At 36.1% G+C, this 72,089-nt stretch overlaps 1 protein-coding gene across 1 annotated transcript; it reads right to left on the bottom strand.

Annotated features, from left to right (window-relative positions):
* Window positions 1-2,482: 2,482 nt before the first annotated feature.
* LOC149930851 (zinc finger MYM-type protein 1-like) lies at window positions 2,483-30,216 on the bottom strand. The gene is made up of 2 exons (XM_090157950.1): window positions 30,051-30,216; window positions 2,483-4,800 (listed from the first exon to the last, which is right to left on the bottom strand). Exons 1-2 carry the CDS (start codon window positions 30,214-30,216, stop codon window positions 2,483-2,485), a joined length of 2,484 nt encoding a protein of 827 aa, XP_090014076.1.
* Window positions 30,217-72,089: the final 41,873 nt, after the last annotated feature.

The following is a 72,089-nucleotide window of genomic DNA, read 5'->3' on the forward strand; positions in this document are numbered from 1 at the left end:
GCAGTAGTCAGGACAAATATTATTTTTCAATTCTAGTCTGGACGAAGTGACTAAAATGCAGTGATGCAGTAGTCAGGACAAATATTATTTTTCAAATCGAGTCTGGAAGAAGTGACTAAAATGCAGTGATGCAGTAGTCTAGACATATTTTTTTCAATTCTAGTCTGGAAGAAGTGACTTAAATGCAGTTATAAAAGTTAACAATAAAGCTTGCTTAAGTTATTAGGTTGCCGTTAACTGCTACAAGTTTTTTGGCAAAGTCTGTTCTTAAGAAGACTTTGTTTCTTATCTATGAAAATATTAATAAAGTGCAATTATAGAAGTTCACATATTCTCTTACATTTAATTTTATTCTTTTTTCAAAACTTTCACCCATCTCTGACCTCGAATATTCCGTTTTGATAAACTGAAGTCTAGAATATAGAAAAGCAATTAGTTTTATATCATAAGTAACATTTTTTTTCTTTTTTTTTATATTTCATTTTTACCCAATAGTCATGGGGTACGTTCAGCAGAGCTCATCGGACTCACCGATTACTAATCGGTGACATCGGTTTCGTCACGATAGTCATCGGTTACTCACCGAAGTCATCGGATGGAAGAGTCGGTTTTTCCGATGACTGACGTCATTTCTGACGTAAAACTACTATAAAAGCTACGGCATTTTAAAAAACACCGATGACAGAATAAAAGCGTTCAGCAACTTACTACGTCATTATGACGAAAAAGCTCATCGGTGGAAAATATCAAATCCATCGGGTTTTTTTCCGTTGACTGCTGCTGAACGTAGCCATATTTTAAGGATATATCAGTTTGGCCAACGACCATATCAATCATTACGTGTCCTAAAAACCGTTCTCGCTTGTTTTTGTCCCCGTCAAACTAGCCTGGTAGTAAGGTTTCCAACCAAAGAAGATTATCATCAAAGGAAATCGTTGTGTCATACCTATTTTTAACTTATTACTTCTGCCAATACATAGAAACCACAAAACAAGAAAGTAAACATTGTTAAAATTTATCTACAAAAACTTGATAATTACTTAGCTTATTTATATGTTAATTTATTAATAAATTAAATAGCGCTAACGTTAATTACAACGTTAACTTCAACAGTCATTCCGAAATAGATATTTAACATTGGAAAAATTTGTTTTAACTATGGAGTTAACAGTAAATCTGTAACTTCAATTGCAGATAATATGAAATTTTTGATTACGAAATTAACTGTAACATTGACGTAAGGTGCAAATACACGCACTTCATATTTGTAGCTGTCATATTTCTTTAAATAACGAAAAGTAGCAATATACGCTGAAGTCACTTATGTAAAAAAATAATCATTTGTGTTTTCAGAGATGCCTTAACTCTGTAACTTTTGAAAGTAAAATATTATATCACAAAAATAACGTTAATTTGCAGGTTATGGTTCAGTACCCGGCTGAACTGATACTTTCAGTGGCGGCTTAGGAAAGCAACGAGGCCAAACGATTCTCTAGGCGCTGAATTTGACTTCTTATAGCGTAACTTCCATTTAATAGAAGTTAAAAAATGGGTTTTAGTTAAAGCCTCAGGCCGCTCCAAACGAAACCCTTTAAATGCTTTCTAGCAATATACCCAAAATTCTCTTGCTTTATCGCCTCCATTAAACACTGAAAATCGATGTGAGACATGGTGTAATAGTTGTCAAAGGGGTTATCAAATTAAAGTGCCCAATTATTTTTCACTTACCTGATGTTTGGCAGATTATGTAAAATGAGCTGAAGTAGGAGGAATGCTCCTTCGTAATATGGATAATAACTCTTTCTGTAGAATTTATCAACATAGGGTTCCCAATACTTGAAAAAATAGTTTTGATTAAACAGTTTGATGCTTTTTTTCAACAGTTAACTTAGTTTTATATTCTTATTAAGTGAAAAGATTTATCAAAAAAAATTTGATACCAAATGTATTGTCCGTTTACAGAATTGAAGACTTTTTGCGAATGATCAAGAATAATCTCTAACAATAATACAAATACCGTAATTACGTATTTTTTAACACCTCAATATTACCACATGAAATATCGTAAATTCAAAGTGTCATATTAAATCGAGATAAGGCATGTTTCTGATCTATTAAAACATGTCTCTTTACGTTTATACCTCTCCGAGTGAATTTTGTTTCCTAGGAGAGGTATAACAATCACAGTGACAGGGTGTGTGTTTGTGTCTGTACCAGTGGCGTAGTGAGGTTATTTGGCGCCCAGGGCCAAACTCAAAAATTTGTGCCGCCCCCCCCCCCACCTATTCCGGCCCCAATTTCCGCCATAAAATTCCTTGTTTTTAAACGAAACCTGATCATTATCAATAACACAATAAATATTAATCTATTACAATTTAATTGATATATTAAAAAGATTAGTCTATTCATACAAAACAATATTGTTTGAAAAAAACATTCAAATAGTTATGTCATATGGAGAATGCAAGAAGTGTTTAATATTTCAAGTTGTGTATTGTAAAAGATTTATTTTCCTGGCCTTCACTGCTGAAAACTGGTCGATAACATCATCAAAGTTAATTTTTTCTAATGCTTCTCTCTCTACACTTAGCAGCGCTAGATTGCACAAACGGTCTTGCCCCATCGACGCGCGCAAATATGACATGATCAGTTTCAACTTACTGAAAGACCGTTCGCAGCTTGCAATTGATACGGAAATTGTTAGGAGGATTTGCAAGGCAATGCGTAAATTTGGAAAAACATCGTCAACATATGACACAATAAAAGAAAGAAGATCCAAAGGAGACGATGGAGAGGGATCTCTATTAGCATCAAGCAGAATCTTACAATCGCAAATTTCGGTGTACAGTTCTCTCCCGTCAATATCAGTGTCATTAAAATTTCCAAAATCTAAACAGTTTTGACGAAGGACATCCAAATCTTCACTCCTCAGAAGAGTGTGTGTGTCGAGCCGAAATCCAAATTTGGAGTTCAGATCGTTCAACCTGGTGAATCTGGTTGTTGTTTCTTGTTGGAAACGATCTAGAACAGATTTCATGACACGTACAACCTCTTCTTCCGCTGAAAGACCCGAGTCTTGTGCCAATTCCCCAGGCATTCTTCGCCTTCGCCGGATTCGTCTTTCAACTTCGATCCCCCATTCTGAACACCTGATCTTGGCAGTCTCAACAGCATATCTGCACAAGTCTTCGCGAATTTTTAAAAAAAAATTTTTTAGGGATTCAATATCGAGTGCTGCATCCTTGAAGTTCATGGTGGGATCCTGTAGCCGTTTCTGAACACGATCAATTCTTCCAAGAAAGTAAAGCCAAAAGTAGAGTAAAGCTATAAAGTAAAAGCTTAGTATGTTTTGTAGTAAATTTTCCGCATCATTTCGCGTATCGTTGGTCTGGCTCTTATCATCAGATAGCTTTTCAAGCAGCTTCACTAGTTCATTGAAACCTTGATAAATGGCTTTAACAGCTTCTGATCGTGAACTCCATCGAGTTTCACATTCACGTTTAACTGTGATAGAAACTGCATTCTTTAGTTGTTCCCATCGAAGAGTTGAACGAGAGAAAAAATTATAAATAGTCTCGATCGCTCCAAAAAAAGTAATGACCAGAGGATCATGTTTGACTGAGTGAGCTCCAGCTAAATTTAAACTATGATTGTCACAATTAACGAACAATGCTCGATGATTTCTGGCATAAATCCTTTGTTGAAGGCCTGATATATGTCCAGTCATCACAGAGGCGTTATCATAGCATTGAGATCTACAATCGGTAGGAGGTAAGTTGTCAAATTCAAGTTGTTCCACAATGACTGTTTCAAGAGAGGCCGCATCTTTGGCATGTATTTCAATATAACCTAGAAATGACTTTTTGATGACTACTTTCTTCGTCACGAAATCAACATCAACAAACCGTATGACTTCAGATAACTGCTCACGATGCCCTAGATCAGGTGTTGAATCAAGTAGAATTCCATAATAATTATTTCTCTTGATATCACTTAGTAACTTTTTTCTGAGAGTAGAAGCAAGAATACATATAAATTCATTTTGGATTTCCGGTGATAGATATGAAACCGATTTTGGATTTTCTCTCGCATGTTGTAGGTGGTTTGCCAAAAGAGGGTCGTACTGGGCAATGACTTTGAGAAGAGCTAGAAAGTTCCCAACATTTAATGTGTTAGTATCATTGAGATTTTCTTCGTGACCGCGCAACGCTAAGTTTTGAGATGCTAAGAACTTCATGCAGGTAAGCACTCGTTTCAAGACATCTCTCCATCTCTGTTTTTCAGATTTTATTTGAGCCTCAATTTCTGCATCAATTCCTTTCCCATGAAGGATCCTTCTTTCAGATTCCTTCCATATTGTAAAAGATTTTCGGTGACTACTGCTATTTTCGTGATCCTTTACTCTTTCTGTGTGTCTCCAGTTATTAAATCCGTTAGTTGATTCAAAAGAAGATTGACAGTTAGAACTCGACGAAGTGAACAGCAGGCAGCAGAAGCAATAAGCGGATTCATTTAAAAATGAATACAGTAACCATGAACCATTAACCTCATCCCCGCTGGCAAGTCGGCGCTTGAACCATTGCTGAGTTATTGAACGTTCGCCAGATACAGCAAACTGGACGTCTTTGTTCTGAAATATGAGTGGTCCACGAGTTATCATTTCTGTGCGCAGCTGCTGGGATACTATTGATAACTTTGAAACATTATCAAATTCGAAGTATCCAACGTCGTGACACGTAAGTACGGCTGGAATAGTTTGAGTCACCGTAGTCACTTCAGCATCATTAGCATTATCTGTATCTGAATTATATTTTGAGACTTCATCACTTATATCTTTAATGCCATCTTCATATCCGTCATCATTGTGTTGGGTCGACTACGAGTTTTTGTCAGCTTCGGGATGTGTTCCCATAGCAACATCTGACTGGATGTTGTCATTTTGTAGTTTACCTCCTGGCATGCTGGCAAAGGCCAAATTTGTAATGTATTATTTTCAAGCTTGAAATATGTTAAAATAGGATCGCTACTTGGGTCCCGGTAATTTTTATAGACTACCCCACTCGTTTTCTCGCCAGGGCAGTTAAATTAAGAAAATTATTATTAACCGAAAATTATTTTGTATTGACTATAGAAAACTGGCTAAGTCCTGTACATGAACTTCTATTATATAATTGCTCAAACTGTACAATAGTGCTTTTTTCTTTAAAACCTTTTATATATTATTTATTCTATTCTAATGCATATTATAATGACTTGGAAATAGCGGGGGTCCTGGAGCCAATGGCCCTTAAAATGAATCAATCGAACGGGGGTTGCGGGTCAACATGGCCCCCAAATTAAAAGAAAAATATATATTTTTTTAAAAATGCAAGGAATTTCTGGAAAATAATTTTTTACGCCATTTCTGAAATGCTGTTTTCCTACCCTAGATGAGAGCGAAATCTAGCTTGCTTTCCTACCCTATTTTTAAAAATTTCCATCATTTAACCCCCCCCCCCCTCTGGGCCAATAAAATTAAAGTAAATGAGGGTCCCTTGAAAAATTTAACTATTTCCAAGTCTGTATCATATCCATATAAACTTTCCTATCACTTTGAAAGTGATGATAGCAGAACTATTCAATGTGCCAAACTTAATAGTAATTCGAAATGTAATAAATACTAAACTTTACACGTTAGTTTTGGTAAAATATAATACACGTTAGTCATGTTACAAAATCACAAATATTATATATACACTTACTTTTCAATCGATTGCTCCAATTTGGGTTTGTTTGGTTGTTACGAAATATTAAAATATAAAGTACCAGCAAACTGACGCCTAATAGTTCCTGAAATGTTTTACTGAATCCGTGAAAAAATTCTTTATAAAAGTAAGAGACTAGTTTTGTGAAAGTTCGTTAAATAACTAGAAATCTCCATAATGGCCTTTCGCCTAGACTACATTCTAAATTGATTATTTTTACTATTTTCCCAACAAAAAAGTTGCTTAAAATACACCGAAGTCCGGAGAATCCTTCCTTACTTCTTACGTCGTTGGTTCTGTTCTACCGATATTTTAATATTATGTACTGGTTAAATTCCCAACGATATCGAAACGAAATAAGTCCGTTCTTTGTAATATACCTAGTTTAGTAAAGCAAGGTACGCGAAAGGAAGTAATATAGTTTTTACTGGTGGACTTAACTAAATATGTTTAAGGGATATATTTTATTGATTTTGTTTACTTTTATATTTTTTAGGCGCACAATAATATTTTTTAAGGGGCACCCATTATTTTTGAAGATACCATGCTTCAATACTTTAGGCGCCTCTTTGGCGCCCCCCTGACCGTCGGCGCCCAGGGCTTATGCCCCCCCTGCCCCCCTGCCCCCCTCGCTACGCCTCTGGTCTGTACTGCGAAAGCGTTAGCAGTTTCAAGGCAAATCGTAATCACTGCGTTCGGAGTTTCTTTAAACAAGGAAAAAGTTTTCTCCAAAAACCATTCTTTTTTCATGCGTGTAGTATGTTTTTGTTTGGTCGTATTGTGATTGTGTTTTAAGAATAGTGACGAATGTTTGAGTATTGGTGAGGGTGTGTGACTGTGTGTTTATGTGGTGATGTTGATTAGAAATGGTGTGCGTGAAGGCGGTTGTTGTTTTGTTTCGAATGTACTCTCCGTCTTCTACTAGTTATTGGCTCTTAAGACGGACCTAGCGCTAATGGTAAAGTTACACCACTTTGCATCCAAATGTTCACGACATAGGTCTTATTATCAGTTTTACAACCGGGGCCCTTACAGCTTGAAAGGCTAGTGTTCTACCACAGAATCACAGACACATATTAAGCGTAATGATAATTTTAAATTCGACTTAAGCGGACGCGTATATTAATAGTTAACAGTTTTGGATCGAATTTAATTATAACGGGATTTCGTGTTCGATTGAATTTATTTCGTAAAGCATTTCAAATGTTGCCACTTGTCTATTTAATAAAAACAAATACGGCGACCGAGAAACGAACTCGGGTCCTCCTACTTGTCAAGCGAGTGCTTTACGACTGAATCACCGACCCAAGGAATAAAATAAAGCTATATTTCTTTACATTTTAATGAACTTTTTACGTCAATTTATTTAATAATAAATTAACGTTAATTATTTTATAAAAGTAAATGTATTTTGTAAGAATATTATTGTTTAAAGTTAAAATAAAAATAACGTGATTTAATTAAAAATACAGTTGTGTCCAGGAATCGTACCCGGGTCATATTTTTAGCAGCGTTAATATTACGCTAGAAGGATATTTAGGTTTCAAATTAAAGTTATTTATTATACTTGTTTAATTAAAACCATTAAAATTATTTCAATGTAACGCCACCCCTCCCATATCCCGTGCTGGACTTTGCACTGTTAATCATTTTCTTTTTTTTTGCGGTTCACGACGAGCGGAGAGCAAACGTCTTTAGTCATTCGATTTGTAAAAAGCCTTTGGGTCATTCCATGACATATCAACCAGAGGTGTCCAAACAACCCTCTGAGATTTCGCTTAACATTGCATATTAGGCTGATTTGGGCCAAAAAGACGATTTCCAAAAATTTTTAATGAACTTTAAACGGTTTTGGAGATATTTTAATACCAAATTTGGCCCAAAATGGAAAAAGTGACCTCGACCTCTAAAGTCAAAATTCACATCATTAGATAGAAAACTCCGATTGTAACCGAAACAAAATTATTATAAAGACATTTTTGCGTTCTTTTTAAATAAAAATCTAGAACATTCTACATTGAACGATTATTTATGAAAATTCAAATTGAATCATTTGACCTTTGACCTTTACTTGTTGGTCAATTTTTACTGCTGTATAATAATTGTTTTCCTAAACACGATACAAAATCACCAGAAGATATTTCAGCAAAGACATTCGGTAATTGGAGACTCATTGGCCCGAAGATTTTCGTATCTTTCATTGTCGAAAGAGCGGCGGCATTTACTTGGTCAATTGGTGCTGTAGAAAACATTTTTTTCTTGAAAATTAAAAATAAAATATATTGAGGTAACATCATTATCTAGTAAAACAAGGATAGGGAATTCGAAAAAATTAATTAAAATATTTTTAAAAATTGAGTAACCAGTAAAGGTCAAAGGTCAAATGATTCAATCTGAATTTTCATAAATAAAGGTTCAATGTAGAATGTTCTAGAGTTTTATTTAAAAAGATCGCAATAATTTCTTTATTAAAACTTTGTTTTGGTTAAAGTCGGACAATTATATCAAACAATTAGAATTTTTGACTTTAGAGGCCTATGGCAACTTTTTTCCATTATTGGACAAATTTTGTCTCCATTGATATCCAAAACCGTTTATTATTCACTAACAATAATTTGTGAATCGGCTGTGGCCCAAAATTACCATATAAACCAAATTTTGTGAAATCTAAGATGGTAAGGCGGATAAATTATAAAAAAAATGGTTTATTTGTCATAGAATGACCCGTTTGAGAACGACAGCGTAATGGCCCTAGCCGAAACATGTAACGCACCAATTCAGTTAATATTAAGAGTTCCAATAGTGTATGTAAAATGGTTTTATCTTTAATGAGTTATTAATATAACAGAAAAAGTTTAAATTTGCTATTTCGTGCAGAACGACAGCCAGGTGACGCTAGCATTTCCATTCAGAATAAATTAACATAGCCCAAAGGCTGAGTCTGCCCTCCTTTTATTTCTCCATCAACCAACTCTTTCGAGAAAAGATACATTTTGGCTTGCCAACTTGTTAAGTTTTTCGCCAATTTAAACTTATATTATTATTCTTCTATGGTTTGTCTATGACATTATTTATTTTCATTTTGAAGAAATGAAAGTCTATGGCTCCGCTGTAAAAGATCCACCTGTTAAGAATTAGACCGGGTTCAATTCCTGGCCACGACTGTATTTGCAAGTAAAATAATTAATTAATTTAATTGATAACTTTTATTGGAACTAAAACAGTGTTTTCTTATTAACGCCTTGAATACTTGAGTTAATAATTTCTTATAAATTTAAGTTAAAAAGAGGATGGCGGTTCTTGTATTGCAAATAGCGAAATTAGTGAGGTTAGTTTGAGGGTATTTAATTTAAGATTTAAATATTTCCACTCGTTTGAAAAATGCCGGATTTCTGTATATCTAAAAAGACTGCATATTTGATACTAACAAGTGTTGGTGACAATCAGGGTATTAGAAAAAATAGATATGATAAGTACTTTAACTCTTAGTCGCGTAATGAAGATCATTGGGGCCCTCGTGCGAAAGTCTTTAAGGAAACCTTCATTGTTAAACTTTAACGCCACGGTTAACTCCCTATGACGCAGCTGGTAGAGTTATTGCTTAAACACCAAAACAAAGTTGTTCTTTCAAAAACGCGGTATTATTTTTTGGCCAAAGAAAAGAGTATTTTGTTCCTAGAATTGTGGAAATAAATAAATTTTCTTGTTACTTAAATGTCACCTTTGGCAACTTGTACTCTGAAACACAGCTCCTTCTTTCAAAATAATAGACACTTGTATTCATAAGAAACACCATCAGGAACGGATGAATCGCTTAACCTCAAGCAGAACATAAAACGTGTCTTTAAGTCGAAAAAGAACTACTCCGTTATATCCAAACTGGACAGTTCCCCTACAAGTCATCAACGCCAATGATTTCATATTGTGATAACAGTACATGAACCAAGGTACCAATAACATAACAATAAAAAACAACATCTTAATGAATTATTTATCCCTGAGAAATTGATTTTATAATTTCAGATGAAGAAAGTTTTTCAAAGTTTCTTTTTCGAATAAAATTAACCATGCCCTGAATTTAAAAGCGAATGTCGAGAAGCCCGTTCAACCCCATAAGAAGTATAGAGTCTTTTGCAAGGGTATAGTTAGTGAGTGTCTAATTACAGTATAAAAGCAAATTGTTAGTACTTACATAACCCATAGTCCACCTTAAAATGACCAGGTCCGACGCATTCATTGCTGCTTATTTCAAATCTTCTTTAAAATTAATAATAAAAAAACATTTTTAATAACAAGTTGGAATAATGTATTTTCCCGTGATAAAAGACGTCTTGGTGTTTTTTGAGGAATGTGAATAGACCAAAATACGCAGGACGTATTACAAAGAAAACTCGAAATAAGTTCGCTAGATCAACGGAATTTCATTAATTGTTTTTTTTTGCGTTTTTATCCAAACCATTCACAAGCCTCTGATCACCACCCCTCAACTAAATTATTATTATGTAATTTATCATTAAAACGAACCTTTTCCGGATAACTTTTTGTTAACCAAACCTATGCACAAAAATAAATTTTTAAAACTAAAAGGCCGCTCTCTAAAACTCAAAAAGATAAGCGTTAATACAAACACCAACATGTGGCGAGCTCTTCTAATCGCTTAGGCTGACCGTGTGAGGACGACCACCAATCTCCCAATGGGTGGTGGTCAAGCATTCGCCATACGAGTAGACCCAATTTTTGGTGATTTTACTGTTCCCCCCCGAACCCCATCCTTAATTTCACCAGTGCGATCCCTTACCTTGTGAAATTTATTTTGTCTGTTTTAGGCTCTTTATTCTAGGCGTCACTAGGTTTTTGATAATATTTGTTTCATTTTTAGGAAATTATTGTAAACATTTTACATTTAAAAACTTTTTCCAAATAAGATTCTACGTACTTATACTTGTTATCGCATTCTCAAAGAAATAATATAAGGGTTACTGTATAAGTTATTATCGAAAGTAGTAGCCAATTATCCACAAACCAATGGTTAATGGCTACAGAAATAATCAAAGCCGTTTGAATATATTAGGCGAAATTTACACTCTAACCAGCTACATTTGCTCGCTCACTTATTAAAAAAGTGACGAACAAGAAGATTCAGTCCACGATTTGTTATAAGGAAGAGATCCATTCGGTAGGTTAAAAGTTTCTTATTCTTGACTTGCGAAGAATCACTTCCCTCGCGTCGTGATGTTGGCAAATAACGTCGTCTTTAATTCAACACTCCGAACGACAGAGATATGACATAGCTGAAGTCTGTCTTCGCAAGGAAAAATAAAGACAAATTCAACACACTGACTTTCGGAATCGAATTATCAAAACGACGAAGTTTGTTGATTTCATGTCCGGTACACTAACAGTTTGAAATAGTACATCATGTTCAAGAAGAACGTTTTTGTTATGAATGGTTATGTGCATGAAAAATTTAATATTTAAGAAATGAAAGAATTGCAAAGATAAAAGGTTTCATTTATTTACGAGCAGATACATTTTTTGACCATGTATTAATTGCCAAATTGTTTCAGATAAAATGGTGGTATTAAAATCTGTAGCTTTAACTACACTGCTTCATTTTCTACTCTTGCGGTTTAACATTTTGTGATGTAAATCTTACTGGGTCAATGACAGCTGGTTTGCTGCCCAAAACCTCACTTTCTCGAGGCCAAATACCAGGCTTTCTTGAGAGGGTTCCAACAAATGATATGGTGTTATGACTAAATTGAACTGTTTGTAACTTAGGAAGTTCACTTAACGGTTTTCTTTGAATAGTTTTTAGATTCGAAAGAATATGTTTATTATTTTTAACGGTTTAAAGAAAGAAGGTTTTGATTAAATTTTTTAAATTTTTAAGCAACGCAAATAAGTTTCTTTTATCTTATATATTGCCTGGCCGCCCTAATTAATGGCTTCAAAAGTCACTTGATGACTTAGGCCTAAGGTGTTGCCTTGGGTATTGGCCTAGCTGATTGCATTGATTCTGTAACTCTAAAAGCGTTGTTCGGAAATTTTAATTTTAATCAATCTAGAATTTGGAAAAATCCATATTACTTATTTGCAAATCATAAGTCTAGTTTGGGAATTTACAGCATACAAGAAGTAAATAAACCTATTTAATGGAATGCAATGTCAGTAATAAATGATTTATTTTATTTGACGAATGGCTTATCTTGCAATCTGCAAGTGCTCGATACTACCTATTGTATTTGAAACGTTGTCTTGCTTACATTTTTAGCGTGACTTTATGCAGTATTAAATTGAAGAGTGGCTAGTGGCGTTGGAACAAGGGACAAAGGTACATTTCCCCTAAAAATACCTCAAAGATTTAAGGAATTTAAATTTTTAAAGGTTTGCAAAAACTAACATCGTAAGAAAATATTGAAAACTTCCGTTAAATTGCACAAAATCTTTAGGTCGAAGTCAAACTTCTTTTAAAATTTACTTAAGGCTAGAAATTTCAAAAATATAAATATACTTAATCCCGGCTTTTTCTGCATTTCAAAAAACATCTTTTACGAAGCGCTTTCCTCGCGATCCCTTGATTTCGTTTTCCTCGCCCCGTCCAAGTTCCCAAACGCTCGGAGTTTTATATAATTATTAAGCTTCCGTTTACATGAAACCCATATTGGATATTTTCTCTACCTGATCTTGAATTTAATTTTTAAGAAATAAACGTATTTTTTCGTCTGAATCGGTCAATTTATTGATGTCTTTAAGGGGACACCTACTTTATTTTTGATTTAACAAATACAAAGTTTAGTATTAATCAAGTGGTGTACTTTCGGATAGCGTTATTAAAAATATTTTCGTATTTGACGTTTTGCCAAAATCTAAGACATTTATAGTTTTAATTTAAATAAAATCAATGTATATACCGAATGTCTCAATATGCTCGATCAGGCGCACCAATGAGAAACTTGAGAGAAAATGGATGCCTCTAAACGCTAATTGCATGGCTTCAAAATCTTTTATTTTAACGCGTCTGGTCCCGTGCATTCTTCATCGAATAACGTGGCATAAGCTAAAGCTTCCCTGGCTTCCAAAGTTTGTAAGTGCGCTTATATGATCTTTCGTCTACAAAGCCTTAAAGTGTTATAATTCTTATTGAGGTTTACGGCATCTCTATTGTTCATATGTTCCCAATGATCCCTGGCTTCAACAAGAGCGCGTACAAAGCCGAGCATGACTGTGAGAAGGATGATAAAATATGCAATGCGTTTTGAAATTTTTATGTTTAGGCTTAGTTTCTCCTTTAGATTTGACAGTCGCCAGCCAGATTTCCCCCACGGTACTGATGAGTTCCAAATAGAACGAAACCGGTCTACCGTTGGAATTTCTGGCTATTTTATTTATTTTTAATTTAGTTTATTACTCGAAGATCTATTTGATCCGAGTTTCGCGTTTTTTGCTCGAAGACCTATTGGTACGATTTATTAGTAAGTTTTTTTAATTTCTTCAAATTTGTTTAGGATTTAGCTTTATTATCCCTTTTAATTATGGACTAATCTACTTTTTCGCATATTTTATCATCCTTCTCACAGTCCTCAGGTGGTTTCTTCTAACTACACATACGAGGAGACGACGACCCGAGGTGGTTCTCACCGATTTTGTTCAAAGTTGGGGGATTGTTAGACCTAGATGTAACATGTAACCCGCTAAAGGGAAAAGTTACGCTGGGCTTCCGTTTTGCCTTGGCAACCAAAAATGTTTTTGACAACATAAAATGAGAAAAAGTCTATGTGAAATAACATGCGAGTGCAAAACTTCAATAAATCCAAAAAAATATATATTTTTAAAAAAATAAACAAAATAGTAAATTTTACATTTTTGGATTACTTTGGACAAATAGGGGGAATAAAAACCATTTTGGGTGAACTCGAGCTAATTTGAATAAAAAGTCGAAATTTTAGGTAGGCCTATAATACAAAATATTTGTAAATTTTATGCCGTGATAACTGCCATATATTTTCGCCGATAAATCTTAAAATTTCTACATTACATTATCCGAACGATGTTAACAGATTTTAAGATTGCGATAGAAAAACGGCGCCATTTTATAAAATGGTGGATACAAATATAAATCATGGTGCAATAAGTTAGGCAATTTGTATCCGATTAACCTAAGATTTTTTACGTTACATTATCTGCCCGAATGAATTCGTACTATAGATTTTTATAGAAATCCGACACCATTTTGGAAAATGGCGGATATCAATAGAATTCATCGTGCGATAAGTTCCGTAAATATTCGTCGATTAATCAGACATTTTCTACGTTTCAATAAATAAGCCCCTTACACTGTGATAGAAATCTGACGCCATTTTACAAAATGGCAGATATCATAATGCGATAACTGCCGAAATTATTTGTCCTATAAATTATATTAATTTTAATAAAATTCGAGGCCATTTTGCAAAATGGCTGAGGTCAAAATGTCTCACGGTCATATAAGTTCCGTATATTCGACTATAAATCTGAATTTTTCTGTTTCATTAATTGATCGAATAAATAAGTCATTTCTATTTTGAAAGAATTCGGGCGCCATTTTGCAAAATGGCGCATGTCTGAGAAGTTCAGGAATTATTCGTCTACTATTCTGAAATTATCTCTTTCTGACCGAGTAAATTAGTACTATTTCTTTTGAGAGAAATACGCCGTTTTTTAAATAACGCACATCAATGTATCCCTCGATGTATCCCTTGGTGCGATAAATTCTGTATTATTATAGTTATAAAAAATTATAGGAAGCTTCATATAAAATGGATAAATTATAATGCATTTCGGCAAAATCCAATAATATTGGCTAAGTTCCTATATCATTGGATTATTAGAAAATAATTATGGTTAAATTCATCATTTAGGCATAATTTGGGTAAATTGAAATATTATTAATTTAGTTCAATTGGCATTGTAGAATTATTGGTAATTTGGAAAATGGCTGTAACTCGGGAAACTATTGGTAACTCGGGAAACTATTGGTAACTCGGGAAGTTATTGGTAATCCGGGAAGTTATTGGTAACTCGGGAAGTTATTGGTAACTCAGGAAATTATTGGTAACTCGGGAAATTATTGGTAATTCGGGAAATTATATGCCAATGTGTCAAAAAATGGCCAAAATCAGGTATGCCCGAAGGTAAGGTAGAACTAATTAAAAATATTTTAACGTTTGGACTTCACTACAGCAAAAGAGTAGGGTTAAAGTATCACCTATAGGAGGCGGAATATTGGTCTATATATTAACTAATTTGTTTAAAGAGTAGTAAGGTTATGTGTAGACCCCTGAAATAGCCAATCACTTTATCTTCTCCTTCCCACAATTCCCTAGGAAAATCGTTGCAAAAATTTAATAGCTGATTTCTTTACTCGTATATTTACAAAATATAATATACATTTTTCCGATATTTATTTTAACCAAATAATATAGTACAATATAAACTTACCAAAATTATTATAATTCGCCCAACGGTTAATGAATTTACACTATATAAATTGGATTTAGTGAAAATTAATAGACTGTAAACAAAATTATGTGAATTTTAAATAAATTTTCCGATAATTTTTCTAATAACAATCAAGCGATACTTGTTATGCGCTATTTTGCAAACGGCAGATTTCAAATCAATGGACAAATAATTTCGGCAGTTATCGCATTATGAGATATTGATATCTGCCATTTTGTAAAATGGCGTCAGATTTCTATCACAGTGTAAGGGGCTTATTTATTCGGTCAGATAATGTTATGTAGAAAATTTCGCGTAAATCGACAAATAATTTCGGCAGATATCGCATCATATTTCAAAATGGCGTCGGAATATTATTGGAAAACCCATAGGTCTAATTAACTCGGGCAGATAATGAAAGGTAGAAAATGTATGATTAATCGACGAATATTTACGGAACTTATCGCACGATGCGTTTTATTGATATCCGCCATTTTCCAAAATGGTGTCGGATTTCTATAAAAATCTATAGTACGAATTGATTCGGGCAGATAATGTAACGTAGAAAATCTTTGGTTAATCGGATACAAATTGCCTAACTAATTGCACCATGATTTATATTTGTATCCACCATTTTAAAAAATTGCGTCGTTTTTCTATCGCAATCTTAAAATCTGTTAACATCGTTCGGATAATGTAATGTAGAAATTTTAAGATTTATCGGCGAAAATATATGGCAGTTATCACGGCATAAGTTTTACAAATATTTTGTATTATACCTAAATTTCGACCTATTTATTCAAATTAGCTCGAGTTCACCCAAAATTGTTTTTATTCCCCCTATTTGTCCAAAGTAATCCAAAAATGTAAAATTTACTATTTTGTTTATTTTTTAAAAATATATATATTTTGGATTTATTGAAGTTTTGCACTCGCATGTTATTTCACGTAGACTTTTTCTCATTTTATGTTGTCAAAAACATTTTTGGTTGCCATGGCAAAACGGAAGCCCAGCGTAACTTTTCCCTTTAGCGGGTTGCATGTTACATCTAGGTCTAACAATCCCCCAACTTTGAACAAAATCGGTGAGAACCACCTCGGGTCGTCTCCTCGTAAGTGTGTCAGGTGTATGCACAAAGTATGTCAGGTGTATGCACGAAGTATGTCAGGTGTATGCACGAAGTATGTCAGGTGTATGCACGATGTATGTCAGGTGTATGCACGATGTATTTCAGGTGTAGGCACGATGTATGTCAGGTGTATGCACGATGTATGTCAGGTGTATGCACGATGTATGTCAGGAGTGTGCACTAAGTATGTCAGGAGTATGCACTAAGTATGTCAGGTGTAGGCACGATGTATGTCAGGATTATGCACTAAGTATGTCAGGTGTAGGCACGAAGTATGTCAGGTGTATGCACGATGCATCTCAGGTGTATGCACGATGTATGTAAGGAGTATGCACTAAGTATGTCAGGTGTAAGCACGATGTATGTCAGGAGTATGCACGAAGTATGTCAGGTGCTTACCAAAAGTGCGAAAGGTTCTCTTGAATATCTGGCATTGGAGAGAAGAGTCTAGGGCTCAAAAACAGAAAAAATATTAGGTATTTTTCCATTTTAAAAAATAAAAGATTTTGTTTATGTTACAAATATTTAAAATTTGTTGGTATGCTTTTTCTCTCGGCCGGTATGCGATTTGAATTTTTACGCTTCTTTTGTGAAAACGACACGAATTAAAGCTAACATTTGTTAGAAACCAAATAAACCATAATACAAGGAAATTAAACTTAATTTTCATGATTAGAATAATCAATAATGAGACTACTTCCACGCGACGGCTTGTTGGTATGCTTTTTCTCTCGGCCGGTATGCTTTTTCCAGAATATAGTGAGGGCGCATGGTTACCAAATATACCCGAATTGTTCGAAATTGGTATACAGCTCTGAAAATTGATATACACGTGCCTTGATCTATACTCTCAACTATCTAAATTTTATTTTTCAAAAAACCGACTGGAAAAACTTTTATAAACAAAAAACGCTCTTGTTGCCGAGGACGCCCTTATCTTAGTTTAATCGTGTTTTTAAAACTAAATGTTCTACATTGTACTGTATCTCCGCAACTTTAGGAATAAAAAATTGTAAATCACGTGTAGCTCGCGTGGTAAAGGTGGTAAAGTTATGAATTTTTTTATGGTAATACGTGTCACAGTGCTACGTAAAACCTGATATGGAACCACATCGAGGTATTTTTTTTACTTGATGTTTTTTACCATTTTTCAATTTTATCCATAGGTAAAATGGTAAATCGCGTGTATCTCGGGTGGTAAAGGTGGAAAAGTTATGAAATTTTTTATGGTGATACGTGTCACAGTACTACTTAAAAAAAGATTTGGAACCTCATCGATATATTTTTTTTACTTTACGTTTCAACGATTTTTCGTTTTTCTCCATAGGGAAAAATGGCATTTCAGGTTTTAAGTAGTACTATGACACGTATCACCATAAACAATTTCATAACTTTTCCACCTTTACACGCGATTTACCATTTTTCCCTATGGAGAAAAATGAAAAAAGGTATAAAACGTCAAGTAAAAAAAATGCCTCGATGTGGTTCCATATCAGGTTTTACGTAGCACTGTGACATGTATTACCATAAAGCATTTCATAACTTTACCACCTTTACCACGCGAGCTACACGCGATTTACCCTTTTTTATTCCTAAAGTTGCGGAGATACGGTACAATTTTACCATCAATTTTAAGAACACAGATAAACTAAGATGAGTGCGTCCTCGGCAACAAGAGCGTTTTTTGTTTATAAAAGTTTTTCCAGTCGGATTTTTTTTAAAATAAAATTTAGGTAGTCGAGAGTATAGTTCAAGGCACGTGTATATTAATTTTCAGAGATGAACACCAATTTCGAACAATTTATCACCATGCGCTCTCACTAATAGCTCCAAACGGTGTAGAAACGTTTACAATTATCGGAAAAATTTAGTGGAAATGTTTTAAAAGGAAAATAATTTAACGAAGGTTATTCTTAAATGTTTAAATTCAAATTAAAACGAAGTAATGTTAACGATAAAATTGGGTGGGACCCGTCTAAAATGAACCCAATGCGACGTCTTGATGGTATGATTTTTCTCTCGGCCGGTATGCTTTTTCCAGAATTGCTCCAAACGGCGTAGAAACGTTTACAATTATCGGTAAAATTGAGTGGAAATTTTTTTAAATGAAAATAATTTAACGAAGGTTATTCTAAAATGCTTAAAATCAAATTAAAACGAAGTAATGTTAACGATAAAATTGGATGGGACCCGTTTAAAATGAACCCAATGCGACGTCTTTATGGTATGCGATTAGCTTCTATCTTGGCCAGCTGGTATGCTAGGTATGCTAGTAATGCTGGTATGCTTTTTAGTAGCTCCCCATAAAGTCCATAATGCGTTCTACACAAACGTTAAAGATTATAACATAGTAATCTCTAGTATCGCTGATAATATATCATAAGAGTAAGTATTTTATTAAAAAACTTTTTGATTTTTTTAATGATTTTAATTCGATTTTTTTAATGTGTCTTTTACAGAGGTAGGAAGACAATATGTTTGATCAGTCTATTTTGACTCGTTACCTTTATGGAGTATTCATCTTCACTCTCACTGAATGGTGGACTTATAGCTCAAATGTGTTCCGTGAATAGTTTTAGTGAATTTGTATTTCAAAAAATAAAATTGGCAGTGTATTCTCCGAAAGTTAGGGAAGGTTTGCTGTTTTTAAAGTTAATTTTGGACCTGTACATGTTTCAATTTAACTTTTTAAGTTTATTATTCATTACTCTCACTGAACGGTTCGCCTAAAGCTTTATTTCATACTGTTAAATTTTATATATTGAATTTGGAATTCGAAAAGTAAGATTTGCGTTGAATTCTCTGAATGTTAGGGAAGGTGCGCTGTTTTTAAAGTTCATTTTGGACCTGTACATGTTTCAATTTAACTTTTTAAGTTTATTATTCATTAGTCTCACTGAACGGTTCGCCTAAAGCTTTATTTCAGACTGTGATATTTTATATAGTTAAATTGTAATTCCAAAAGTAAGATTTGGATAGATATTAAAATTAAGCTTCGAGAAACAGCAATTTCTAGAGTAGATTTTTCACCCGATAGTCTCAATTTTTTTAAGGAATAGTATTAAATGGCTTAGTTTTATTTTGCTTCTGATTTGAAAATTAATTTTATTGTTTTTTTTACATTTGTATAAGGAAGGTTATTTAATTTTTTAATAGTTTAGTTCAAAATTTATTTTGTTATATAAAAATTAAATAACTATATAAGTTTTGTAATTTATATGTTAACTGCTAATACTTGAGTTTCCAACTTTCGAAAACCTATCGTAAAAATTTAATAACCTTATAATAAATTTAAATTCTTAATTTTTATGCAGAGTTCGTGTTATTACAATCAAATTGTACACTTGTTGCTGGATTTTTTCCATTATCTTGTATTTTAATGTTTTGAATAAAATTTTAATATCAAGTTTGCCTTTTTAAATTATTTGTTCAGAATTCGATATCCAATGAACGTCATAGTTTCATCCCTATTGAGCCATGATTGAACCAAATTAAAGGCCTAGAGACATCTCTAGGTTTCATAGAAAGATATCCAAGGGACGACCGCCGTAATCGCCGTTGGACGTCCGAAAACTCGTCCCCGGGATGTACTACGGCTATAGACAAACCGGACATTTGGACGTCCTTTAACGTCCAACCGACGTCAACCCCGGATTTTGGGATGTCCTACGGACGAAGGCAAGATCCGAGTGTGACGTCTATCGGATGTCCAAAGGACGTTTTTGTGTTTGCTGGGGGGTCAAGCCCTTTTTTAGTCTATCTGTCCTGGGCTAAAGCTCAGATTGAACTAACAACGTAAGTCTTAAAAGTAAAGAAACTAATTTAACGATAGAAGGCTGCGTAGCTAAGGGTGTGTTAGTGTAAATCTCTCATTGAACCACCAAATGTTCCGCTATAATCCTACCTACCTCAAAAAATCATTTGGTATAAACAATGAAAATAATAAAAAGAGATAATATCAATAATTAAAATAACTGAGTTCTTAAAAGCAATGTTCTTCAATTCTTAAAATAAGGGAAAATTTAATATTCATTTTTAAATAGAAATGCTTATGAGTTCTTGAGATTTGAACTTTACACTTGGTGTATTTATACCATTGATAACTATCTAGAGGAATTGTGTCCGGAGAGAGTATGACCATGCATGATTAAGATCATAACTTGTTCTAAATATTTTTATCCACAGCTTAATATTTGTTAGAAAATATTATTTATAAAGTTCTTGGAATTGGTTGTCAACCAGTATTAGGGATTTACAAGATGAAATCAGGATGTACAAATGTACGGGATTTGTACAAATTTCTTTAAAAACTTAGAAGCATTTCAATGATTGGCTTATTAGTTCTGCGAAACAATGTTAGATTGTTAAGAACGGTTTAGGTTAAGTGTGCTGCTTAATGGGTGTAAATTATAGACAAGCTTTATGCACCGTAAATTTTCAATATTAGACTTCTGAGTTCCATAACGAATTCCAGTCGGTGCTCGCAGATAATGCTAATGAATGCCGTACGAAAACTAGCTCAACACTGAAAGACCGAGTCATACTGGTTGAAAAAATGTTACTTGAGATTGAGAAAGAAGTGAAAAAGTCAGATCAAGTTCAGGATTTAAGAACACCTTAAAAGTGTCGTCGGTTTTAAGATCAGCACGAAAAGGTTAACTGAAACCCTGATGCGACATTTTTGATTTTCCAACATTAATATTCCACATCAGCTCTATTTAAAAAGATCCTATCGTAATCTCCATGTTTCTAAACTCTTCGATTGTCATAATAATACTAGAGAATCGCAAAAGTTGACAATTTTTCAAACCCTGGCTTAGTTATTATTTTTCAACAACGACGGTTGATAACGTATTTTAGGGTAATTTCAAAGGCAATATTTCTTCAGCGCTTGGTCGTAGAGAGGTAATTAAGACACTTACTTTACTCACAAGGAGAGTACACGAGGTGTTTATTGCCGATTTAGTTCAAAGTCGGCCGTAATGTAGACCTATATAAGATATGATACTTCCCAAAAGGAGACGTTGCACTACCCATTCGATTTGCCATGGCAACCGAAAATGTTTTGGACCACTTACCACCAAAATAAGATTTTTTCCTTATTTTACCCAAAATTTGTTACAACTTTACCCTAAAAATGTTTCAATTTACCCAACTTGATGACATTTACCTAAATGCGGTCCAAATTACACATTTAGTGATTTTCAAAATTTTTCACATGCTTTTTTAAATGGAGATTTTATTGTTCTAAGTGATCAAAAACATTTTCGGTTGCCATAGCAAATTGAATGGGTAGTGCAACGTCTCCTTTTGGGAAATTTCATATTTCATATAGGTCTACATTACGCCCGACTTTGAACAAAATCGGCAAAAAACACCTTGGGTACTCTCCTTGTCAGTTGTAGGCGAAGAAGGATAAAATACCTAGTGTATTTGGCGGAAAGATACAAATACGAATTTTCGGTAAATCGGCGACGGCAATTATGAATTTCAACAGTTTGCGGTTGAAAATCTCATATGTTCCACATTTTCAAAATTTCTATAAACTAAATTTGTGTAAATACCTTATGTAGATTATTATTTTTGAGCTTTATTTTAGCGTATTTTTAGTATTATTACAACGAAATTTTTTGCTAATTTATTAACTTTCCCTTGGAAATATAACACACGATAATGTTTTTTCAAAAACTTAGTAACGCGGGCAAGTTAACTAAGAATTTCCCACTGCCATTTTGCCCGAATTTCATATTATTATTATTTTGCCTAACTTACCTTGAAAATGAGTATAAAATGAAAATGCAAGATGCAGTGGCATACAAATCATACTTAAAAGTGTTGAAAATTTCCGGTTATGATAAAACTCAAATAGTATACAATATTGTGCCAATAAAAAATAAATGGCGACGTTGTCTACAATGTCGCTCTGGCGGCAAAATTCGTTACATACATCAAGGAAGCTCCAACCAATATTAACACGTTTTTAGATCAAATAAAGCAACTTTAAAAAAAGCTTTAACATAAGATATATTTTGTAACTTATACTTTGGTGCTGATGTTAGTTTACTTTAGGCAACAACAAATTTTTTGAAATTTTTTATCTAAATATTTTCTGTCGGGTTAACGCCTTATTGCACGAGAGACGTTAAATTTCGTCGAAGGCCTGCCTGGCGTCCAGCTCTCTGGCGCTCGTTCATCCTTTTGTTAAGACTCAATTGAGTGGCAGGCCTCGCAGGATTTCAAAACCCAATGCAATGTTTAAATTGTAGGCCCATATTTGTGTTCGCGGTATCGCTTTTTATTTTTCGTTGTATCACGAACTGTATGGGGTTTAAACCCATTTCCAAGAAGAACGGAACAGGAACGTGTCACGCGAGTGTTGTCCGCGGGGAAAGAGGGTCTTCTCGAACTGGAGAAAAACGTCCATTCCTAAACTAGTCGACCTGTTCTACAGAAAGTGTGCGACCACCAAGTTTTGGGGCTCCAGTTCATTCTTTGTTTGAAAGGCGCCATTATATATTTTGCCGGGATCAGTGTATAGATCCATTTAGACATTTCAATTACGAATTTAGTTCGTGAACTACAACGTAACCTGTGGCGAGACATCATTGAAGCCACGATGACGGATAATGAGAGATAAGTACGGAGCTTAAAATCAAATACGAATTAAGGGGAAGGATAGAGCAACGGGTTTTCCCGCTAAGGTTGCCACAGGGTCGTCGGGACCTGTGTATAGTCTTTCCGTCAAGGTACCCAAAATTAGCTCAAATCAGTCAATTGAGACTTTCAATTAGAATCATAATCGGCTGTATTAGTTCAATTTGTTGAACGGTTGTTATTGCAAGTATTTTTAATTTGTCTGGCAGTTTGGAATAATATTAATGTAGTATGTTTTTAATAAAGAATAATCTGTAATTATGCGTTTTTGGCCGTAACAATCTTTAGATCACCCTTAAGGTAACCTCACTGCGGGAAAGCAGTGCATTAGCTTATTATTTCTTCTAGTAATACCAGGGTACCTTTTTAATTTCTATTCCAATGTTCGCGATTATTTTGATTAGTGTCGTGTCTCATGTTTTTAATTTCAATAGGTTAATCAATTTTTAAGCATAAAATACTTCGTCTTAACGAGTACTTTATATCCTTTATCAGCGTTTTCATAATTAGTTTAATTATTTTGGTCAACAAATGAGGAGAGCCGAGGGCAATATGGGTCTTAACCAGGGGTAACCATCAATATCGTTTCAGATTGACAATTTTATATTTGGATTTTACAAAGTTGAAATTATCTTTACGAAAAGTGAAATATTTGTAAACCATTTATCTGAGAGAGTATTAAAGAGTCTCAAGTTTTGTATTCTGTCGATGTAAATGTAATTTTTATATCCTAACGTTTTCCGGATACGGGTCTTGGTCGTTTCTAATGAATATTGGTCGGTGATGTGATTCAAGCTGTCCCGATATTTAAAATTAAACATTTTAATAAAGTTATAAACGAGACAAGCAAGTTTTAAATTATATTTTACTTGTTGCTTACACGGTTAATTTTTATTTTGTTAAAATATAACAGAAATACAGAAACCCAGAACAAAAATTACAAGGCCGCAAGCTCTCTGTAAATCTTTGAACAGTTTTTAAATGAAATACATAATCACATCTTTATTATATTATATTTAACTAAATGACCAAGTAAAATATAGGTGCCTTTCGATAAGTTATACGGATTCACGCGGTTTAATGTTCTACGTATATATTCAGAACCATGATTGACTTCGTCATTTTCTTTATTGTGATAAAAGTTTCAAGTCCAGCTCGACACGGTCAAATAAATTTATTCGGAGGACTGTGATGGGCTATTAATGCAATCATATTTTTGGAAATTGAAAATGTAGCATTTATTTCAAAAACCAGCAAAACGTACCGATATGGTTGTCCTATTCCAGGTTCCAAACTCGAAATGAAATGGTTATTTCGTTGAATTTGAGCATTTTGAAGTCAAAACTGCATAATCAAAAGAGAAATTTTTTTGAGGAAAGGGACGCTCATATAAAATGCAGGTAAATTGAAGTAGTTCCTCGAACACTGCGGCTAATTTTAAAAAACCTTGTACGATTAAAAACCCTTATTAGGAAGTTTGAGGGTTCCCGCAGGATGATTTGTTTTCCGCCAAGCAAAGAATTGACTCGGCACGAATACATTTATGAGCTTAGATAGTAATTAGGCCCTATTCAGTAGAAGTGTACGAATAATCTACAATCTGTTGCCATGGAAATAACTTTGTTGTGATCATAAATTATTAAATGGACACACATATTGAGTGCCCTAGCTTTTTATTTATTCTAGTAAATACCATGGTACCATTTTAATTTCTATGTAAATGTCGCATTTATATTTTAAGTGTGACGTCTAATGTTTTTAATTTAAATAAATTAATCAATTTCTAAACATTAATACATATATCCTTAATAAGCGTTTTCAGTATTAGTTTAAATTTTTTGTCAACGGATGGAGAGCTGGTTTCTGTAAGGGTCCTCATCAGGGGTAACAATCAATATCATTACAAATTGACAATTTTATATTTGGATTTTCCAAAGTTGGAAATTTTTGTAAACCAAAAAACTTAGTTATCTGAGAGAGTCTAGATTATTAAATGTTGAGTTTAATAGAAATACTTTAGTTTCTTACCGTATTACGCATTAACGAAATGCTTAATAAACAAAATCATAATTGATACTAATATAAACTAAACTTACTATGACTAAATGTCACGGACATTTTGTTACACACAATCCTCTGATGTCATTTATTTCAAATTATAAATTTTTTCAATCACTCTGTTCGGATGTTGTGATTTTGGCACTTAATTTCATTGTTCTTAAAATCGATAATAATCAAAAGGGTTTTTTAGCGAAAACGGCCAAATTATTTTTACAGCTTTTTTGATAAAGGTGCTACGACAATTTCACTCGCATTTTTGAAACCAGAGTGGTTCATACATATTAATAATAATAAAAAATTATAATCAGCTAGGCTTATACCCAAAGCACCACCTTAGGCTGAAGTCACCAAGCGACTTTTGAAGCCATTAATTAATAAACTTCCTAACATAACGGCCAAAAATGACTAACTTAAAAATGCTTATAAACTTAAAGGTAGCCAGGTTTACATCTCCCAAGATTTCACCCCGAAACAGGATAAGGCCAGATACTTTCTTAGGCAGTTCATTAAATTGCATGGTAAAGATATAGCAAAATTTGTCAATCACCTTCGAATCTAAAAACTATTTTTTTAACGAATCTACTCAAACCGCAGAAGTAAAAGAATATTTTTTTCCCACTCTCTCAGTATCACTAGTCCTTTTAGTTGCTTATTTTATTTCAATGGAAGTTATATATACAAATATCTCCCTTTGCTAATCCCTCTCTATTAATTATAATATAATTGGATTGACTGAAACCTGGTACCGTAATAGTATTTACCATCATCTTTCAAATTACACGTATTTTTGTATCGGAGGAGGTGTCGGGTTCTACTGTGATAAAATTATTCCGATTACTCCAGTCCAAAACCTCTGTTTATTTAACGAACATATTGAAAGTTTCGTAATCAAGAATACGAAGACTGAAGATTTTTATATAATTATCTACAGACCCCATAAAAGTAATTTTTGTTTATTTTTATCTTATTGTGAACAAATTATGCAAAATATACCCCCTCCTAGAAAACCTATTTTAATGGGTGATTTTAACGTGAATTTCTTAGTCTTAAAAACATCAAAGCATTTGAGCTCAGCCTGAACAGAGTTAATTGGTCCCCTGTACTCGACTGTAAAGACATTAATGAAGCGTATGAAATTTTTGAATCTTGTATCACTCTAGAATATAATAAAGCCTTTCCGTTTAAAACGTTTTCTACCAAGCCGGACTCCTGGTTGACTCCGGACCTAATGACCATAATCAGAAAAAAACAAATTGCAAAAACTATGTAAGCGACATCCCATCCCATTTAACAATGGTAACTACGTAAAATACCGAAACTTCTGTAATAACCTAATTAGAAACACCCGTAATTCGTATTATTACCAAAAAGTGGTACGTGCAAAATCCTCCAAAGAAAAATGGAAAATTGTTAATAATTTGCTAGGAAGAACTACTAATACTAATCGGAATATTCCATTGGAACCTAACATCCTAAATACATTTTTCACCTCCCAACCCCGTAGATTCAGGACTGGGCTACCCCTTGCCCATCCCTAATACTATGATGCTTTCTCCCGTAACATCTGTTGCAGTTAAAGATATAGCTAAGTCTCTGGCTTCGGGCTCTGCCCCAGGCATGGAGGATCTCCACCCACGTCCTCTTAAAATCGCCATTGATTATCTTTTAATTCCTCTGGCATATCTTATCAATCTGTCTTTCACTTTAGGTAAATACCCCGACAAATTAAAAAGAACTATAATTATTCCTGATTATAAAAAGGCGTGATCGATAAACCGTCCAACTATCGTCCTACCTCACTACTTTCATTTATTGCAAAGATTTTTGATAAATCTTTTCTTAATCGTGCAGCAACAGATGTAAGGTGATGAAGCGTCTTACGACGAAGGAGGAAACGAAAAACTTGCTTCAAAACACCAAAAGTGCATTCGACAAGTTGCCTTGTTTGGGTAAGGGCCTTGTCAATCTTTCCTCTGGAGTAACAACTATTTCCTAAGAAAAAAAGGTTGAATTTGATGTAATATTAATATTGATATCATTCAACTAAGCTTACCTATTAGCTAGAAATCATTTCTCTTATTGATGTAAGATTTTTCATAATTACTCAAAATTTCTGACATATTAAAAACATGCTAATTATGCGCCGACCCAGGAAACTGGCTGTTGCAATTATTTATTAACATTTTGGCATCACAAATCTTAGTTTATTTATTTTTTAAATAAACCTAACATTTAGAGTTTATTAGCAATTAGTTTAAAGCCCATCACTGAGTAAATAAATTGATAAATAATATTACAATTTGGGATTGACGTAAAGGTACTCTCTAAAATATTTATATTAACTGATAAAGAAGCAATCGCAATTCGGGTACCATCAATTGCTCCAATTATCCCAGGAAAATATGCAACTCTACCAAATCTAATATAAACGTTACCTATAATTGAAAGATGGCAGCGTTATTTTTTTAAAAGAACCCTATCTTCTTTGTTCAAATTTTTCCATAAGTTATTGGAAATTGGATGATTTCGGAGCAACCTCTATAATGGCTTCACTTACACTTCTAACACATCGACTAACCGTTGATTGACTTACAGCTAGGAAAAAAGCTTGCTCTATCGCTAATTGATAGGAGCCAACAGAGTAAAATCGCAAGGCTATCAAATTCTAAATACAATTTTTCAATGTTACTCTTAAAATTACCTTTGTTTATATATATATATATATATAAATTAATATTTGTGGGAATTGTCAAAGAATTTTGAGTCAAGAGTCTCTCTTCAAGCCTATCACAAAGAACAAAGGCTTCGCCTATTTTAAAGTCCAAACGCAGTCACACGATCTTTAAAAATTCTTTGCCGTCTTAACTCTCTACGAGGTAGTCCGTGGGTAGTAACCGCTTATCTTCAAATTTCACGTCTTATCATATCGGTCGCCATTGTAAAATGAACCTTCTCCAAAGCGCTCAAAATGTGTGGTACCGGCTTTCACCGACAGAGAAACTCCTTTTGTTCGAGTAACGAGCATTTTTAATCCCACTCCACAAAACAAATATCTATTGAACGTCTCAAAATCACTTCTTTGCCATCTAACGAAAATATTTAGACGAACCGAATTGTTTTGTCGGTAGGGGACGTAACGAACGTCTTAGGAAAGTATCCTCTTACTATCCCCCGAATTTTCCCAAATGTGTTGAAAGGCGATGTTATTTTAACTGTTGGTCCTAGAGCGATAAAAATGATACGTTCTGACTGAAAACTCGGAACCACTCCTTCCGCGTTGAGTTTGCGTCTACTCTCCCCTCTGGTTTAAGGGGTTTTCCCCCAAGCTCTTCGGTTTCCCCTTACATCTAAACTTGTTGAGGTTAACTGTAATATAGTTATTGTAGTGCGCTTTTGGCTCGCGTGGAATGCAGGGCTTGCCACCACCCTCTTACGCATTGTAACCCGGCCACCTGAATTAATTTCAATATCAATTTCAATTTTATTTCAAAACTCAGAAGACTTATTACATAGTTGCTAGAGGGCTAAGTCAACTTGGCGACTTGTAAGCCCTCGCGCCGAAAAAAGACCAGCAATTATACTATTAAATTAAATTAAATTAAATTAATAAAATAATAAATAAATATAAAAACAAAAACTAATTACTTACACCTTAAAATTTAAAATAAATTAAAGTTGTATATGATCAAGGATATTCATTAGAATACCTTTTTTAGTGATTTCTTTAATAATGATTCAGTGGAAATATTTTTAATATTCGGACTCAAGTTATTGAAATTTTGAACACCGTTATAGAATAGAGAGGTAAGTTTCTTACTAGTTTTACAAATAGGTTCTTTTAGGTATTTTTTAAAACGTGTGTTAACTTGACTGCTATTTTTCTCAAAAAGACTGGTTCGACTGAAGGTCTTTGTATATAATAACAAGTGAGGCGAACAATATTTGTTGAGATACATTTAGGATTTTACTCTTTAGAAAAAATTCCTTAGTGTGCGCTAAATACTGCAGATTATAAATTGATCGGATTATTCTTTTTTGGAGAACTATGAGTCGGTCTAAATTTTTTGAGAGGTATTACCCCATATACAAATACCATAACAAAGAGTAGAGTGGAATAGTGCGTGATATAGTTCGAGTAATACCTTATGGGGAAGCATTTTTTTTAGATGAGAGGTTACAGTCAAACCATAGACCTAGGTATTTATGTTTGTTGACTTTTTTAAGGTAGTGCTGGTCAATTCGAATGAGATTGCCAGGGGCACTAATTTGCTTTCCCCAGTTGCTAAATATCATGTATTCACTTTTATCGAAATTCAGGTTGAGTTAATTATTTTTTAACCAGGTGTGTATATAAAACTAACATCGATTAGTCGCGTCAGCGATTAAGATAATACATTTTCCACCGATCAATAATAAGGTGTCATCAGCGTATAAAAACAGTGAACCCTTAGTAGCCATATTTATTAGATCATTGATATAAATATTAAACAGCATAATGGAGATTATAGACCCCTGGAGGACTCCTGACACTAGGGCAATAGGGGATGAGAGTTTCTTATTCACTTTAGTATAACAATGTCTGTTAGAGAGGTAGATTGGGAGCCATAAGCCCGCGTTTCCTCTAATGCCCAATCTATATAACTTTTGACCAGTCGAGTGTGAGGGACACTGTCAAAAGCCTCGCGAAGGTCCAGAAAAACGCCTATAGAAAGATTCCCAGAATCAAGATTATTAATAACTTTTTGATAAGACTCCGCTATCGCATTCACAGTGCCCCTCCCCGGTCGAAAGCCAAACTGATAATCGGAGATAAGACCGTATTTACTTGAGAATGATTCTAGACGGTTAAGAAAAGATTTATCAAAAATCTTTGCAATAAATGAAAGTAGTGAGGTAGGACGATAGTTGGACGGTTTATCGATCACGCCTTTTTTATAATCAGGAATAATTATAGTTCTTTTTAATTTGTCGGGGTATTTACCTAAAGTGAAAGACAGATTGATAAGATATGCCAGAGGAATTAAAAGATAATCAATGGCGATTTTAAGAGGACGTGGGTAGAGATCCTCCATGCCTGGGGCAGAGCCCGAAGCCAGAGACTTAGCTATATCTTTAACTGCAACAGATGTTACGGGAGAAAGCATCATAGTATTAGGGATGGGCAAGGGGTAGCCCAGTCCTGAATCTACGGGGTTGGGAGGTGAAAAATGTATTTAGGATGTTAGGTTCCAATGGAATATTCCGATTAGTATTAGTAGTTCTTCCTAGCAAATTATTAACAATTTTCCATTTTTCTTTGGAGGATTTTGCACGTACCACTTTTTGGTAATAATACGAATTACGGGTGTTTCTAATTAGGTTTTTACAGAAGTTTCGGTATTTTACGTAGTTACCATTGTTAAATGGGATGGGATGTCGCTTACATAGTTTTTGCAATTTGTTTTTTTCTGATTATGGTCATTAGGTCCGGAGTCAACCAGGAGTCCGGCTTGGTAGAAAACGTTTTAAACGGAAAGGCTTTATTATATTCTAGGGTGATACAAGATTCAAAAATTTCATACGCTTCATTAATGTCTTTACATTCGAGTACAGGGGACCAATTAACTCTTTTCAGGCCGAGCTCAAATGCTTTGATGTTTTTAAAGACTAAGAAATTCACGTTAAAATCACCCATTAAAATAGATTTTCTAGGAGGGGGTATATTTTGCATAATTTGTTCACAATAAGATAAAAATAAACAAAAATTACTTTTATGGGGTCTGTAGATAATTATATAAAAATCTTCAGTCTTCGTATTCTTGATAACGAAACTTTCAATATGTTCGTTAAATAAACAGAGGTTTTGGACTGGAGTAATTGGAATAATTTTATCACAGTAGAACCCGACACCTCCTCCGATACCAAAATACGTGTAATTTGAAAGATGATGGTAAATACTATTACGGTACCAGGTTTCAGTCAATCCAATTATATTATAATTAATAGAGAGGGATTAGCAAAGGGAGATATTTGCATATATAACTTCCATTGAAATAAAATAAGCAACTAAAAGGACTAGTGATACTGAGAGAGTGGGAAAAAAAATTATTCTTTTACTTCTGCGGTTTGAGTAGATTCGTTAAAAAAAAGTTTTTAGATTCGAAGGTTACAATAAAGTGATTGACAAATTTTGCTATATCTTTACCATGCAATTTAATGAACTGCCTAAGAAAGTATCTGGCCTTATCCTGTTTCGGGGTAAACCTGGCTAACTTTAAGTTTATAAGCATTTTTAAGTTAGTTATTTTTGGCCGTTATGTTAGGAAGTTTATTAATTAATGGCTTCAAAAGTCGCTTGGTGACTTCAGCCTAAGGAGGTGCCTTGGGTATAAGCCTAGCTGATTATAATTTTTTATTATTATTAATATGTATGAACCACTCTGGTTTCAAAAATGCGAGTGAAATTGTCGTAGCACCTTTATCAAAAAAGCTGTAAAAATAATTTGGCCGTTTTCGCTAAAAACCCCTTTTGATTATTATCGATTTTAAGAACAATGAAATTAAGTGCCAAAATCACAACATCCGAACAGAGTGATTGAAAAAATTTATAATTTGAAATAAATGACATCAGAGGATTGTGTTTAAAGGGTAACAGGCAGAAAAAAACATAAACCTTTAATTTATTTTAACATTTGATGTTTTTTGAAATTATCAGTTTCAGCTTTCTTGTCTGTTTGCCATTGTTGGAGATACTCGAGATGAAACTTTACTCAAATCCAGCTGTTTCAGTTTCTCAATCTTGATTTTAATAAATTCAGCCAAAATATTTTTCAATTTGAAACTCTTGAGCAGTGTTCAATGTCTTCTACGAGGGTACTGCCGCTAAACAATATAATAATTTTAATAACTGGAAATCACAATTATTGAACCAAAAACATATATATGCACATTAAGCATAGTCATTAAGATTTTAGGTTCTTTCAACGGTAGTTATTAAAATACAATTGCAATTGCAATTTTTTTAGAAAAAAGTTTAAATGGATAACCAAATTTCAAACTCAATTTTAAAAAGGGATCTAAATGGATTTTTTTTCACCTAGCTTACTCAATGGGTGACCACAGACAAAGAAAGATAATTTTTGAAGATATTTAAAGGCAACTTTTTTTACATTTCACCCAGAATGACATTAATTGAATAAAAGAAATGTAATCCCATACTTCAAGACTTGGGCAAGGTGGTTTTTAAGAGGTGTTAAAACAACAAGTTGGCAAGCCAAAATATACCTCTCCTCGGTAGAATTGTCCCTAGTGGTATTAATTTCTCGATAAACCCTTAAAGATATATCTCCGCAATTTAGAGTTATTTGTTAAAAATATTAACCCATTTCTATCCCGCCCGGTATAAAATTTTAATTATAATTAAAATAATTGAGACGAAACGACCAATTTTAATTTATTCAGAATATCATAAGTTAAGTAGTTACAACAGTAAGTTAGACGTACTATAGCAATGCACAATTGAATTAAACCCTTTTACAGAACAAGTTTATCAGTTAAATATAATACGAAGCAAATTTTAATGAAAGAAATATCTACAGAGGCTTTTTGGAATTACTCGCTTACGAAATACTTGCCGCATCTTTAACGCTCATTTTATTTCAACACTCGCCCTTGATGAAGATACCGTAGATATCTGGTAGTGGACGACTCGTTCACTTCCTGTTGACGTTGTGACGCATACCACATGAAAAAGACCAATGCCGTCCAATTTCCAATATCATATAATGACTCGCACACCCAAGAAATCATTGACTGCGTTAGAAATCGTAGATATCCAAATATCCACACCAAATGTATTTACAAGAAGCAAAAACCTTACCATCAACAAAGCACAGAGAGCCACTTGACTAACCGCCACCTCTTAAAGCAATTAACGTTAAATTATCTCCTTTGAATTAACAGAACTATATATAGGTCGTTAAGAAAGTGGACCACCCACAGGGTCTACCCTTTAACCCTCTAATCTCGGCTGACTGCGCTAAAACAAGATTTAACCTTTAAAAAATACCAGATTAGGCCTTCATAAATTCATTAATAAAAAAAGACTTTATTACCTATTATGCTTACGATGCCTGTCTTAATTTCAGTGAATCTAAGCAGCTATCGGTGGTTCTGTGGTAGAGCGCTCGACTGCCAAGCCGAATGGTCTGGGTTCGAAACCTGGGTGGCGCATTTGTTTTTAATCAATAGAGAAACGCTAAATTAGAATTTCTTCGATGCAATAATTTCAATTTCAATTCTATTTCAATTAAACCAAAATTTCGTACTCTATTAAATACGCTTCCGATAAAGCTGAAGGTCTAATTTTCAATAAGGCGTAACAAGTGTCGGTGGTTCTGTGGTAGAACGTCCGCCTGTCAATCAGGAGGTCTCGGGTTCAAATCCCGCCCGATGCGATCGCAAATTGATACTAAGACGAATACCGTGTACAACTGGTGGAAACCCTGCCATTGGACGTTGAGAGGTAGCATTACACTCAGCACTCGGTCCGTCCCAAAGTCATTAAGAAGAAGTTGGAGAGAAAACGCCCATATAAACACAACAGACTCAACATGCACATCCATCAGAACACAAACACAACAAATTCAACACTCACAACCTACGCATAACCATTACAAAAACCGTAATACACCAAACCGTCACGACGGTGAGCGAAAAAACACCATCCAAACCAAACCGCAAATGCATCCGTTAACGCTCACCGTCACACGGTGGTTTTGCCAACCCTTTGAGAAACTGCGTACGCAGTGATTACACTTTGCACCGAAAATGCGAACGCGTCCGCAGTCCTGACAGACAGACAGACCCACCCACAGACCGACCCACAGACCGACCCACAGACAGACACGGTCGTTGTATAACCCCTCCTAGGGGACTTTGTCCCCTCGGAGAGGTAATAACTTAAATTTTAAAATAAGTCAAAATAACTATGTAATGTAATAAAAGGGTGGTTAAATATTTTTGGATTCCATAATTGAGATTTAGGGCAAAAAAACTTGCATATTAAAGTTATCGCAGTGAAATAAAAAAATTTCCTTTAAATGTAGCTGAAAATAAACATTATTAGTTTGTGTATATTCACCCATTGAATATGGTAGCAGGTGTATAATTTTCATTTCGCCAACTTTTTAAAATAATGAAGTGCTTAAATATCTTTCTTAAATATGATTCTGGGTTAAAAAAATCATATATTACAGTATTAACTTAAGTAAATAAAATTTGTCATCTGCTACCATACCCAATGGTCACACAGACTAAAAAAGATAATTTTCCACAATATTTAAAGCCAACTTCCCTTACATTTCACTATGAAAACACTGAAACTTCTTTTAATGCGATAACTTTATTATATGCAATTTTTTTCCCATAATTACAATTATTGAATCAAAGAAAATATGTAACCACCTTAGAATTACCCAACACAGCTATTCGGACTTGGGCCAGGTTGTTTTTAAGTGATGGTGTTCAATTTAAAAAAAATTACTTCAGCTTTTAAATAATATTTTATTTTGGATCCACCCTATATCATTTACATAAAACGTGAAATAATTAATTTTTTAATTCTGATTTAACCATCACTTTAAAAAAATTGTGTAGAGTACTAATAACGTAGATAAATATTTATTGGTTCAGTTATGCGTAGGGAAGCTTGTTTTAAGATATGGTTAAAATGAAATTGGAAAAAAATGCTTGAGCTTTTAAATATATTATACAGAGTGGATACCGAAATTTCCCAATAAAATTTAATAAAAGCTTGTGTTAGCTACGATAGATGGCGATACCTATTCCATAAACAAACCAACGGATTACCACTACTTTTTCATTTTGAATTCCCCTTCCCCTTTTTTAGAATTCACGACTTGGCACGAGTGACGCTGATAGGGATTCATTCGGTTCTTGATTGCCAACGATAGCGCGGTTGTACGCGCCATATTTATCTTTTGTTATATTAAACTTCTATTAAAATATTAAAACGTTTTCATCCCTGGTAATGAAAATATACGATAACATCTCAGAAGTGGGAATCAGATGAAAATACGAGCACGCTAAACAACGAAAAATTCGCCTTTTGTTAGAGGGGAATAAGACAACGCGGCGACGCCATATTTGATTTCAACGAGACAAAGAAATCTACGACACGGGCAAGCCAAGGTCACGTTAATATATTCCTCCAATTTCACGGTGTAATAAAAAAATATAAACGGTCAACGAATGTCTCATGTTATGTTCCCATCTGACCAACGTGAGACGTAGTACTAGAATAAACGAGTCAACTAAAGGCAAAGTTAATCAAACAGTAAATGCGAAAACGTTTTGTCGTAATTGTATGAAAGCCCAACGGAAAATAGACTCTACGAAACCAACCCACGATAACGAAACTATAGTGAAAACGAGGCTAACTAACGAAAGCGATCAGAAATTGGAAACAATGGCGGATAGTCAGGAAGAAGACAACACGAGCAATCACGAAGAAAACGAAGACGCTCCCCCCGCAGCCGGTTTCATAGCTTTAGGGGCTTTCGAAGAGGCGATAAAGACCACCGTAACGAGCGCGGTAGCGGCTACGATGGCGGCAATGCAGCAGCAGCAGCATTTAGCAGGAAACCAAAACAACGTCGCGTTTCATCAATGGGGAGACGTTAGTAAAATTATTCCAAACTTCGATCCGGAGTCCGCTCCTCATCAATCGTCAGAGATGTGGATCAAGAAAGTGGATGACATGGCCGCGATGTACGGATGGTCTGATCGCATTACCATTAACAACGCCTTACCACGGCTTAAAGGATCCGCAAAAATATAGTTCGAGGGACTAGAATCCAACGTTTATACCTGGCCGGAATGGAAGGATTTATTAAAGAAATGGTTTCCACCCGCGAAGAACACTCAAAAGCTGCACCGCGAAATGGAGCAAAGGTTTAGAAAACCTGGCGAAACGCTAGAACGATACTATCACGACAAGATTGCTAAAGCACGTTTATGTGGTCTAACCGAAGAAGCAATGATAGTATATTTAATCACGGGTTTAAAGGATCCAGCGCTTATAACGGCATTGAGCGTACGTGAGTTTAAAAGTCCTCCGGAATTATTACAATGCATGAAGCAACTGGAAACGAGATTGGAGTTAACTGAACCGGAAGGTAACAAGAAGCGGCAGAATCATGATCGCGTACTACAGCCATATTATTGTTATATTCGAATTGGCTTGTTATCGAAATTTTATTAACGAGGACGTGTTTTGTCGTTAGGGGAGAGATGTGTAAAATATTATTGTTATATTCGAATTGGCTTGTTATCGAAATTTTATTAACGAGGAGGTTTGATTTTTATAGGGAGATCGGCGCGTGTGGATTTATGTAAAACGTGGTTAAGTTTTGAGCGCATGCTCTTTTGTTTTTGAAAAATGCGGCAGTTGTGTTTTGAAATATAAAAAGGGATGTTATGATATTTTTTACTGTTGGAATAAGAATAAAGTTTGGAGAGAGTTAAATGTTTTAAGCTCATTTAAACCCACACCCGAGTAATAATATTACATATTGGTGGCAGAAGTGGGATATCGCTTGTTATTATTGGAAACTACAGAAAGTAAAACAAAGAATATATATCAAATATGCCTCATCGACGACAACCAGACCCGGAACCAATTCATCGGTCAAGTGTCACCGCTACTCCAGAGAAGTACGATGGTGACGGTGATTTCGGAACCTGGCTGAAATATTTTGAAGTGTGCGCTATCGCTAACGATTGGAACGACGACAGAAAGAAACGAATTCTACCTACATTACTTACGAGACGAGCCTTCAATACCTACGACGCTTTAGCTCCGAATCAGAAGGACACGTATGATCACCTTATAAACGCGTTAAAAGAAGCTTTCGTACAACCGGAACGACAACGAGTGTACGTGGCAGGTTTTCGGGCAAGATTTCAACAACCTAGAGAACATCTCGATGATTTTTGTCAAGACTTACGGAGATTAGTTGAAAGAGCCATGCCAGGCCTAGGAGCAGTCGCTTATGATACGTTGATACTCGAACAATTTTTATATGGTTTACAGCCGGAATTACAAGATCGGGTATTTCAAGCTAATCCAAATACATTGACTGAAGCTCTGTCAATAGCGAAAAGGTTTGAAGCCCTAAACGAATTACGTAGAAACGAATCTCGTTCTTCCAACCGTTGCCTCAGAGCCTCACAAGGAACGAGTGACGGAGTCCTCGAAACAGTGCAATTGACAAAAAATACTAACAATGATGTCGAAGCGTTAAAAGAAACAGTCTCAAAGTTAGCTGTCGAATTAGCGGAGTTACGTTTACAAAAGTACCACCAAGAAGCGGGTTCAACTCGTCGAGAATTGAACGCCTGCGCGTCAGACTTTCACCCTCCACGAGATCGTCAGAATCACTATGAAGCAGCGGCGCAGTTTAGTCAAGCTCAACCTAACTGGCAAGCCCAATATCAACAACCCGATTCAAGACCAACTTGTTACTATTGTGGGAGAAAAGGACACTTTCAGCGTGACTGTTTTAAACGTCAAGCGGACGAGAACCGGAACCGGAGATTCCGTGGTAATTTTTCGAGCGGTACGGACCAAATTGCTTCTCAGGATGGAAGAACTCAAATAAATAGTAGAAACCAAGCTGGGCAAATTAAGGGTCGCGACGGAGTAACGTATTACATTTCTGTAAAGATTAACGGAGTTAAGTCATCGGGTCTTGTGGATAGCGGCTCTTCCATCACTATTATTCGAGGATCGATGGCGCGTGACTTGGGAATTCCTGACGCGATTACACCCGCGGAAAGTCAACCGAAATTATACTCTATAACCGGCGAAGCTATACAAGTACGAGGAATCGCTGAAGTGGAATTCGAATTTGGAGGATCTAAAAAACGATGGGAAGTATACATAGCGGATGGATTAGTTAACGACTGCGTTATAGGATGTGATATACTAGAGAATTTAGGAGCCGTTCTCAAGTTCAACGAAAAAGTTCTAAAAATTGGCGATACTATTTTGCCTTTGATTCGATCACAACACTCGAGTGACCCAGTTGTATGTCGCGTTACGCTGGACCAAAATGTTGAAATACCGGCTCAGCACGAATCGATCGTACGTGGAAAAATCCAGGGTGAAATAACTCCTAAGATGTCGATCGGCCTTATCGAACCAGTAGAAGGATTTCGTCAATCAAATACTCTAGCTTTGGGACGATCACTAGTTGACACAAAAGGAGGTGCTCTTTACGTCAGATTGCTTAATACAGGAAATTCACCAACGACTCTCTTCCGCGATTGCGTAATTGGTACACTACATGAAGTAAAAGATGTTGAGGAAGAACGAGTAAATGGTTCGTTCGGAAAATCGGAATTCTCGTTATCATTAGATAAGTTTAACCTAAACAAATGTCCAATATCAACAATTGAAAAGGCACTTCTACAAGACTTTCTTTCAAAAAATGAAGATTTATTCGCTAAAGATCAATTTGATTTGGGATTAGCTAAAGGCGTTCAACATCGAATAAATACCGGCGATGCTCCCCCGATTAAAAAACGACCGTACCGAATTCCAAACTCGCAAAAGGAAATAGTTAATACCCAGCTAAAACAAATGTTAGAACATAAAGTCATATCTCCTAGTTCTAGTCCCTGGGCTGCTCCAATCGTATTAGTAAAAAAAAAGGATAACAGCTGGAGATTTTGCGTGGACTATCGGGCGTTGAATGACGTCACGAAAAAGGACGCGTATCCTCTTCCGAGAATAAACGATACATTGGATTATCTGTCTGGAGCTAATTTATTTACTACTTTGGATCTCGCCTCTGGATACTGGCAGATTGAAGTTCATCCCGACGGAAGAGAGAAAACTGGATTTATTACGCAACAAGGACTATTTGAGTTCAATAAAATGCCTTTTGGCTTGACCAACGCCCCAAGTACTTTTCAGAGACTCATGGACTGTGTATTTAGAGGACTTCAGTGGGAAGTTTGTCTTATTTATTTGGACGACATAATTGTGTTTTCGTCAACTTTTTCGGAGCATTTGGAAAGACTTGAAAAGGTTTTTTTTCGTCTTCGAGACGCTGGAATTAAAATGAATCCCCAAAAATGTAACTTCTGCCAAGAAGAACTGGAATATCTTGGTCACGTGGTGTCTGGCGAAGGAATAAGTCCGAACAAGAAGAACATTCGGAAAGTTTTGGACTGGCCGGTACCACGTACAACTAACGAAATACAGTCATTTTTAGGACTAGCGTCATATTATAGAAGATTTGTTAAGAACTTTGCTAGTGTCGCCTCACCACTTCACGCGCTATTGAAACCAAAAACTCAGTTCCAATGGACAGACTCCTGTGACGAAGCGTTTAAAACTTTGAAGACCCGTTTGACATCGCCACCTATTTTGGGGTACGCTAATTTTAAAGAGCAATTTAGAGTTGAGACGGACGCTTCCGGTTCGGGTATTGGATTTATTTTGTCACAAATTCAAAATGGGAACGAGACAGTCATATCTTACGACAGTCGAACTCTGCACAAAAGCGAAAGAAACTATTCAACAGTCGAGCACGAAATGTTGGCTGTAATCGAAGGTGTGGAAAAATTTCGCCCTTATCTGTTCGGTAGACACTTTATAATCATCAGCGACCACAATCCACTCGTCTGGCTTCGAAACATGAAAGAGCCCAGAGGAAAATTCGCCAGGTGGATCCTAAAACTCGAAGAATACGATTACGAAATTCAATACAGGTGTGGGAAGAAGCACGGTAACGTTGATGCTCTCTCACGAATGACAAATCAACCTAACGATGAGCTTGAAAGTGATACCGATCACCATCTTGCCAGCGCTGAATTCGGTTACGAACCCCTGTATAGCTTAGCGGAATTCGCGAACTTACAACAACGAGATGAAGCGATTAAGAAAATTACACAAGTTTTGACGACCAAAATAAAAACCAGCTCGCTAGAATTAAACGGAGAAGTGAATCGAAGATACTTGTCGCTATGGAAAAATGCAAGAATTCTCTATATTGAAAATGGCGTATTATACCGTAAGAAAAAGAATGCAGCCAACTCACAAGTTGTAGTACCGACATTCATGATTCCCGAATTTTTACACTATTATCACAATGAACCCACGTCTGGACACCGCGGCATTGAAAAGACTTTGAAGGCTGTGCAACAAACATATTGGTGGCCCCTAATGGCCGAAGATGTTACGACCTGGTGTAGAGAATGCGTTCCTTGCGCCAAAACGAAACCACCCCATCACTACGAAGTCGCTCCTTTAATGACCGTTCCTATCGGTCGGCCGTTTGAAAAAGTGGGAGTTGACGTCATTGGACCATTGGTCACTACTGAACGTGGAAACAAATATATTCTAACTATTACGGACTATTTCACTAAATGGCCAGAAGCGATTGCCTTGCCAGATCAGAAAACTGAAACAATTATAATGGCGCTGTTAAATTACGTGGCTACCTGGGGAATTCCACATTTCATCATAACTGATCAAGGACGAAATTTTGATTCTGAAACCTTTCAAGAGTTTTGCAGGAAATTGGGAATTAAACGACAGCGAACATCACCCTACCATCCCCAGAGTGATGGATTAAGCGAACGCCAGAATCGTACCCTCGAAGAAAAGCTGACCATTTACGTTTCGGAAAATCAAACCGATTGGGACGATTGGTTACCGTATATGCTAATGTCAATCAGAGGTAGTATTCACAGTTCAACCGGAGTCACGCCTTACAAACTAGCGACAGGTAGAGACGTTACACTACCACAAAACACAATTCTAGATTTAGAAGAGAAAAACAATTCTTCGGCTCAAGAATATCTAAGACAGATTGAGAATGAAATGAACAAAATAAACGCTAGAGTAACTAGTAACATTCAGAAAAAACAGACGTATCAAAAAGAGCAATACGATAAAAACGTGAAATTTAAGCCATTTGATGTCCAAGACCGCGTCTGGCTATTTAACCCGTATTGTCCACCTGGGACGAGTCGGAAATTTTTGCAACCTTGGACGGGACCATTCACAATAGTTGAACGAATTGGACAAGTTAATTATAAAATAACTCGCGATGAAGATTCTAAAGATTTCGTTGTCCATCATAACCGTCTCAAGAAATGTTACACACCAGTTCTGTCAAAGAAATGTAATGAAAATGCGTTCAAGGAAAATAAAGAGGTACACGATACCCCGGAAACGAAATAAAAGTTAGACACCCCCAAATCACTATTTCCACCAACGAAATACTGGTGGAAGACAATACCGAAGATGCTTTATCTAATCGTCCACAAAGAGCACGTAGACCTAACACATCGCTAAACGAATATGCCTTGTATTAGTTTAAAAAAAAATAAACACGAGGACGTGTTTTGTCGTTAGGGGAGAGATGTGTAAAATATTATTGTTATATTCGAATTGGCTTGTTATCGAAATTTTATTAACGAGGACGTGTTTTGTCGTTAGGGGAGAGATGTGTAAAATATTATTGTTATATTCGAATTGGCTTGTTATCGAAATTTTATTAACGAGGAGGTTTGATTTTTATAGGGAGATCGGCGCGTGTGGATTTATGTAAAACGTGGTTAAGTTTTGAGCGCATGCTCTTTTGTTTTTGAAAAATGCGGCAGTTGTGTTTTGAAATATAAAAAGGGATGTTATGATATTTTTTACTGTTGGAATAAGAATAAAGTTTGGAGAGAGTTAAATGTTTTAAGCTCATTTAAACCCACACCCGAGTAATAATATTACAGTATATTTAATCACGGGTTTAAAGGATCCAGCGCTTATAACGGCATTGAGCGTACGTGAGTTTAAAAGTCCTCCGGAATTATTACAATGCATGAAGCAACTGGAAACGAGATTGGAGTTAACTGAACCGGAAGGTAACAAGAAGCGGCAGAATCATGATCGCGTACTACAGCCATCAAATAACGGCAACGAATCACAGTCGCAAAATGATTACAAAGAACAGAAGAAAAACATCGAGAAAAACAAATCGTTCAAGCCGCGTTTCAACGAAAAAGGAGAAGCACTGTGTTTCAATTGCAGTACTTACGGCCACATGTCTAAAGACTGTTCAAAACCACAGCGAAAACCGAGATTCGAAAAATGCCATCGTACCGGACACGTTTCAAAAGATTGCAACAACGAAAGGAAGGATACGATTAAGACGACGTCAACAAAGCATGTAGCGCACACCGTAAACGAAGCTACCGAAGCGACAAATCGAGATGCTAACGAAAAGTTTTTCAAGGACGCTGTCATAAATGGTCACCACGTTAAATCTTACATTGACCAGGGTAATAATAAAAATCAGCTAGGCTAATACCCAAGGCACCACCTTAGGCCTAAGTCATCATGCGACTTTTGAAGCCCTTAATCAGGTGGTCGGGTTACAATGCGTAGGAGGGTGGTAGCAAGCCCTGCATGCCACGAGATCGAGCCAAGAGCTCCCTACACTAACTATTTCCGTTAACCTCGACAAATTTTTATGGAAGGGGAAGAAGAACTCGGGGGAAAACCCCTTAAACCAGTGGGAAGAGAACTTGCAAACTCAACGCAGAAGGAGTTGTTCCGAGTTTTCACCCAGTGCCACAAGTTGGGATCGAACCCGGCCCCTCTTGCTGCGAGGAGAAAGTGCTAACCACTCCGCCACCCCACCTATGCAAATGCATACTCATCAGAGAAAGCGACGCTGCGCAAATCCTATCACGATACGACGCCGTTGAACCAACTTGCGTAATCGGTGGCTACGGCGCCGGGAAAACGAAGCCTAAAGGCGTTACTAAGGCTAGAATTGAAGTTGACCAAGTGAAGGCCGACGTTGAAGTCTTCGTGGTTCCAGACGAATCTCAAGACATTTCTTAACTTATTGGCCAACCTCTTACGGAACTTCCAAACGTGACCGTGGTGAAACGTCAAAACACTCTACGGTTGTTTCAAGAAGAACACGTAACACCAGAAGAAGACGATCAACTTCTGAAAATGCAAATTCCCAACCTACCATCGGAACCAGTCAAATTATGGGCCAAAAACGCCACCGTTATACCTCCTCATTTTGTAGGGTTGATCGATTTGATAACCAACGACGACAAATTCCCAACATATGAGCAAGATATTTTTATCGATGGAAAATCTCGAGCGTTCCACGACACCGACTATTGCATTCCTAGAGGAGTGTACAAGGTAAAATACGGACACGTCACGCTACCAGTTGTAAACGTATCAGGTAGCGAACTAACAATCAAAGAAGGCCCAACGCTAGTAAGAGCTACGCCCTGTCAAGCTGCGCCTATCGATCACAACAAAACAGTACTTCGAGTTGAACGTCAGTACATAAGACCGATCCAAGTCGATGAGATTAACGTTGATCCTAATTTATCGCTGAAAACGAAAGAACGATTATACAAGAAATTAAACGAATATCGCGATTGTTTCGCTGATAATCTGCACGAACTCGGAAAGACTGATCAAGCGCAAATGAATATCGAGTTAACGACGACAACGCCTATCACATATCGACCGTACCGTCTATCTTACGCTGAACGAGAAAAAGTTCGAACAAAAATTGACGAATTACTGGATGCTGGAATTATTACCGAATCGAATTCTCCGTATTCCAGCCCGATACTAATTATCAAGAAAAAGACCGGCGATGAACGACTCTGCGTTGACTTCCGAGCGTTAAATCGAATTACGAAAAAGGATGCTTTTCCCTTACCATTGATCGATGATCAATTGGAGCGACTAAGAGGAAACAAGTACTTTACGAGCTATGATTTAACTTCAGGTTATTATCAAATTCATGTAGCGGAAGAATCTCAACCGAAAACGGCATTTTGTACACCTGACGGACATTATCAGTTTTTACGTCTACCTTTTGGGCTTACGAATGGTCCTGCCGTCTTCCAACGAATGATGAACGCCATTCTCGGTCCGCTCAGATACGCCATAGCACTCACATATCTAGACGATGTGCTTATTCCTTCGATTGACGAAGACCAAGGTATGGAACACCTAGAAGATGTTTTAAAGGTTTTTCGACGTGCCAACCTCACTCTAAATCTGAAGAAGTGTTACTTTCTTCAATCGAACATCGATTATCTCGGATTCGACATTAGCGAAAAAGGAATTCGACCCGGGGAACGAAAAATTCAATGCGTAAAGGAATATCCACGACCACAAAACATACATGACATCCGACGGTAGAAGCGGAACCTCTATCACGACTCATACGAAACGATGTCGAGTGGGTATGGGGCGACGAACAACAAGTCGCATTCGAAAACCTCAAGCGACTCCTAACCGAACGTCCAGTACTAGCTTTGTACAATCCAGAAGCTATAACCGAAGTGCAATTCTTCTTCAAAAGGAAAACGCCGACGATCGTTTGATGCACCCAGTCTGCTACGCAAGTAGAAAAACCACACGTGAAGAGACACGTTACCACTCGAGCGAATTGGAGACTCTAGCCGTAGTATGGGGTTTAGAGAAGTTCAGAATTTTTCTGATAGGATTGAAGTTTACAGTAGTCACCGATTGTAGCTCCGTAAGATCGACATTGTCCAAAAAGCACCTTGTACCTCGAATTGGTCGCTGGTGGTTGCGAATCCAGGAGTTTGATTTCGAAGTGACGCACAGGCCAGGAGAACGGATGGCACACGCAGATGCCCTCAGTAGAGCACCCTTGGACGATCCCGAAGATATGGAAATAGCGAATGGCCTTACCGTAATGCACACCGAAGTTCAAACGGAAGATTGGCTCACAGCTGCTCAGTTGAGCGATCCTAAACTACGCTACTTAAAAGAACAACTTATGAAATCGGGAAAACTCACCAAAGAAGAGTCACGAATCAAGGACGAGTACATCCTGAAAAAAGGAAGAGTATTTCGAAAAATACCTACCAAGGAAAACGAAGAACCAAAATTGGTTTGGACCGTACCAGACGCAGCTCGATGGAGAATTGTAAAGAATTGTCATGATGACATAAGTCATGTAGGCATCGATAAGACTTGTAAAAAAGTAGCGGGGACCTATTGGTTTCCTCGACTTAGAAGATACGTTCGTCGTTACGTGTCGGCATGCTTGGAATGTCTGTTCCATAAGCACCCGACGGGAAAACAACAAGGGATGCTACATTCTATTGACAAAGTGGGAATTCCGTTTCATACCATCCATATGGATCATTTGGGTCCCTTCGTACGTAGCGTGAAAGGAAACGCCTTTGTAATCGCAGCGATTGACGGATTCACAAAGTACACAATTTTACGAGCAGTCCGCGACACGGGTATGAACGCCACTAAACGTTTTTTGGCAGAACTTATCGGCTTATTTGGAGCACCGGCTCGACTGATCACTGATCAAGGTACTTCTTATACCGGACGCGCAATCAAGGAGCTTTGCCGAAAATCTAACGTCAAACACATCGTAAACGCTACTGCAACTCCCCGCGGAAACGGACAGATCGAGCGAGTAAACAGACAATTAACGCCAGCAATTGCTAGCATGTGTATTAGAGAAGATGAACGGGATTGGGATGTCCATCTACACGAAATTCAAAGGGGCATCAACAACACGTACCACAGCGCCATGAAAAGCACTCCATTTTCATTGCTTTTCAATTTTAAGTCTCGAAATCCTAATCACGATTTGGTTCAAGACACGTTATCAGAGAGTATTCAAAAACGCAGAGAGACAGCTATTCAAGCGATCCTTACCGATCAGGGGAAGCAGCGACAACGCTACAACATCAAAAGAACGAAAGCTGACGTCTACGAACCAGGAGATCTAGTCGTAGTCGAGAGACCACCACACGCAACTGGACTATACCGTGGCCCTTACGTGGTCAAAAAACGTTTAAACTGCGATAGATTCGTAATTGAAGATCTACCGGAGAATCAGCGATCCAATAAGTTTTACAGGAATACCGCTCCTGTAGACAAATTGAAAAGGTTTCTAATAATCGACAATGACAAAGCGAACGAACCGGATTCTGAAGCCGACGACTCACCGACCGTGGATACATCTACCGATGATACACAGCCATCACTAGCAGAGTCTTTCCCGAAGGATAACTACGACACCGAGGAAAAGAAGCCAAGACGTGCTAGTCGCACTACGAAATTACCGGCTTATCTAAAGGACTATGTTGTTAAACGAATTTAATTAATTCTGATGTATGCCTAAAGTAAAGGTGACAGAATTTACTCGTAATGTTTATTTAAAAATTGTTTTGTATTAAGTCGATGCAAAAAAATTATTTGTAACCAAAGCTATTATTTAACATTAATTTGTAAATCAGGAGATTTAGTTAGTCAGGAATGGTCGAATGTTAGCTACGATAGATGGCGATACCTATTCCATAAACAAACCAACGGATGACCACTACTTTTTCATTTTGAATTCCCCTTCCCCTTTTTTCGAATTCACGACTTGGCACGAGTGACGCTGATAGGGATTCATTCGGTTCTTGATTGCCAAAGATAGCGCGGTTGTACGCGCCATATATATCTTTTGTTATATTAAACTTCTATTAAAATATTAAAACGTATTCATCCCTGGTAATGAAAATATACGATAACACTTGCTAAATGAAATTTTTTCACTTCCTAACATATTCCATGGGTGAAGTGCACAGACTTAAAAAGATAACTTTCAACTATATTTAAAGGCAACTTCCCTTAAATTTCCCCCTGAAAACACTGAAGTTTCCTTCAATCCAATAACTTTAACATATGCAAATGTTTCACTCAGAATCATCACATAAACTGAACCAAGAAATATTTATCTCCATTATTAGTACCCTGCACAAGGTTTTTAAAGTGATGGTTATACACGATGATGGATACCAAAATTTCAAACTCAAATATAATAAAGGTTTGCTTAATGAAATTTTTTCACTCGTTAACATATTCAGTGGGTGAACATAAGACTTATAAAACTAATTAAAGGCAACTTCCCTTCAATTTCGATCTGAAAACACTGAAGCTTCCATCAGTCCAGTAACTTTAACATATGCAAATTTTTCAGGCAGCTACTAAAAAGCATACCGGCATACCGGGCATACCATTAGCCAAGATAGGAGCGAACTTCGTTAGAAATTTTCCCAGCTTATAAGCCACTTCGACCGTAGTATGGGGGTAAAAGGGGAAATAAACTGATTCTGCGCAGACCGACTTATGTATAAAATTCCGCCATTTTAAAATGTTTGTAATGTTATTTAACGTAGAAGCTATACGGTACTATTTTCAATAATTAATTTAAAATGGTTGTATGTTGTGTTGTTAGTGGTTAAAGTAAAATTACGACGTAAAAAGTAAACAACGTTCAGTTGAAAGAGATCAAAGGCAGGTAGGTTTACAAATTAGCCCTAAAAATTGCGGAATGCTTATTTTCACATTAAGCCTTGCTCTTGATTACCATTAGGAAGTAGAGTATGCGGGTTTCATCAAGGTTTCATCAACGACCTAGTTCAAGGGAAAATATTGAAAACACCTTAAGGATTTCATGATTATTCATCAGGTAGTATTAGTATGGAAGAAACAGCCCCCCATTCCAGATAATTTATAATGGAAACACATGATTTGCTGAGCAATGTTTAACCAAATGGTAATGAAGATAGTATAATTCAATAACCAACAATTTAAAGAACTCGTATCCATTTTTTTTAACATAAAGGAGAACATATTAATTACAAAGATCTGGTTTTGGTTGGGACGCAAACTGATTACACCGACTCGGAAGTTGAAAATAGAAGTTTAAAGAGTTATATTAAATATCTGTAAGGAAACTTTAAAAAAGATGACACCGAGAGTGGATAAATTTGCACAAAATCATTTGGCTTTTTACGTAATTATTCAAAAAATTCTCGGATAATTATTTCAAAAATAGTAATTTTATTTTTATTAATTTAAAGTTATCTGAAGGCCAAAAGTTAAAAGAAGAACATATTGACCAGTTTTTTGGAGTACTGGTTCGCCTAAAAGTATATCAGCTTTGGCACTAAAGCGTTTTCCCAAAAATTTGTTAACAAAAGTTATTATTTTCCCAAAAATGTTATCATTACAAGTAGGTGCTTCTGTATATATCACAAAGTCTGCCCATTCAAAAAAATTTACCCGCCTTTCTAATAGCACTTGAAAGTAATAATTTAATTTTTGGTCGAATTGAACAGTTCCACTAACATAAATGAATGATCTTCCATTAAAGTCAAGCCATTTTCTTTTACCATTAGGTGGTTTCTACTTAACATTTAAGAGCTATTGGCTCTAACTCTCTTCATTTCACTATTGCCTAAGGTAACCTTGCATATCTGGAATAGAAAATATATTTCAATTTTTATAAAAAATATAAATTAATGTTAACTTAACTATTCATTTTCATGGGATTTAAAATAGTATTAACTAGCGAGATTGGAAATTTCTTTTCTTTGTACAAATAAGGAACTAGTGATTCTTCCTACCTTTCAGTTCTTCTATCAATCATTTAATGTCTGACTAGTTGTTAGTTCGTGAATAAAATTGACTAGCTCTTTAACCACCACCTGACTTTTGACAAAAGTTCCGCTACAGTCGAGTCAAAGTAGTTATCTTATGTCAGAGCTAAAAAATGGGAAGATAAATGTAATATTTTTGACATGTATTCTTACATGGGGTGAAAATAGTTTTGTAATTTCCATTTTGTAATCTTGAGTAAATTCGCAATTTTTTCCAATTGTACTTAGACAGGAAGCTCCAGCAATGTGTGTTTTAACTGAAATATGTATAGAACACTTAGAATTAACATTCTAATTCATCCGTACGAAGCAGTATTCTATATCTCCGTTAATATCATTCGTATCATCGTGTGCTATAGCTCTATTGAAACCTTTCATATTCCTGTTGCCTAAATGGTCAATTTCATTTTTCTTTTGTACAAGATAGTCAAAAAAATCAACAGCTGTAAATCCAGGAATAACAGAGGGATGAGGGTTTTTTTTAACCAGATTAAAATATCATCAAGTAGCGTTGCATCGCAACCTCATTTCTCTGAAAATTACAATATTAATATTCCGCTACAGTATAATTTCATGTTAAGTTTACCTCTAAAATATTTGTTGATTTCATTATTGAATTTAAGCTCTGTCTTTCTTTTGGCCTTAGGGATTCGTTTTCGAGTCGATGTAGTGAAATTTTTCACGGACGGACCAAAGTCGCTACTCGCATTAGCCGTTACACTCGTTTCCAACACATGGTCAGATTTTATTTCGCTCGAAATTGGCTCAAAATAACTCTGCTCAGTTTGAATCCGATGTTGCTTGATGGAACACGAGCTGTACGAGTTTATAAGATTAAAGTTCAAATAAAAATGACATATAGAAATCCTACTGACGGGAGGTGACAAATACTTGTAACGTCATTAGAAAATCAATAAGAATTATTAAGACCCTAATTCAACTTAGGATGCGGAATGGCTGATCATTTAATTAAGTTGAATATTTTATCGCAAACCAAAATTAATACGACAACCACTTATCTTGACAGCAGGAAGACAATTTATCGAATTTGACCTACGTTAAAAGACCTGATATATGATGCTAGGATAAGACCGAACTATAGTGATTTAAACTCTTGCAAACATGAAAACTATGTCGCTTGTGGCGGTATGTAAAATTTGCTCCTGTCTCCTGACAAAATAGGTTTTTGTAAGCAAAAATAGCCCACAGAAAACAAAGCCGCCCTGATCAGACTTCCCGTGCGCTTCACCCCTAGTCAGCTGCTATCCATCCCGGGCCTTAAGTTCTTAGCTTCTCCATTTGTTTCAGAGCTGATTTTGTGAAATTAAACTAACGCTTTGGAAATAAACATTAATGATGTTTCGCAAAACGTATCTACGATCTAACGTCTTTAATGAGCCAAAAAATGACCTAAGTCATTAACTTTGGTTTAATCGGCAAATTTTTTTTATCTTTCCCAAGAAACAGTTGTAAAATAAAATGAGAAATGGATTTTTTAATTTCAGATGAAGAAAGCTATTCAAATTTTCTTTTCCGAATAAAATAAACCATGCACTGAATATTAACGCAAAGGAGAAGCCCGTGCAGCCCCTTAAGAAGTATAGAAATACTTCATTGAGTCTTATTTCAAGGGTATAGTTAGTGACTGACTAATTACAGTATAAAAGCAAATTGTAAGTACTTACCTGAGGCAAAGTCCACCTTATAACAACCGGGTCCAACGCATTAATTGCTGCTTATTTCAAATCTTCTTTAAAATTAATTTAAAAAAGTTTTATTATTAAGTTGGAATAATGTATTTTCCCGTGATAAGTGACGTTTTTGAATTTTAAGAGTGATGTGAATAGACCTAAATACGCAGCTCGTATTACAAATAAAACATAAAAAAGTTTGCTAGATCAACGGAATTTCATTAATTGGTTTTTACCTCTCCGAGGGTACTTTGTACCCTGGATGGGGTATTACAATCACCGTGTCTGTCTGTGGGTCTGTACGGGCTGCGCATTTTCCGTGCAAAGGGTAATCACTGCGTACCCAGTTTCTTAGAATCAGGGAAAAGGTTTTTCCAAAAGCGCCCTCTTTTGGTCATTGGGTGTAGTATAATTTTTTAATTTGCTGGGATTCGAACCCGAGCCCTCTTGCACGACAGGTGAGCGTTCTACCACAGAACCACGGATACAGTTACGCTTCACTGAAAATTAATTATCCAAACCGTTCACAAGCCTCTGATCACTAAATTATAATTCTGTAATTTGTCTTTAAAACGAACTTTTTTCGGATGACTTTTTGTTAACCAAGCCTATGCACTTAAATAAATATTTAAAACATGTGGCGAGATCTTGTAATCGCTTAGGCTGAGCATATTGCCGAGCTAGAGAATAAATAGTTGGAAAAATAAACAGCCAAGTAAGATGGCCGTAAAAGCAGCGAGCCACAACAAATGGTCAAACATCACTGGATCCCTAAAAAAGCGGGGTTTATCACCAACACCAGGGCGTGCTCGTGGCGTAGGCCGAATTAGGGTCAAAATGTTGGAAAAGCTCGGTCCTTGTGAACAGGCTTCCTTATATCCTTCTGAATTTAGCAATTGAGCTCGACCTGATAGTCTAAGTAATATTCGCGGGACTGAGACTGCAAAAGTCCAGCCCTACCTCGAGAGATAATTCTCCAGACGGTGACCATTCCGCTAATCACGGTTAGCCGTTTGTCAACCCGACTGCATCACACGCTGCTATTTTCTGTGTATATTTTTGCAGTGATAAGTAAATATTTTAATTATATTATAACTGACCCTTGATTCTAACATTCCTACCGTAACATTGTGGCAGACCGTGTGAGGACGACCACCAATCGCCCATGTAAAACAAAATTACAAAATAAAATTGTATAGAAATTGAATTGGGTAGTGGTCAAGCATTCGCCATACGAGGTAGACTTCATTTTTGCTGATTTTACTTTCCCCCCTTACCCATCCTTAATTTTACCAGTGCGTTCCCTTACTTTGTGCAATTAAATTTTTCTATTTAAGGCTCTTGATTCTAGGCGTTACTAGTTTTTTAATAATATTTCATTCATTTTTAGTAAATTAATGTAAAAATGTTATATTTAAAAACTTTATACAAATTACGTTCTACGTACTTATACTTGTTATCGTATTATCAAAGTAATAAAATAAGGGTTACTGTATAAGTTATTATCGAAAGAAGTAGCCAATTATCCAGAAACTAGTGGTGAATGGCTTAACAGAAATCATCAAATTCGTTTGAAGATATCAGGCGAAATTTACACTCAAACAAGCTACATTTGCTCGCTCACTTATTAAAAAAGTGAATGACAAGAAGATTCCGCCCCCTATTTGTTATAAGGAAGAGATCCATTCGGTAGGTTAAAAGTTTCTTCTTCTTGACTTGCGAATAATCACTTCCCTCGCGTCGTGACGTTGGCAAATAACGTCGTCTTTAATTCAACACTTCGAACGACAGAGATATGACATGGCTGAAGTATGTCTTCGCAAGGAAAAATAAAGAAGAATTCAACCCACTGACTTACGGAAACGAACTATCAAAGCAACGAAGTTTGTGGATTTCATGTCCGGTACACTTACAGTTTGAAATAGTACATCATGTTCAGGGAGAACGTTTTTCGTCATGAATGGAAATGTGCAAGAAAATTTTAATGTATATAAAATGAAAAAATTGCAGAGATAAAAGGTATCGTATATTTACGAGCAGATACATTTTTTGACCCTGTATTGATTGCCAAATCATTTCATATAAAATGGTGGTATTGCAATTTTTAGCTTTAACTACAGTGCATCATTTTCTACTCATGCCGTTTAACATTTTGTGATGTTAATCTTACTGGGTTAATCACAGCTGGGTTGCTGCCCAAAACCTCGCTATCTCGCTGCCGAATAACTCGCTTTCTGGATGGGGCTTCCAACAAATGTTATTCTGTTTTGACGTAGTTGAACTTTATGGAACTTAGGAAGTTCACTAAACTGTTTTCTATGAATATTTTTAGATTCGAGAGAATGTTTATTATTTTTACGGGTTTAAAGAATGAAGGTTTTGATTAAAACTTTAAAATTTGAAAGCTACACTACACTGTTAATAAAAATCGTTCTGTCTTGAACATATTCGCGTTCAAAGCTTTGTCCCTAGAATAGAACGCCAATACGTTCTATATTAAACAAAAATAATTTGTTCTACAAAGAACGATTTTAATTTGTTCAAAATTGAACAACAGCGTTCTTCGTTGAACAATTTATACGTTCAATTGTAAATCGTATTTCATTTAAATGTGAACGACAAAGATTCAACGTAGCACATTTTTTTGTTCTCTATATCTCTTTTCTCCGTTCGAATGTATATATGATGTCGTTCATTGTAGAAGGCAATTTCGTGCGCTTTTTAAATCAATTTTGTTCGCTGTAGAACGCAATTTTATTCGCTACAGAACGCATCCTTATTCACAGTTGAACACATCTTTATATGCATTGGAACGCAATTTTATTGGTTCTAGAACGCATTTTTGTTCGCTGTTGAACACAACTCTATACACAATAGAACGCAATTTTATTTGCTGTAGAATGCTTTTTAATTTCGAATTTCGAGCAATCAAACGTATAATAAACATGTTTAATAGAAAATACACCTTAATTATAATAAATATTCCATTTTAATTTCATAAAACAGGTACAGGTACTAAATAGCGAGTTACAATTTAATATAAAATATTTCATGCAAATAACATTGTAGCAGTTGTAGCCACAGTATTCGAAATTTTAGTAGGATTTATCTTAAAAACATATTTTTGAAAATATTCTAATGTATGTTTAAGTCCATTTGGATAAACTAACTGAAAAGTGTAGTAACCTGCAAACATTGAAATAATGCCATTTTCCAAACTGCTCACATCAAACTTTATCCCTTCGATTTCTACTTCTGGGCAAGTATTCAACCAGTCCTCATCAGAAAACACCATAATTGGAGTACTTGTTTTAGGCTTCTAAATAATTTAACAATACTTTATTATTAGAAAATTATTATTGGGCTATTTAGGTATAAAATTAAAGAGTTAATTCAGAAAACCACTTTAAGGGGAAACATTGTGAATGAAGCATTCAGTTTTACGGGCGTTTGAAGAAAGATAAAATTCATCCGTTTTTTAGATCTTGAACTACAGTACTTGTTCTGGGTTTTGATTAACCAGTTAGTTATTTAAAAAAAATCTCAAAGATGACTGAAAGCTAAAAATAGCGATATTTTCAACAATTTTAAACACGTACAAACTTATATTTAGATGCTTTTAAGTGAAACAATATCTATTTTAAGTCATATAAAACAGTATCAGTCTGTATAGTTTGAAGGTATTGAAACTAAGGGAAAACTTTCTTTGAAATTCTGTTGCCATATAGTGGCTTGTTGTAGTAATTAATGTGTCGCCATAATTACGTAATAAAAATTTTATTTAAAATCATTGTAAAATGTTAAATGACTACATGTAGTTTCGCGTCTCTTCAGGGGCATAATAAGGTCTGAATTCTTCAGAAGTTTTTTCAACCAAAGGTCATCAATAACATTTCTTGAGAACTAAGACCTGATGATCGTCGTTAAACATTGTACCATTTTTTAAATGAAATTTTTATTACGTATTTGAAGTTGTTTTCTTAATTCACTATTAATATTTTAGTAACTGGAGTGAGACTATAGGTATAAAAAACAATGGATAATCTCACATTTTGTGTAATCCAAAGTGTCAACTTTTCACCAAAGAGCGTTGGTAAAATTAGCAGGCATGTCTTCATTTCTAATTCTAAAAATAATTAAAATGTTTATTAGTTCTGGAAATCTGCGGTTTTGATGGCATTGAGAATTACCTCTATATTTTTCATCTGAGGAAACCTCTTTTTGACTAAATAAGAATTTTAAATGTTGTTGAACAACAGAATTTTTTTTCCTTGAACTTATTTCTATAATTCGTTTGGTCAAAGGCTGAAAATGGTTAACTACAACCTTCTCAGCAGAAGGGCGAATATTTTGTACTCTGTTCAACTCATGAATCAACTAAAAATAAAACATACCATCAATAAAATATTTAAATAATACTATGTAAAACCTTATTTCAAATACGTTTAAATTTAAAAATTTTAAATTACCTGATTGGTCTTAATCAATAACGGAAACTTTTCAAGGACATCATTTACATGATGTTCAAAAGCAAAGGATTGCCTAAAGCAAGCCGTTCTACACATTTTTTCTTCTAGAAGGGCAGTATTGGGATTTGACTTTTGTAATTCCTTGTTCAAAGCTTTTATATGTTGCTCAATGCTCTCCTGATCTTCTGCCAATCCAAAATTGTTCTATAAAAATTAATTTTTTACAATATAGAAATACTTATAAAGGTTTATACTAATACCACTTTAGAAGTTCTACTGATTTTAGTGGGTGGTTCTGAATACTCAGTTAATCTGGAATTCTTTGAATTCTGTTTACGATTTGCACCAATTTCATCTTCATTTTGACATTTCTGATTTTCCTTTAGTTTTTCATGCCTAATTCTTTGTAGCAACGAATTGTACCATGTGCACTGTAAGAGAGAAAAAAAAATTGTATTTACACTGCAATATTGAAACGCTACGAAAATTTAATTTAAAAACCTACAAATGGTTTGCCCGTTGGACGTCTATCTTTTAAGAACGGAAACTTATTTACAAGTGTTAAAATGGCGGCAGCCCCCGGTTGGACCCCGATTGAGAAGATTTCGAAATCCTTCTTTCGAAAACATGGGCAGAAACATGTCTCTATCACGAGGACCCAGTTCCCATTGAAAATATCAGAGGCGGTGACAATTCACAAGAGCCAAGGTGTAACGTACATTTCAGTCGTTGTTCACATAAATGAGAAAAGGAGGCTCCCCAGAGCTCTCATGTACGTAGCTTGTAGCAGAGCGAAATCAGCGAATGGGTTGTTCCTTACATCGGCATTTCAGGCGCCTCTCCCGCCACGAGAAAATGACCCCGTTGAAATGGAAATAGAAAGACTACGAAGAGAAGCGTCGGTTTCAATTCCATTCCTGGAAATGAAACCAGCCATTTGCTTCCAGAATATTCAATCTTTGGGTGCCCAAGTTGTGGATATCTGTAGCGACGCCGTTATAATGGGTTCAAATCTAATTTGTCTGGTTGAGACGTGGACCAAAGACGGTGATGATATATCGCTTCCTGGATTTGCCTACTATGGAGGTACTGCGTTAAAACGTGAGTCTGTAAGAGTGGCATTCGGAACTTCGGTTTACCATAGGTCGTCCGTTTTTGCAACCAACCTTTCGAAAAAGGTAGAATATTCCCTCCTACCCAACCAAACCCGAAATTCTAAGGCCCATTTAGAAAGACTCTGGTTCGAATGCACTATGGGAGGAGAAAGGCTCGATGTATTGTTAGTGTACAAGTCCCCGGCCGCTAGTCTGAAACTGGTGTTGGACGATTTTTGCCCATTGCTTCGCCAAAACTATAAACGAGAAATCCCAACAGTAATACTTGGCGACTTCAATTTGGATTTCTTAGTGCGAAATACGAAACTTATAGAGCTTTTCTCCCCATACGGAATAGAACTAATGCCTGGTTTAAAGGATGCATTTTCTACAGATGGGGCCACGCAGATTGATTTGGCTTTCGCCAATGACCTTTTCCGTAAAAAATATTTAGCCACATATCGTGAAAGTTAGTACTCTTATCACAAATCGATCTGCATTTACGACAGAACACCCTAGTTAGCTTATATTTAAAAAAATCCTTTTCTGTGGTTTTATATGGCTTGTAGCACCCTTATGGCGCGAGAGATGTGGCTAATGGAATTGGCTAGACAAGTAATCGCCACGAATAACGACTTATCACGCTAAGTGAAGGTGGCCGGGTTAAATGCGTAGGACGGCGATGACTTCCTTGGAGCTTATTTTAAATGGTGGAAATAAAACCGGGCATGTGGAAATTAAGAATTTGTGAAGTGACACGTCTGTCAGTTGTGTCTTACCTTCTATGGTCCTTAAAAATTGTGTCACTACGGAAAAGCTGAGGGTGCTATGAGCAGTTAGAAAAACTTTAGTATTTAAACAAATTTCAACCCGAAGAAGACTGGATTTAGTTCATTTTTATATATTTTGAAGTTATTTTATTTATTAAATTCTTTATTTATCTAGTTAATTGAAGTTCGCGTAGCAAATTTATGAAACAGGAAAATGAAACATTATACATTTAACTATAGTTAAATGTATAAGAGTTTAAAATTCCGAAGCTTCTAGGGAAAGAAATTGACCGTTTATTTGCAAATATAACATGATAGTGATTGCCTTACCCCTTTTATCTCATAAAGTTTCAAATAAGAAGGTTATGATATTATCTGAGGTTGAGTGGTGTCAAATGGTATGTAGTTTGCGAGCAATTCTATTAATATTCGAAATCTGTATTCCACAATTCCAGATCTGGTAAAAGGAGAGATCGAAAACCGGTTTTAAATATTTATATTTCTACTCTATTCGAGGTAAATCTCGAGTAAATTAGAGGTCATATTTTTAAATCATTTTCGGTCCTTTAACCACATTTTTCAAGGTTGTTTAATGTTCATTTCGTGTATAGACGGGTATCACTCGCGAATAGCCTAAACACAATTCAATATCAAATATTTATCTTAATTTCAATTCAATCAATTTTCGTGAATGTTTGTTTTAGTTAATATAACAGTAGTGATTTAATTTCTCACTTAAGTCTCGAAAGATCTTGTTTGTATAAAATATATTTAATAATAACAATATTGCCTTTAATGATATATTCTTAATAATTTAACACGGGCCGCGTTCTCGATTAAAATTTATGGATTTATTTAAAACAAGAACTTGATTTACGTCTTTTTTAAGTTTAAATACATTTTACGTTTGTGATTCTTAATCAAAATAATTTCAATTGTGTCCCGCGAAAATAATCTTTATAGCATATTGGATAAGTGAATTTATTTCGCGAACGCCAAATTTGTGGATTAGTTGGCTACATTCTGTTATTTATGAGAATTCAATTTTCATAGTTAACAATTGTTTACTGTTTAATTGAAAAAGACATTTTCCAATTTTAAATTTAGTAATCATGATAATATCTCGCATAATTAAATAACGCGAGTAGTCATATTAAACCAATGGCATAAAGGCATGCATTTTTTAACAAAAATACACGATTAACTTCCAAGTCCTTAAAGGTTAATTAATTCTAGTTATATAATTCATAAAGTGCTGAAATACCTTTCGCTCAGAAAAAAGTAACTAACAAACCATTGCAACGATATATTTCAAACGATAATGTGCGCGGTACTTAGAAGAATAATCCATAAGAACACCCTTCTTTTTATTTGTATTATCGGTACTCAAACATTTGTATATTTCCCATAACCCTTAAGTCTTGCAACTTAAATGCTCACGCCGATTTACTAACAATTGTAAGAAGATTTCAACGAAGGAAAACCTCGCTGAATCAAGGCTCCACTGTTTTATAAACTTGTAAAAAAAGTGGAGGTGTTTTAAAATTCATATATATATTTTTTTTATAAAATTAAAAAAAATTATACAATTTTTAATATATATATATATATATATATATATATATATATTTTTTAAATTTATTATAATATTTTTTTTGTATAATTAAATTTATTATAAAAATTTTGATTATTCTTACCGAGATAACAGATGTAACTATCTGGTTTGGAACGGTCGTGTGTTTCCAGGTACTTGTTATTACCCTGTGCGAGACGATGGCTGATCATTGAAACCCCACCTCGTATCCCTTTTTCTATGAAAAGATGCATGTCCTCATCCAGAAAAAGGTCAAGACGCACCTTATTCATACATAGGGCCGCCTGCCACGCGAAACCCGGGCCTGTGTACGAATGTGCGGGGTCTAGTCGGTAATACGTCATGCACATACGACGGAAACTTTGAAAGACGTCTGCCAGAAGTAATGTGTCAGACAAAACATAAATATCGCGATAACGTCCTTTAAAAATTAAAGTTCCAATTAAAGATTATTCGTATTTATTATTTTAATAGTGTTCATACCCAAATTTCCGATGTTGAAAGTTTTCCAGACGTTTCGCGCATGCACGTAGTCGGCTTCACTCAGAGGCTCATCGGTTAAATCGTTGAAGAAACACTCGATAGGTGGTAGTTGTGTTTCTTTAAAACGATCTTCCGAATCCATATATGAATACGGATAACTCCTTTTCGCAGGAGTAAATTAACCTCTTCCGACGTGAAAACCGAGTTTAAGAGCGGAAACTTGTCAGTCCCACCTTTCGATAAATTTCCGACGAGGGTCTCGAGAGAAGCTGGCAAGAATCGGATGCTGTCAACAAACCGTAGTTTACCCAAGGTGAAAGAAATGTATGTTTCGCTGTTGGTAGCGATACAGTCTATATTCTTATTTTTGATCTTTGCAATTTGTTGCATAATGAGGTGGGCGTCATATCTACAAATGCTTTATATCATAAGTAAAAATACCTTTAAAAAATATAGTTAATTAATTTACCTGCTCAGATTATGAAGGAAAACCGGGATGAATTTTGGCGCCTTCATTTTCAAATTGCAGTTCTGACACGCACAGCCCCTATACGCTCCTGTATAATGGTCATGGTCACGTGTTTTAATTGAAGTTTTCGTGAATTTTTCTTCGCAGACGTAACAATGTGTTGCGGTTTGGTAGGATATTTCTTCAGCTTCGAAAAGTTGCATAGGGATGTTTTCCTTCAACGCTTCCGATATAGCCGTAGACTCGTCCAAAAGCATATTCAAAAACTTCAACGCACCGTCTTGGCCCCTGTAGGTCTCGTGCTTTACGAGATTTCCTACATAGTAAATAAATATTAGATAAAGAATTTAAAGAATTTCAAGTGATCAAACGTACCAGTGGGACTGACAATTGCGTATGAAAATCCACACGTGACATGTACGGCTAGGGTCGTGGTCGATGACAATGTTGCGTCTGGCAAACATGTCGCTATTTTTGACATTATCGACTCGAAATCGGCGAAAATGGTGTAAGGAACCTATATGAAACAAATAAATAAATATTTCGAATTTAAAAGAAGTATTAAATTATTTACCATTTGACTCCAACCAAAATTTTTGAATTTTAAAATTGGTTCTTTGGTTGGCATCTCCACACGCTGTGGTTGGTGAACATTACAGTCGCGCATATGGTCTTTGATAATGTCTTCAGAATTACTCCTTTTTAGACACCGTCGACAATAAAACGTCTTGCCATTATGTTTGGAGAATCCACTGAACAAACGACTTAGGTGGCGGATCAAGACGTAATGTTTATTTTTACCGTTTGTCACCAAAAGTAAATCAATTTCTCTTGATTCGTGTACTTTCCTTTCACTCACGTATTGGGGAAAATAACCCCAATGTTAATTGATATGTTATTCGCCTCTTCGAACTTTTTAAGTTTATAAGCGTCAAGTACGAAGGGGAACGTAATACCGCACAAATCGAGTTCGTTCTCGTAACGCTTATAATTATAAATACGACTGGGATTATTAGTGGTTGGGTGTAGATGTGCTAAAATTGACCACAAGAAACATTTATTGTCACTTGGGTCTTCAGGGTTCACATTTACCGTAGCTCGTTTATTTTCAATCACGGGCGGTAATTGAAAATATGTACCACCTACGAGTGGTAAGTATTGTATAATGTTTATTTGTAAATACAAAATTCTATCCAAAACCCAACCACTTCCTAACCCTTCATAATTGTTCATAGAGTCTGCAATTTTGTCTCGACTAGAGTTTATTTGTTCGGGGATTACCTCGGGTGAAAGCGTCGCGTGTGTAAAACCCCTGAAATACGGCATTGCCTCAACGTCCGTACCAGTATTGCCAAGTTCACGGGTATATCGTGCCCGCACCACCATATACCACTTGATACCTTTATTGGTACTCAGTTTGTTTTGAAGATACGTTTCTACCTTAGCACGGTGTTCATTTATAAATAACACAGGGTCGGTTACGCCATCTGGTGCCGTTATACGAACCGAAAAAATTGCGTCACCAAGCGCATTAACCTCCTCTATTTGAAGTGGATGGATGGCTGGTAGTACTGCCGGTGGGTCAGCTGGTAGCACTGCTTGTGGATTAACTGGTAGCACTGCTGGTGGATTAGCTGGTAGCACTGCTGGTGGATTAGCTGGTAGCACTGGTGGTTGTTGACCAACTGGAAGGGCAATGGGTAAGTTAACGGGTGGGTAAGCGGGTGAGTTAGTGGGTTGGTTAGTAGATAGGTTAGTGGATGGGTTAGTGAATGGGTTAGGAGCGTCGACGGCTTGCTGGTCAACAACGGCTGAACCAACTGCGGTTGGTTGTTGGTGTTGGGCTTGAATATTATCCCAATGCTCACCAAGCCATTCGTCTTCGGCTTGAGAGTCTAATAGATGGTTTAAGGGATCCGATTGATGAATCACTTTGTCTTCTTGACCATCTATATAAAAAAAAACTTTATGTAACAAATAATAACATTTTCTAGAAGAAACTTACCATTTTTAACTCTTTTACGAGAAAAAGATTCGGGTGATGAGACCCTTTTTACAGGCGAGTTTGGTGGTGGTAATTCATGTGGTGCGCCTGAACGAGTAAATGATGGGTTGGCAACGATACGAGGTGTCAGATCGGGCTGTGAAATCCTCTCAGAGATCGGGGACAGCTCTGGCCGGGAAAACGTTTCGGATCTCGGGGAAGGCTGGGTCCTCGAAGACGGTCCGGGTTGGAGAAACGTCATCGGCGGCGGTGGATGCGGATAATTCAGTACCGTAACGGGGACCGCCCCGTGATTAAAATTACGTTGGTGACGATTTAAAAGGTTGCGTCTCGAAAATGACTTATCACACACGGGACATTTTAACCTGGTATTACCATGAACTGATATCATATGACGGTTGAAATTTCCCTTTTGGGAGAAAACGGTTGAACAGATACTACACGAATACATCTTGAATATACCTTTTTCACCTCGTACCAGGACTTTTTATACCCTTTCTAGATTTGAAAACTTCACCCTCACCCCGCCTTTGCGCGTTCACCACCAGTTCGCCACCAAGATTCTCATTGGTTAAAAATGACGTACACCTAAACGGTGTCCGAGAGGGCGGTGAATTTTATGTTTACCCCAAACACAATATTGAGCAATTTTTGAGGAGCATCTCTCTTTTTCCCTATTGGCTGAAAGTGACGTATTCCAAATTAAGGTGTCCAGTTAGGATAATGGGTTTCTTCGGGACACTTTGGCACTCTCTATAGCTTTACACGTTCACCACCTCTGATGTCTTATCTTTACTCGTTCTCCACCCAACGAAAAGTGGGGACTGTCAATCAGGATTAAAACCCTTCTTTTCGGTAGGAAATTAATAATACAGAGAAAGGCTGCTACCTTCTATAAACCTTTCATTTTAGCGGGGTACAGGCTGTACGTTTTCTTATGCATCACTCTCTATAGCGTTACAAGTTCACCACCCAACGGAAGCGGGATCTGTCAGTCAGGATTATAACCCTTCTTTTCGACGAGGGGGTAAAGGGATGAGCGTCAACCATTAATACACAAAAGGCTGCTGCCTTTACACGTTCACCACTCAACTGTAGCTTTGGCTGTTCACTGCCGACACCGCTCTGCCTTTGTACGTTCACCACCTAAGTATTGCGTCACTCTTTCGTTAAACATAACTTTGCTAGTTCACCTTACCTTTGGCTATTCACCACCACGGTACTCGCGGGCGGTGCGGGCGGGACGGCGGTGCGGGAGGAATTGGAGGAATGGGGGGAGCAGGAGGAATAGGAGGAATGGGAGGAATGGGAGGATTGGGTGGTGGCCTTCCACTGTATGTTTTGGGACCCACTCGAAGACCCTACTCGTTTCATTTTACCCTTAAATAAAATTTATAAAATTTGTTGGGTCCAAAAACATATATTTCTGTTTTCTTTTTTCAATTTAAAGCTACAGTATTTTAAGAAATACTATTTAATTTACATATCTTTAAAAAGTAAAAAAAAATTGGGAAAAATTATACTCTAAATTAAAAAAAAAGTAATTTAATAGCTTAAATAAATTTTTAACATTTGTGCAACCACTTATAATATATCTAACCATAATTGGTATTACTAAGTTCCAACGGAGTCAATGGGGTTATGCGTGTCCGCATGCCGAACTCTCTCTCTCTCTCCCTAAAATTGTACTACCTCAACCAGCTACTAATTTGAATGGTCACTACTGTCGCGGTAAGCTTACGCCTGGTTACTAGAAAACGGAATAAAAATAAAAATAAACGAATATCTCTCGAGTTTCCCTTAGCTCGGCTAGGTTCTTCCAGAAGGGGTTAGTTTTGTAACCTCTTTTCACCAAAATTTCTTACACAAAAGATGCACGTCCCAAAGGTCCGAGCCTCCGCAGCTTGTGCGTAATTTCTTTTTGGCACACGAGCGGCGCCACTAGCAAACTTAACATTTACAATTTTATCTTTTCGAATCTCTCGCAGATTTTGCAGGATCGAACCCCCCCCCCCCCCCCCCACCATCACCTCACGCTCTGACGTCACGAAAAGGGGAAGAACATCTCCCACAGAACAGTGCGTCTTGCGTACTTAAGACTAATACCACTTATGATTTAATTAAAGAGCTCTGTTTTTGTAAAAAAAATTAGAAATTCGACCCAAATCAATTTCAATCTTAATCAATTTTAATCAACAATTACATAAAATTTTACATAACTCATTTTTTTTAAATAACTTAACATTGCGAGGACTACACCTTCTTTAGATTTATTATTTGGCTCATATTTCCTTGGGCCATTTTTCATGCTTATTGAAGCGTTATAATTTTTTCTCTGGTTATAATGACGCTGTGGATGACTTTTATTTTGTGCATCGGTTCTCTTCCTCAGGTTACAATATCTATAAAGATGATTTTTGCTTTTGCATTTGAAGCACTTTTTCTTACCTATTATAGTAAAAATATATTGTAAAAAGAAAAAAATTAATGAAATTATAAAGTTTGCAAATCACAAAATAAACCACTGGGTAGGTAAGATCTATTTCAAAAACAAATGATAGGAAAAGCGGCAAAAGAAAAGTTGCAAACCGACGTTTTTTAACATATTTTATAAATTCCAAGGCCGATCAATCTTACGCTATGGTGCCCTTGCTACAAAAAAAGCCTAATATTATACTACCTTATTTTTAATTAATAAAGTTGTAAAATATTTCATAAGATTGAATATATTTTTCTTCAGATTAATGAAATTAGAAACCCCGTAACTTATTATTTACAATTATCTTAAAGGTGCTTAAAATCTTATTTGGTTCGTAAAATAGAAACAAACAATATATTTAACAGAAAAAGAATAACACGTGGTTTTTTAAGCTCACCAAATTTAGTTTTTCTTCTCTTGGTTATATTTAGTCCTCTTTCCGCTATTTCATTCGCTGCGCCCTTTTTTCCATCATCAATTTCTATCTTTTTATCCTCATTTCTTTCCGATTTTCGAACCTCGCCAACTTCCGCCATTACTTCATCACCGACATTCTTTTCCATCTTTTCCACTTCATCCTCTTGTCCAGAAGTTACTAATTCGTAAAATAGGTTTCAGATTTAGTAAACTAACATTCCAGAAAAAATATTACGCTACAGTAATATTAAATTATGATTTTAGGAATAAAAAATTTACCATCGCTTAGTTCCATATTCTCCGTTGAAGACATTTTTTAAATACTAAATAATTCCTACCGTAATATCAATCCGCCTAAAATATACATCCCACAGTTTAGAGTCAAACCACCATTCATCATCTTATTTATCGATTTCGCAAATGTTCAAACCTTTCTTTAACCACTTTAGTTAGAAATAACCTTCAGAAACAGAGGTTAAAATACCATTTTGTAACCCATTGAGCCACTACAACGATAGGCGAATGTTTATGCTCCATTATCTTCTATCCCAGGCCCCACATTTTGCGGAACGTGCATCCACAGGGGGCCCCCGCGCTTAACCATGGAGGAAGAAAGTACTTCTTGGAGAGGTAGCGCGGACCAGTGAGCAGTGGAAAATCTTCACACTGTTTTTTTTCCCTTCCCCTCTGAAACCCCTTCTTCGACGGATCGCAATTAGACTCGCTTGTCCGTCAAAACTCCTCGCCTCTCCCCTTAACCTTTGCTCGCTGACTCTCTTTTGTGCAATTCCATACGAGGACTAGCTACCCAAAACAAATACGAGTAAAAAGGAAAAACAAGACAAATGCAAAAAAAAGCGTGAGAAAGAGAGAGCCAAAGGCGAGATAGATATATAGGTAGAGAGAGAGATGTAGATGATAAAATACTTGTTTCATTTAGGTTTAAGAAACTAACTTAATATGCTAGAAGATCGAGGCATACTTTTAATATTGTTTATTTTAGCTTAAATGACAAAACTCTAGCACTACCTACATATCTAATACTTTGGAAATCTACCATGGGTTAAAATATTACACATAAACAACGAAAATGGTATAAAAACCGTTTAATAAGGGGAAAAGCGTGTTTCCCCCTTATTAAACGGATTTTCTAACCATTTTCGTTGTTTATATATATATATATAAACAACGAAAATGGTTAGAAAATCCGTTTAATAATAATATATCCGTTTAATAATATATATATATATAAATATTGAATATACTTGTTGAATAAATAAACATTTTCCAAAACGAAACAGAAATATGTACATTAAAACACAAAGGTACTCAAATGAACGCGCTTTACAACAATGTTCCAGTGGGCACAGCTTCTACCAAAGGTTTCACAATGTCTTTTTCATCACTGTCTATTCCCTCGCTGTTTTCCTTTTCTTTGGCGTTTCCCTCCTTGGCAGCCAGCTTGTTGCTTTTCCCTTCACTTCCACTTTCCATCTTATTTTTCTCCCCCTTAGCCCCTATTCCCTCTACGTCCATTTTTGACATGAATTCCTCCAATTCCAGCTCATCACCCATTTCATCGTCTGAGCTTATCACTATAACCGTCTCCCTGAAAAACACAAATTCCCAATTGGTAATCAACTTTATTAGAGTGTTAATATCATTTACTTCTCTATTTTCGGTGGTTTAATGACTACTACTTCGTCTACTACTTTGTTTTCGTACTTTTGTTTCTTGGTCCAAGCAATTTTTTTTCTTTTCCTCCTTTGTTCTTCTTCGATAGTAAAGTTATAATCCCTGAATTTAAATTATAAAAAATTTATTTATTTTTAGGATTGAATGCCCCATATCTCCACTATTTTCCAAAATAAACCAATTTGCTCTGAGAAGCCGCCCCATGCCAAAACTAAAGTGACAAATGTGCCCGAAATACTAAGCTCAATTTAGCGGGAATACCTATAGTAACGATTAATTCACCAACCTTCACAATTAACAGCACGTGTTATAACTTAAAAACCTATTTTAATTACCGTATCACAAATGTTTTCCATTGCTAATGAAATTGTGTATTATGTATAATAATTATTACTGTCCTGCTCTTAATGTGACAGGTCTATTAAAGAAAGGATGCAACTGGCTAAAACAGACTATTTAAAAACCAGATTTAAAGCGTGCAACCAGAAGTAAATACGCCAAGGTTATTCACGGGTCTGTCTTTCATTTATAACAGTTCGACAGCTGAGAGCAAAGTTCTCATAAATCAAGATAACTGCTTTTGATAATAAATGGGTTCTGCACCCCCTACTTAACTAAATGTTTGAACTTCCATAAAGCTCAGGTTGTCGATACATTTATTAGAATATTACTATAGGTATACACTAGGTTAATAATAACGATACATTTACTTCTGGTGGGACATAATTATACTTGTATGCTTCTCTGTACTTGGAATTAAAATTTAATAAAAATACAAATGTAACTTACCCTCCGCCTTGTAAATTCAAGTATCTTGCATGCGCAAGGTTGTATGAAATCTTTGTTCGGCGCAAGTCGGCACTGCTGTCCCACGCACGGTAGCACACTTCTATAGCATGGTAGCAATCTTGGTACTTTTGAGCTACACCGTTCGCGAATAAAGCGTTGTGCGTTACATTAATCGGGATCCGCCCATTCAGGTAGGCAAAAGCAGCAATGTCCATAATTTCCGATGGGATTGGTAATCTCTTGTTAAAGAAATATTCCAAATATTTTTGGGCCACTTTACAGCCTCACATCCTGCATGTTCTTGGAAATTTTCCCACGCGTTACCCACGTTACTACAACTTTCCTTATGCATTTTAAAATTAAACTAGATAAAGAGGTCTACCTCCACAGAAATTCTGCACAGTTATGAGGGTTTTAAAATAAACTTTGTATTTGAAGGGTGGCAGTCACGTTATAAGACTCCCATTTCACCCCAGCAAGGGTGCTAGATAAATGGTTTTTTACATGACCCAAACATCATTATAACCGCCAAATTTTCCGCCCAGTAATTCTGACCACTTAACCGTTGTTTTACGACAATTAATTGTATTGGATTAAAATAAAGCTACCCTAACTACTTCGAACAATTTACTACTAGGTGTGAATGACCCAAAATTATCCGATAATTTTTAAATTTGTTCGAATGATACAATGGGCTTTTTTTTAAAACCCCCCAAAGTACGCCTCTCGTCCGGCAGTTTTTTTACCAAAACAAATCTATTCCAAACCGCCCAAATAGATCGGAAATCGCCCATCTGGCATCCCTGCACTATAAGCATGATCCAAGTGAAACTGAAACTACAACTTACATATAATATATTTTAAACCGTTAGCACCCCCCTCCTACCCCATATCTTTAGAGGTCCGCTCTCTTTTGACCTTTGTCACTCCATTATCTTTTAACCCACCGACTCCACGTCATATAACTGTTCCCTGTGAATTCCTTCTCTATCGCCGGTACTTTGAACTGATATAACTGATCAAGCGGTCTAGCTTAAAGGGAGTATTAGCCCCAAAGGGTCTACCAAGCTTAATATTCCAATTAAAGATTTCGTGTATTTCTCTATTTTTATTGTTAATGTTTCGTGGGCTCCCTTTTCAACTGGAAATTCTACGTATAGTCTTGCAAATTGTTAGTTTCGCTTTCACCATTCGTCGGCATGCCTTTCATCTTAAACGTCGCCTTATCTGAAGGAATTGGACACTTTCGGGTGCTTCAAAATAGATATGGCCTTTGGAAATTATACCCCCTCCTTGAAACCCTCCCCTTTGGAATCCCACACAGTACAATTGATTCGCCTGAAGTGTTCCTGATTTTCATCAAAAAATTAGTAGGCGGCAGAGGTGAAAAGTTAGAGGTGTGATGTAAACAAACAGATCATCATTTCTTGTACAATCCGTTCCATTATTAAACGAAACTCTTCCCAATTTATTTTTCGCAGACGTTGAACAGCTTCATAATAAATGGTTTGTAGCATTTTAAAACAATCTCTGTGCAAAGCAGTTTCTATAAAGGTGATTAGGGGCCATTGTAACAGCGGTTTGTTATTTCTGTGCAACAAAAAAAGGATTAAAAAAGACATACTTGAGCTGTTTATTGAAGGAACCTATCCCTGTGCTTAAACATCAATTTAAATCAATATTCGTCAAAGAATTGGATTTAAATTTAATATGCCAGAACCGTGGTTCGACTTAGTGGAGTTGGTAGGACCTATCGAAGAGTGGCCAAATGAAATGATTCTATTATTTTGGGATAAACCTACGCAACTCACACGTCAACACGTTTATTACCAAATACTTAGAATCGCCGCTTTCGGTTTTGTTAACCACGTGCCGGAAGAATTACTCCCGCGAGTATTACGTCACATCCGCTTTCCAGTATACTACAAAAAACTGCGATTAGCTATTTTTGCGCTCTACGAAGAATTTCGAACAAATAATGCCATGCAAATGGACAGTTGGTCGTACTATGTTAAACAACATCGTATAGTAAATTTAAACTGGCAACCGTAAGTTACAACTACTTAAATCTTTAAAGCTACAACTCCCAGAAATTCATACTAAATTATTTTTGAAGGATTTGAAAAACTTTCTATATTCGGATGACTTCAGCTATATATGTTACACTTCATTAGTATCTCTTTTTATTTCTAACTTCTATAACATTATATGGAATAAATTTATCTTTTCCAAAAACAAATGTTTTATACTTTGAATTTTCATATCTTTTTAATAGAATGACATATCAACGCCGTTTTTTCCAAGAATACTACAAACAAAACATAGTCCCCCCAGTCTTTCGTTTTTGGCTTAGGCAGAGTGGCTAAAATTTCCGAAAAAACCTCACGGGAGTAGCGTAATTTTTAAAATTTAAAAAATTGCATTGTGGTTTTAAGTATAGCTTGGTCTCCTACACTAAACGTTAACTAAAAGAATCTAATCGCTATAATTTTATATATATTAATTTAAAATTAATTTTGTAACAGCTTCATCCCTACTTCACTTATTCTAACAGCTTAAAGTGATCCTCGATACTTTCGGCAGTAGGGTTCCGTTTGCATTTGCTATCTCCGCCAAAACTTTAGTTAGCTCATTATGGAAAGGGCCTGTTCGTACATACCATTTCGCAGAATTTTGGTTAACTGTGCTTGAATCTTATATAAAAAGGCTTAGTGAGCGTATGCGAATTTTCTTCGTAGTTCCTAATGGATTTGAGATACAGAGCGCAAATTAAACGTTTTTTGAGCAGTCTTGTTCCAATTCGATTTTTCATCTTGAATTTTGTTGATTTCAGCATATGATGTAAAATAATATTTCCCACTTTCTTTCCCGCGTGAGCTTTCAAGATGTGGAACTAATATTACGGCCTTGGCCGTCTTGTTAGTTCCACATTGAGATATATATATATCGAAGTGGGACTATTGCTATGGATGGATTGTCGTTAAGTGTTGTAGTTTGTTGTGGAAAAGCGACGGCACGGTAGATGGCGCTGCGAAAAATAATTTATAAATATAATTTATATTAGTGGCCTCACCGAGACTCATACACAGATAGCTGCGGGCCGCGTAATCTCCAAAACCCGACGCCTCTACCAACCATGCCACGCTGCTCTGTACAATATTTACACGGAACAGCTAGTCTTTACTTGCAACGCGGGGGGGAATTGTGCAGTTAGTTTTCGCAATTCTCGTTCCTTTTTCCGGGTTTTTTTACGTATATTTACGGCGTTTTAGGGTCAAGTTAACCTCAAACTTCGTCTCCCCCTCCTAATTTCGACCCCCTTATCGAAACCGTGTATGGTCAGAAGTAATAAAAAAGTGTGGCACTTTCTTATCGAAACCGTGTATGGTCAGAAGTAATAAGTAAGTAGGGCACTTTCTTATCGAAACCGTGTATGGTCAGAAGTAATAAGTAAGTGTGGCACTTTCTTATCGAAACCGTGTATGGTGAGAAGTAATAAGTAAGTGTGGCACTTTCTTATCGAAACCGTGTATGGTCAGAAGTTATAAGTAAGTGTGGCACTTTCTTATCGAAACCGTGTATGGTCAGAAGTAATAAGTAAGTGTGGCACTTTCTTATCGAAACCGTGTATGGTCAGAAGTAATAAATAAGTGTGGCACTTTCTTATCGAAACCGTGTATGGTCAGAAGTAATAAATAAGTGTGGCACTTTCTTATCGAAACCGTGTATGGTCAGAAGTAACAAATAAGTGTGGCACTTTCTTATCGAAACCGTGTATGGTCAGAAGTAATAAATAAGTGTGGCACTTTCTTATCGAAACTTGTATGGTCAGAAGTAATAAATAAGAGTGGCACTTTCTTATCGAAACCGTGTATAGTCAGAAGTAATAAATAAGTGTGACACTTTCTTATCGAAGTCGTTTATTTGTGGCACAAAATGATATTATCGCCTTCTTGGAGAACTTGTATAGTTTGTATAGTTGGTCCAGAGATTTGGTCTCATTCGATAGAACTCTTTGACGCGCACGCAGTGCCGTTAATTTCCGCCCCCTCCAAACAACCCCTTTAAAGGGAAAGTGACCGAAAAAAACAAGTTGGTCGCATTCGATAGAGCTTTTTGACGCGCACGCAGTGCCGTTAATTTCCGCCCCCTCCAAACAACCCCTTTAAAGGGAAAGTGACCGAAAAAAACAAGTTGGTCTCATTCGATAGAGCTTTTTGACGCGCACGCAGTGCCGTTAATTTCCGCCCCCTCCGATCAACCCCCTTAAAGGGAGAGTTATCGAAAAAAACAGTTTGGTCTCATAGAACAATAAAAGTAAAAGATTGGATCGTCTACGCTAGCGTCTACTTGAAAGAGTGAGACCAAAAAATCCAAAGCAGTCGAACTTAGGGCGTGTTGCAAAAGTCTGCTTTGCTAGAATCAAACATGTTAAGTTCAATGGGCTAGCACTTTGGCTAGAGGCCCTTAAGCTGAAAAGTATGCGACCATGGAGACAGAATCTCCGTCTTGCCATATTCTTAGTACATAAATACATTCTTGCAATAATATGATTTATGCAGTTGTTAATAATCCATATTTAATATCTGCTCTGTCCAACGTTAAGAAATCACGTAGCCTCAACAGTTTTTGTATTAGTTTGCCTACCTGTGTCTGCTAAGGGTGTATGGGTTTGCCCACTCGAACACACTGATGTGGAACTAATATTACGGCCTGGGCCGACTTGTTTAGATATGTGATACGAAAATCGAAATGGGAAATTGTGCGGCCACCAAGTTTCGGGGCTCAAGTTTGTTCTTTGTTTGAAAGGCGCCATTATAGTTTTGGCCGGAATCAGTGTATAGATCCATTAAGACATTTAAAATGTGAATTTAGTTTGTGAACCACAACGCAACCTGTGCGAGATATCATCGAAGCCACGATGACGGATAATGAGAGATTAGTACTGAACTTAAAAACAAATACGAATTGAGGGCAGAGACGGGCGCACTCTCAGCTCAAAAGAGTGGGAGGGCTATTTTTGAGCGTGAGTGCCACTCTCTGATGCAAAAAGAGAAGAGCGTGAGCGCGACCTCCACTTTCGGATAAAAAAAGAGAAGAGCGTGAGCGCGAGCTCCACTTTCGGATATAAAAAGATAAGAGCGTGAGTGCGAGCTCCACTTTCAGATGTAAAAAGAGAAGAGTGCGAGCGCGAGCTCCACTTTCAGATGTAAAAAGAGAAGAGTGCGAGCGCGAGCTCCACTTTCGGATATAAAAAGAGAAGCGCGAGCGCGACCTCCACTTTCGGATATAAAAAGAGAAGAGCGTGAGTGCGAGCTCCACTTTCAGATGTAAAAAGAGAAGAGTGCGAGCGCGAGCTCCACTTTCGGATATAAAAAGAGAAGCGCGAGCGCGACCTCCACTTTCGGATATAAAAAGAGAAGAGCGTGAGTGCGAGCTCCACTTTCAGATGTAAAAAGAGAAGAGCGTGAGTGCGAGCTCCACTTTCAGATGTAAAAAGAGAAGAGTGCGAGCGCGA

The sequence above is a fragment of the Leiobunum rupestre genome, chromosome 9 (assembly GCF_980474605.1).
Source record: "Leiobunum rupestre chromosome 9, qqLeiRupe1.1.hap1, whole genome shotgun sequence".
NCBI classification, from domain to species: Eukaryota; Metazoa; Arthropoda; class Arachnida; order Opiliones; family Sclerosomatidae; genus Leiobunum; species Leiobunum rupestre.

Bases quoted from the DNA above. Each gene is read 5' to 3' on its own strand.
- LOC149930851 (XM_090157950.1), bottom strand. From the start codon at position 30,216: ATGATGCTTTCTCCCGTAACATCTGTTGCAGTTAAAGATATAGCTAAG. The intron at 4,801-30,050 runs GTAAATACCCCG...AATATAATTCAG, and splicing joins CAATCTGTCTTTCACTTTAG to ATACAGATAATGCTAATGAT.